General features: G+C 39.2%; 3 protein-coding genes, 2 long non-coding RNA genes and 1 other non-coding gene across 10 annotated transcripts in view; 5 read left to right on the forward strand and 1 right to left on the reverse strand.

Moving 5' to 3' along the window:
- Positions 1–3,311: 3,311 nt before the first annotated feature.
- On the forward strand, positions 3,312–9,115 carry LOC128017803 (C-type mannose receptor 2-like). Its single transcript, XM_052603364.1, has 5 exons — positions 3,312–3,414; positions 3,629–4,006; positions 5,503–5,838; positions 8,435–8,544; positions 8,746–9,115. The coding sequence occupies exons 1-5, from the start codon at positions 3,378–3,380 to the stop codon at positions 8,875–8,877; spliced, it is 993 nt and encodes a 330-aa protein (XP_052459324.1). The 5' UTR covers positions 3,312–3,377; the 3' UTR covers positions 8,878–9,115.
- Positions 9,116–11,835: 2,720 nt separating this feature from the next.
- LOC128017832 (uncharacterized) lies at positions 11,836–15,477 on the forward strand. 3 transcript variants are annotated; one of them, XR_008184530.1, is made up of 5 exons: positions 11,836–11,905; positions 12,490–12,656; positions 12,750–12,865; positions 13,369–13,419; positions 14,885–15,477. It is a non-coding gene; the product is annotated as an uncharacterized LOC128017832 (long non-coding RNA). The 3 variants fall into 3 exon arrangements; XR_008184529.1 differs by lacking the exon at positions 11,836–11,905 and adding an exon at positions 12,165–12,309; XR_008184528.1 differs by lacking the exon at positions 11,836–11,905 and having other exon boundaries at positions 12,347–12,656.
- A 4,327-nt stretch (positions 15,478–19,804) lies between these two features.
- Positions 19,805–45,424, forward strand: LOC128017804 (macrophage mannose receptor 1). 2 transcript variants are annotated; one of them, XM_052603366.1, is made up of 5 exons: positions 19,805–19,866; positions 19,967–20,356; positions 20,631–20,960; positions 42,905–42,993; positions 44,959–45,424. In XM_052603366.1, the coding sequence occupies exons 1-5, from the start codon at positions 19,812–19,814 to the stop codon at positions 45,067–45,069; spliced, it is 975 nt and encodes a 324-aa protein (XP_052459326.1). In that variant the 5' UTR covers positions 19,805–19,811; the 3' UTR covers positions 45,070–45,424. The 2 variants fall into 2 exon arrangements, with proteins under 2 accessions (XP_052459326.1, XP_052459325.1); XM_052603365.1 differs by lacking the exons at positions 42,905–42,993; positions 44,959–45,424 and adding exons at positions 22,556–22,644; positions 23,007–23,199.
- Positions 36,692–37,906, forward strand: LOC128017826 (uncharacterized). Its single transcript, XR_008184523.1, has 3 exons — positions 36,692–36,852; positions 36,938–37,079; positions 37,746–37,906. It is a non-coding gene; the product is annotated as an uncharacterized LOC128017826 (long non-coding RNA).
- Positions 45,425–65,829: 20,405 nt separating the features above from the next.
- trnar-ucu (transfer RNA arginine (anticodon UCU)) lies at positions 65,830–65,920 on the reverse strand. Its single transcript is given in 2 exon segments — positions 65,830–65,865; positions 65,884–65,920. It is a non-coding gene; the product is annotated as a tRNA-Arg (tRNA).
- Positions 65,921–66,116: 196 nt separating this feature from the next.
- The window catches only part of alpk1 (alpha-kinase 1), a 9,067-nt gene continuing 3,094 nt past the window's right edge, over positions 66,117–72,089 (forward strand). The window contains exons 1-12 of one of the 2 annotated variants that reach the window (XM_052603301.1): positions 66,117–66,400; positions 66,658–66,760; positions 67,332–67,486; positions 67,552–67,750; positions 67,839–67,898; positions 67,976–68,062; positions 68,170–68,246; positions 68,353–68,448; positions 68,529–68,633; positions 69,292–70,831; positions 70,914–71,061; positions 72,029–72,089. The exon at positions 72,029–72,089 is cut by the window's right edge and continues 102 nt beyond it. In XM_052603301.1, the coding sequence (XP_052459261.1) occupies positions 66,673–66,760; positions 67,332–67,486; positions 67,552–67,750; positions 67,839–67,898; positions 67,976–68,062; positions 68,170–68,246; positions 68,353–68,448; positions 68,529–68,633; positions 69,292–70,831; positions 70,914–71,061; positions 72,029–72,089 (2,616 nt within the window). In that variant the 5' untranslated portion in view covers positions 66,117–66,400; positions 66,658–66,672. The remainder of the gene's footprint in view (positions 66,401–66,657; positions 66,761–67,331; positions 67,487–67,551; positions 67,751–67,838; positions 67,899–67,975; positions 68,063–68,169; positions 68,247–68,352; positions 68,449–68,528; positions 68,634–69,291; positions 70,832–70,913; positions 71,062–72,028) is intronic. The other variant, XM_052603302.1, reaches the window with a different exon arrangement.

Genomic DNA, 72,089 nt, shown 5'->3' on the forward strand with positions numbered 1-72,089 from the left:
CTTAGGGTTAGAAGTCGATCTCCTTAACCATTAGGACATGACTTCTAGATGCTCTAAGTGAGTAGAGACAAATCCCAAAAGACAGAAGGCTGTAATTAAAGCACAGATGGTTCAACAGAATACTGATACAAGGGGCTGATCTTTTGTGATGAAAATGTGATGATTTTAGAGGGGGTGAATATTTTCTATACCCACTGGAATTACCTCAAGACCAGTCATTAATGATCTGTCCATCACGGACAGGTTTTTTTTTTTTTTTTTTTTTTTGTGACTAACAGATTAATGTTTAGTCAACTGTTAGGGGGCCAGCCCTAGTTTGTTCACAATTGCGTTTCGATGAAAAAGGATGAGATTACACTCCAACCATAGTCAAGTTGTTTAGAGTTGCTTACAAGACAAATTTCTATCATAGCAGCAATTTCTAAATGACTTCAGCTGATGGTGTAGTTACAGCAACTGACTGACCATATTAACTAGTCAAATGAACCCTGATCACTTGGAAGAAAAAAACATCTTATATTGGTTTGTTCTCCCAGTCAAACTGGAGAAATTGGTTGTGTTTGACTAGTTTAGAGGGTTTTCTCCTTAGGTGACATTTGTTTCAATCTGTGTGTTTAAACCCCACCCACAATCTACTCCAAACACTCATTAAGTTTGCATGAGCTCATTTCCCTGCATGTTTGCATGAGAGAGGAGTTTTATTTGTTTATAATTTATCTCCATTATACAAACAAGAACCTAATGAAGGTGAAGAGGACAACATAGTATATATATATATATATATATATATATATATATATATATATATATATATATATTATTTTTTTATTTTTTTTGTCCTATGGATGTCACTGATATGGTTAGAACAGTGGTTCCCAATCCTGGTCCTGGAGAACCCCCATCACTGCACATTTTAGATGTCTGCCTATTCAAACACACCTGATTCAACTCATCAGCTCATTAGTGAAGACTCCAAGACCTGTGTGTGTGTCAGATAAAAGAGAGAACACAAAAACGTGTAGTGTTGGGGTTCACCAGGACCAGGATTAGGAACAACTGGGTTAGGCATATTTGGCCCTGGAAGCTGACCTGCAGAGTTCAACTCTAACCCTAACTAAACACACCTGTACATGCTAATCACTTCTTCAGGATCACTAAGGCTATAGGCAGGTGAGATTTGTTTCAGGGTTGGAGCTAAACTCTGCAGTACAGCGCCTCTCTAGGACTGAGCTTGCCTATAACGTTGGTCAGGGAGTCACGGGTTCAGTTCTCAGTGCTGGCAGGAATTGTAAATGATGGGAGGGATAATCAATAATCCATAAAACGCATCCTCCAGTAGAAAAAATCTCCTGTAGTCTTCTCACAGCAAAATCCACCATCATATTTGTTAGAGCTCTTTTGTCTTGTAAGCTGTGATTGATCTGCACACATTTCTCTCCTCATTCAGACCAGATGACTTATTCTCTAAAGATTTGAAGAACTACTGAAAGGGGTTGGATGTCTTAGATCTAATATAGACATCTTGATGAAATATACAGTGCAGCTTATGACTAGTAATTCACTAAAGTAGAGTGAAACGTAAAGCTGAAGTGTTACTGTGTCCAGCAGAGGGCGTCCTGATTCACTGTGGTCTTCACCATATCAATCCCAAAGCATTCTGACCAAATGCTCTCTTTTAGTCTCTATTCATTATGTTCCATTAATAACTATGTAAAGCTCCTGGGAACGGTGTTTTCTGAGGATTCAAACCAAAGCAATGCCTGTATGTTTCATGTAGATAAAGTTGCTGAATAGTAGTGTCGTGAACTGTAAAAAAGTACACGTCTGTATGAACTCCGAGCAATCATGTCTTGACATGTTCCTGATGAGATGGCGGATGGTGTCCTGGAGGTTTTCCTGACAGACTTGGATCAGGGCATCAGTGAGCTCCTGGACATTGGTGGCTTCGGATGCTCTGATACTTAACAGTTCTCAATTGGTTTCCGGTCTGGGAAACATGAGGGACTACACACTCTGTCTATATAAATTGTATTGTCCTGTACCACGGCGTCTCCAGAATCTATCACGTCACATGTGCTCAGTGTGAACCTGCTCTCATCTGTGAAGAGAACAGAGTGCCAATGGCAAACCTACTAATTGTAATGTTTTCTGGCAAATGCCAGTTGAGCTGGGCTGTGAGCACAGTGGATGTGCCATCATGGAGGAGCTGGACCACCTGTGCAACTTGATTGGGTTACAGGTACTGCCTCATACAAGGAGGGACAAGGACCCTGACATAAGTTCCACTTTATGTCGTCTTTTTTTTTTTTTTTTTAAGGTGTACATGTGGAAAGTGCAGTTTGATGACAACATCGCATGTTGTTTACTTGATGTGCTTACGCGCTGATAGCTAAGTTAACAACACAGAGATATTTGAAGCAGTTTTACTCACTGCCTGTGGTTCCAACACACGATCGTGACCCTTTTTCGTTGGGACTGCATTATCCTTAAGAAATAAACGATGTGCAAATCCGTCGTCAAACTGGGCCTTGTTTGTAAAACAAGCATCTTCGAAATGCAGGGAACAAACAAAAACACTTGCACAACTCCGTTGATGCTCTGTAAAAATAAACTCCATCCACTGGTCACTTAATGCTGTTTTTTTTTTTGTAATCTGTGCAGGGTTGTCTTGCCCTGGCAACCAAAAACACACTTCTTTTGTGACATTTTGCGAAGCTCTCGCTCTGATCAGTGAATGCCTGTTGTGCTCTCAGTGCTATTGGAAGCAAATATGCTTCCATAGTTTCTCGCTGTTTTTCATTGAAATTAATTAAAGTAAATAATGTAAATTACATTGCTAAAACCTAAAGACAGGTCAGTTAGGATTGATAAGGAGAGAGAGATTGTCTTTGGCCACCACCTGTGAAATAGTTCAGTTTTGGCTGGTTGTCTTGCTGTTGCTTCTCCAGTGCACCTGTTGTCCATTTCATTTGCACCAAAGCAGGAGAAACTAATTCACAATCACTTCTGCTCCATGACTGGACAAATTGATATCTATATATTCTATTTCTATATTTGGAATGGACTGAAGCTTCTCCCAGACATGTGCTGGATTATTTTCCATGTAGATCACACCCTTCTTCCTATGATTTTGTCTGCATTTGTGTAAAAACACATTTGATGTGCCTCATTACCAGAGCAAATCTTTAAACCATGAATTCCTATCGTCTGCTGTTAATGACTGATGATGATGCTGATTTAAATGTGCAAATGAGAATGGGTGTGCATCCAGTCCTCAGTCAAGCCATATTTCAAATCAAATTCAGACACTTCAATTTATTAGCAGAGGACGAGCGGAGCTCACTAATCTAATCTAATCTAATCTAACCTCAACAGTGATGGAACAAAGACTGATTCACATCATTTTGTTTTCAGGTGAGTGTGTTTGTTTGTTTGTATGCTTTATAAAATATGAGAAGTAATGTTAATAAAGCATTCCTGTATGATTTGGCTGTCTATAATGTATATAACAACAATAAAATAAATTGCGTCTTTGTAGGACCTACATTTCTCACATGTAAATTGGACTGAAAGTTGGCTTTTAGCATATTAGTGGATCGTTTCAAATGAATATATTTCTTCTAAACAGGGTTTCTTTCAGTCATTCTGTGCGACTCACATGATTATGTTCTGATCCAAGAGAACCGAGCATGGAACGAGGCTCTAGATTATTGTCGAAAGAACTACATTGACCTGGCGACTGTCCAGACTGATCAAGAGTGGAACAAATTAAAAAAGTTAAGAGCTAAATATCGATCTAACGAGCAATCTAACACATGGATCGGACTCTATGATGCTGTGAACAGCTGGCGCTGGTCTCTACAAAATGAATGCCAGACATATGTGAATTGGGATAAGGATGAGCCAAATAATTATAAAGGAAACCAATATTGTGTAATGCTTGATTCAGATGGACACTGGCATGCTGAAAACTGCAGTCGTAAATGTGTCGCTATTTGTGAAAATGGTAAGATTCATATACTTCTTTTATTACCCTATTGTTCTGAATATAAGATGGTACATCTTGAAAAAGACTTTTTGAAGACCTAATCTTGACCTAATGTACCAATGCAAAACATTGTCCAGTTACTATATTTATTGATAATTTTATAATTTACCACATTGCATGCATATATTTTACTTCGAGCTTTAGTTATAATGAAGTGATATACAGTGCAAGCAGCTGCATATAGCACTTGCAATTGAAGAGAATTTAGCACAATATAATGGCTGACAGGAGAGGAAAGTTTATCTTTCTATGCTGAGAGAGACTTTTGTTATTCTAATGATTAGTGACACTCACATATAGCCCGATAACATTTTATCTGAATCAGGACCGCGCGTTTGTCACTGCATCTGACACAAGTGTCAAAAGCGATAGCATCTTTCAAAATAAAAGTCTTGCATTGGAAAAATACACAATGTGGTTGTTTCTTTGACTGCACACTCCGCAACCCAGCAGTTGAGAAACACTGGGCTAGGAGGCACAACATAGTAGTGCAATAAACAGTAGTGGTTTGCTTCAGTCCTGGAGGCTAGAGGATATGCAGCTACAGCAAGATTGTCCAACTGGGCATGCACACATCAATATTATGTCCTTTTTCTCATGCTGAACAACAGTTAATTCCTGTATTTGCATTTCTGTTAGCTGTAGGCTTAGGGTTGGGGTAGGTGTAGACATAAATAAAACACAATCTCAAATTTAACATATTTTATTTTTTGCAGACACTGAATATTAGACGACCCCTTTTTTTCTACAATCAAGTACAGAGAAATTGTGTATTGAAGAGTCGATGTTAAAAATTATTAAAGTATTTAAGCTTAGCTACTTTCATCCATCCGATAAATATTACACCTGTTGCACCAACTTAAACTATGATCAGGCGCAGCTACACCCAACACACGATGATGCACATCCATGCCACAATGACTGTTGAGAAACTTGGAAAAACTTCAAATTCAAACATTGCATTAAAAATGTAAAAGAAAGGTCAAGTAAAAATTTAACATGTCAAATTTTACTGCATAATTACTTACACCTGTGTGACACACCGATCAGTTGCTATTTGTAATGCGTAACTGCCCAAAAAGAACTCAACACTTCATGTCTGTGGTAACAATGATTTCACAGCCATGAATCCTAGAAACTAAACAACGTTTTACATCCAACCTAGCATTACTGGGTGTATGTCCAGCTGGTGCAACCGGCCCCACTCTTGTTTCAGAGTCAACAAGACTCAAACTCAAAATACTGGTTAAACTATTTAGTCATTCTTGAAATTTGGTGAATATTTTTCATTCAGAGTCATGAATGTGCATGCAAAGTGTCATTTGTGTGTATTTTTTGGTTGTTAGTTTTTTTTTTTTTTTTTTTTGGTTCTCAATAACTAGAGTGTTGTGGGGAATGGTCATTGAAGACTTTGACAACAAAGTTAATCAGAGTTCTATTCTGATGTTTCTCAGATCAAGGGCCAGTACTAGTTACTGATGCAGAGATGTCCTGGAAAACAGCTCAGAGTGTCTGTAGAAAAATCTTCACAGACTTCTACACAGTCAGGACCGAGAGTGAGAATCAGCAGCTAACCGAGATGATCAAAGGTTACCCATGTGCCTGGATCGGTCTGTTCAGAGACTCATGGACATGGACTGATCAGACCAGCATAAGCTCTTCTCTGCGATGGGCTGAAAAACAACCAGATAATCTGTCTGGCGATGAAATCTGCGCTGCTGTCAATGAGAATGGTCGGATTACTGATGAGCCCTGCTCAAAAAAGTTTTTCTTCTTTTGCAAAAGTTCAAGTAAGTGTTTTTATGTTAGAGCATGTTGTAGTTATTTCTGGGATCTAATTTTAAACCGGCTAAACATTATCCGCCTGAAAATGGATGGACTTCGACAGTATATAATTAAGGTATAGGTTTGTTTATTATTGATTATCACTGTAAAAAATATACTTCAAATTAATAATATAAGCCACTGCCTTAAGTTTTTAAGTACGATTTAATCGGAAGTACAATCAGAGGATGGTTTCATCCTCACTTCCTGCACTCTCTCAGTTTTCAGCTCTGGAAACGAACAGCGCTACGGACACTCTTTGCTCCACTTTAACATCTTGCTTGGACAACTTTTGCCCCCTGGCTGTCCGAGGTTCTCCGTGAACATCGCTCTAAACTCAGGGCTGCAGAGAGGAAATGGCAGAAATCAAGAAACTCTACCGACCTCAGTGTGTATCAATCTCTCCTCTCTTCCTTCTCTGCAAATGTCTTCACGGCTAAAACATCCTACTACCACAACAAAATTAACAGCTGTTGTGATGCTCGGACACTCTTCAAGACTTTCTCTTCTCTTCTTAACCCGCCGCCACCACCTCATCCATCGACTCTTACGGCGGACGACTTTGCAGTTTTCTTCACAAATAAGACAAGATCCATCAGTGACCAATTCTCCACACCGCAGACTGAGGATAACTTCACGATGACCGACTCACACTCTTTCTCCTCCTTCTCCCCACTCCCAGAGATGGACGTCTCCAAACTTCTCCTGTCCAATCATCCTACTATTTGTCCACTTGATCCGATCCCCACTCACCTCCTTCAAGTGATCTCTACTGCAGTCATACCTTCGCTTACTCACATTATAAACTCCTCTCTTCACTCTGTAACATTTCCCTCAGCATTCAAGCAGGCTTGGGTAAGCCCACTGCTCAAGAAACCATATCTAAATCCAGCGCTTCTTGAAAACTACAGACCCTTCTACAGACCCTTCATCCCTTCTTCCATTCATTGCAAAGATACTTGAGCGAGCTGTGTTCAACCAGCTTTCTATGTTCCTTGTACAGAACAACCTCCTGGACAGCAACCAATCTGGCTTCAAAAGTGGCCACTCAACTGAGACTGCTCTGCACTCATTTACTGAAGCCCTGCGACTAGCAAGAGCAGCTTCAAAATCCTCAGTAATCATCTCACTGGCCCTGTCTGCTGCTTTTGTCACAGTTAATCACCAGATTCTCCTGTCCACCCTCAGAAAGATGGGCATCTCTGGAACTGCACTCCTGTAGGTTAAGTCCTACCTCTCTGACAGATCCTTCAGTGTGTTTTGGAGGGGTGATGTTTCAAAGTCACACCACCTTGCTACTGGGGTTCCTCAAGGCTCAGTACTTGGACCATTTCTCTTCTCCATCTACATGACATCATTAGGATCTGTCATTCAGAAGCATGGCTTTTCTTATCACTGCTACGCTGATGACACCCAACTCTACTTCCCATTCCAGCCAGATGACCCGACGGTGACTGCTCGCATTTCAGCCTGTCTGAGTGACATTTGTAGCTGGATGAATGACCATCACCTTCAGCTTAACCTTACGAAGACAGAACTCCTGGTGATTCCAGCTAACCCATTGCTTCATCACAACTTCTCTATACAGCTGGGCTCATCAACCATTACTCCTTCGAGGACAGCCAGAAACCTAGGAGTTGTGATGGATCATCAGTTAAGCTTCACAGACCACATTGCTACAACGACCCGGTCATGCAGGTTTTCCTTATACATCATTACGAATATTATACCCTTCCTGTCAGAGCAAGCAACCCAACTTCTTGTCCAACCCCTTTTCTCTCCAGACTGGACTATAATAATGCTCTCCTGGCTCTTCCTGCATTTACTGTCAAGCCTCTGCAATTGATCCAGAATGCAGCAGCGAGGGACACATTTAAAGATAATTTTCTCGATATTTAGATTTTTTTGCTCCCTCAGATTCCAGATTTTTTTTTTTTAGAGTTGTATCTCAGACAAATATTGTCCTCCTAACAAACTACGCATCAATGGAGAGATGATTTATTAAACTTTCAGATGATGTATACCTCTCAATTTCGAAAAATTGACCCTTGTGACTGGTTGTGTGTTCCAGGGTCAAATTTTGAAAAATATTAACTATGAGCTCCCACCATACCTTACACAATTTATTAGGCACAGTACAATACAGCAATGTTTTGTATTAAGTTTTCTGAAAAGTTATGAATAAATATGCATGAGGCATTATCTAATCCAATATCTACTAGTTTACTTTCTGGCGTATAAATCTGAACATAGACTAAAGCCAAGTTAAAAATTATTGTTTGGTTTTGTTGACATATTAGAGCTAAAGGTTTTTACAGAGGGGATGTTGGATTTTAGTTTGTATTAATGCATAAAACACCGTCAGCAGACAAAAACTACAATACATGTTCACCCTGTTTAAGGAATGAAATGCTATATATCATCAGACAAATGACCTATAAAAAATTAAATAAGTACTGTTAAGTTTGATGTTGCTGAAGTGAATAATGGTTTTACCTCAACTGTTTAGCCTGTGTTTCAGATTGTCCTGAATATTAATTTATCTAATTTTTGTATTTTTAGGTATTTCATCACTTGTCACAGAAACTGTAAAGCGACAGATATTGAGACTGGAGGTGAAAGCTGGTGATAATGTCATTGATCAAGTGACTGCAGATGCTCTGTTGAAGGAGGTGAGCATTATTTCTCACCACAGCTGTGATCTACAGTAGTTTTCTGTTACCCTAACCCCCTCGTCCTGTGGAGAACCACTTCCAGGTTCTCTGGTGTCTATGTGTGAAATTGCAGTGTTTTTCTATGGCCCAGTAGACAGATTACAGCTCTGTGACCTTGTGCTCTTATATTAGCTCTGTCTAACACTGGTCTGTCTTCAGGTCCAGCAGAAACTCGGAGAGCAGGGAATGGCAGCGGATGTGAAGTTTTCATGGAGACAGCAGCCAAATGGAAAGCTGTTCCAAACACTGAAAAAGAATAATTATAGATTTTCAAAATGCTCAAAATACTAGTTAGACTATTTATTTTTTCTCAAAAGTTTCTGAATATTTCTAATTTTCTGAATATTTCTCATTTAGGGTCATGAAAATGTATGCAATGTATGGACACATAAATGTGCTTAGGAAAGGCTGTACAAATTTTGTTAAAATGTCATGCGGTCCTATTGACTCACCCATTGGTTTACATGCAATTTATCACTTTGAAAACACTGAAGATGGGGGGAAAACTGATATGAAAAACAAAATATGAAAAACATTAGGACTTAAACATAAAAAGAACATTTTTCACATTTAGTCTTCACATATTTTATATTTTTTACTTTCTGACAAGCTATAATATATAATTTTTCTGTTTTAACATGATCCTGTAGATTTCTGGGAACAAAATTAGATGTTGATTAAATATGATCAAAATAGGGTAAATGTCTTACATCATATCTGAATTAATCAATATATTTTATTAACTAATTTGTCTTTTAATATTTTTTTTTAGATTTTAGTTCATCATAGTTATTATAGTAGTCCTAATAAATGTAAAGTGAAAGTAAAGCTTCTGGAAACAAACGCTCCTCAAAAGATCCTGAGGATCAGATTTGAGACTCTAAAACATGATTGATGGAGAATCAAGTAAAGCTGAGCTGCTTCAGTCCAGTAAGAGTGCATCTGAATATATTACTGACCTTATTCTGACCTTTACTTGATCACAATCAGGAAAGATTCTAAAACACTTTTGCGGTGGCTGTGGCCTAATGGTTAGAGAGCTGGACTAGTTACCAGAAAGTCGCTGGTTCGAGTCTCAGTGCTGGCAGGAGTGCGAAACTTGGTGAGTGTGAAACAGGTTTAGCAGCAGAGTTTGATCATGTTGATAGTTTAGAGGCCTTTATGTTTCAAATCGGGTTCATATCCTTAAATATGTACGTTTGTATGTGTTATGTTTGTTACTGACAATTATTATTATTATTTGGGACAAATATAATGTATAAACATGACAGAAGTCCATTGTTTTATTTATCATCTATGAAATCATTGACCAAACAATGTTTAGTTGTTAGTTGATAAGAGCTCTTTTTCATTTACTAGATTAATTCATCATAATGCATTAATTGAGCAATATTGAACAGCATTCATACATTTCTTGGCCCTCCATCTCTGGCTTTAGTGATTTTCCATGTAAGTCACACCCTTCTTCCTATGATTTTGTCTGCATTTGTGTAAAAACACATTTGATGTGCCTCATTACCAGAGCAAATCTTTACACCATGTATTTCTATCGTCTGCTGTTAATGACTGATGATGATGCTGATTTACATGTGCAAATGAGAATGGGTGTGCATTCACTCCTCAGTCAAGCTATATTTCAAATCAAATTCAGACACTTCAGTTCATTAGCAGACTCACAAACCTAATCTAAGCTTAACAGAGGTGGAACAAAGACCCATGCACCTTATTTTGTTTTCAGGTGAGTGTGTGTTTTGTTTGTATGTATGTTTTATAGAATATAAGAAATGTAAAAAGTATATATAAAAATATATGTCTTGTGTCTTTTGGCTGTCTACACCATAAACAACATCAATAAAATAAAGTGCATCTCTGCAGTACGTACATTTTTCACTTGCTAGTTGAACTGAATCAGTTGAATCTCCATTAAGTCACATCTTATGCTTGCTGTTTTTGCTTTTAATGAGTGAATCGTTTGAAATGAATATATTTCCCCCACTCAATGTCTTCTAAACAGGGTTTCTCTCAATCATTCTGTGCGACTCACATGATTATGTTCTGATCCGAGAGAAGTGAGCATGGAACGAGGCTCTAGATTTCTGCCGAAAGAACTACATTGACCTGGCGACTGTCCAGACTGATGAAGAGTGGACCGAATTAAACAAGTTAAGAGCTAAATACCAACTGATTATCGAGCACAAGCTCTTTTCTGCGACAGGCTGAGAAACAACATTCTCATTTTAAACCAGCTAAAACACCATCTGCCTGGAAATGGATGGACCGCTACAGTATATAATTAATCTATAGGTCTGTTTTTATCAATTAGACTTAAGGTTCAGTATTTGAATGACACTTATGCATTACAGTTTAGCATGTGCATCATCCAGACACAATGATTCCACAAACTATGTGTCTTGTACGGACATGCATTGGCAAACAACACTCATTTTCTACAAAAAAAGTGCAAAGAAACCACAGGGGAATATAGTGTAAAATATCAAATAACAGATATGACCATACTTTACCAATCTCAGTACAATTGAATTGAAAGTAATATTATGTTTACATGCAGCATTATTTCAAGAACTTAAATCTGAACACTGGAAAAGTGAGTCACTGTCAACAGAGAGTGAAACAATATGTCTTCACCATGTTTCAGGAATAAAATGTGAATGATATATCAACAAACCCCTCAGTGCAAACCTTCAGGATATAGAGAGGAATAAATCTGTTAGGTTTGGTGTCTGTAAGTGCTGCTGAAGTGGAGAAACAAACTCATTTTCAGAAACCAGCAGTTAAAGATATGTATTATCATTAAAATCTACAGGCACAAATAATAAAATAAACACTTAAATGTATATAGACTGACAGGTTCCTACTAGGAACTGCTGGGCTTGAAGAGAAGTTTCCCGTTCGTAATTCCAACTTTGTGGTGCCATTCATGCGAGTTCAACACATAAAACATCTGTTCTTCCTCTATGGGAGGCTGGTGCGCAAGGACACTAAAGACTAAAGATGCCATGGTTCTTCATGCAAACTACTTCCTTTTCTCTGGATTGATTCTCTCTTTATTTGTGTAAACACATTTGATGTGCATCATTAGCTGAGGAAATCTTTACACCATGAATTACTAATGCTGCTGTGGTCAAAAAATAAGGACAATACTGATTTCACTACACAAATCCACTGGGGCGTGTGTTCACAGCTATATTTTTAAAACAGGCTCCATTGATTTTTAGCTAGTCTATGGATGAGACCTCACTAATCCAAGCTAATGTCAGCAGCAATGGAGCAAAGATTGATCCATCTCTTTTTGCTCACAGTTAAGTATATTTTTTTGCTGATGAATGTGATCGTTTTCCAGTAAGTCACATTTTATTGGCCGCTGGATTATTGGATTTTGGGGTGGGGGGGGCAATCAGTAGACATCACTTTTATTTATGGGCTGTCATATTGGTTTCTGCAGCAATTTTAATATTTATTGACTGACATTATACTGTAGCTGGTTTTCAATCAGAGGATATCACTGCAGTCTGTTTTACATTAACTTCAATGTTTTAGTTTAAAATATGGGTAGAGATTATAATCTATTGTTCTGTCCATGGACATATTGTTATTATTGTTGTTATATGCTGGTGTAAATGTGTGTGCGTAGCTGTGTGCTAATAGCTAATAGTGCTTCTGTTACTTCTTTTGCTTTGTTGGAAAGCTAAAGATAATTAGCAGGTAATATATTCTTTTTATTTTCCTCTTTTTCTGTATATTGGAGATAAAATGGAGTTAATAAAGCTGTAGGTAGAGAATGCCTTTTTCTTTGGATACTACCTTCATCCCTGTTTTTGGTTCAGTTAGGGAGTTAAGGGAAGTTTTACGTTGTTTATTTATCTTTTGTTTTTGGTGTTTGAGGTAAGTTAGTGCTGCCTCCTAAGTGAGTTTCAGAAGAAGAGCCAGTGCTAGTGTCACGGGCCGAGCCAGGGCTGCGGCAGCACTCCCTGTCGGCTGACACCCCCAATTCCACCCTTCTTGAGGAGCTACCCCGTACCAGAGAAAAAGGCAGAACACCAGAATTCAAGGTTAACTCATTTATTAATTTATTTAAAAGAAATCTCTCCAGGTTAAGTAACTGCGTGTGTAGCTCTAATTCCCCTCCACCACTACCAACACAGTAAGGTGAATACAGCCCGAGCAGCTACGGCACCAGATGGCGAAGGCTTGGTAGTAACTCTGTTTTTCAAGTCCTCTGACTGGGTATCATCAGTGACTGTCTCTGTTCAGTGGCTCGGTAAGATTTCAGCACCAATTCAGTGACTCTGCAGGCCTTCGCACAGACTCTGTAGCTCTACAGGACTTCAGCACAGATTCAATATGAATGGTCAAGTCAGTGGATACTCAATTCCATATGTCACAGGGTCCTATATATATTGACTTGATTTCAGGACTCCTGACTGCGGGTGTCGCTGTTGGACAGTGTTTTCTCTGCTTCCTGTTGGCCTGTTGGAGCTAATCGTAGCTCCGTGTAGCTGTTTTATTTATTTTTTCCTCTAGAATCTTTATCTTACTATCACTCTCTGTTTGTTTTTTTGTTTTGTTTTTTTAAGTGATAAAATCTAACTTAATTCACACCATATTCCTGATATTATCGATCAATCTTATCAGATTAATTTTGATCGTTCACTTTTATTTTATATCCGTGAGTGCAGTACACCTGCAAAGTGTGCTTGTCATTAGCGTTTTCATTCAAACCTATCACTTTTTTCTTTTCTCCTCTCCTCTCCTCTCTCTCAGTTTTTCACAAGTTCATCAAACAACTGTGGTAAGAATACTTCATCAAGCACGGTGAGTAGTGGCTTCTCCTGCTATTGTTATTATATACGGCTTTGGATGCATCTAGCTCAGGGAGAGCTGTACATTGTTCGGTTCTGGAAACAGAGCCCCTGCAGCAGGGCAACTGGGTGACGGTGAGGCAGCGTAGTCGTGTGTCAAAACACTGCTCTTCTGTTCCGATCAAAACATTAAACAGGTTCTCCCCACTCAGTGATGCACCCACTGAGAAACCTGATGAAAGTGCTCTAGTCATTGGCGATTCTATTGTACGTAACGTGAATATAGAGACACCAGCCACCATAGTCAAATGTTTACCGGGAGCCAGAGCTCCTGAAATCGTGGCAAATTTAAAAGTGCTGGCTACTGCTAAACGTGAATACAGTAAGATTGTTTTGCATGTCAGAGATCACTAAAAATAACATTAATGAGGTGTGTGAACTTGCAATCACGATGTCAGACACATAATATGCTCTGGTCCCCTCCCTGCTTACCGTGGTGACGAGATACATAGCAGATTGTCATTACTCAATGGCTGGATGTCTAAGTGGTGCCCACAGAATAACATAGGTTTCATAGACAATTGGACGAGCTTTTGGGGCAGACCTGACCTGTTGAAAAGAGATGGTCTTCATCCCTCCTGGGGTGGCGCCACTCTTCTCTCTAGAAATATGGCAAATAGTCTTAGTGTTTATACTTGACTAACTGGGGCCCAGGTCAGGAAGCAGACAGACTGGCTAAACCGACCGTCTGCTAGCTGCCTCCCATCACAGAGGTCAGCTAATTCTCAGCACATAGAGACTCTTTCACCTAGATATCACACTATAGAGACTGTGTCTGTTCCCCAAACTAGAAAATACCAAAAAACGTCCAAACCAAGTTAAGATTTACAATTTAATTGAGGTTCAACAAATAAAAAACAGATGCAATACGGATAAACAAATGATAAAGCTTGGCTTATTGAATATCAGATCCCTTTCTACGAAAACACTTTTTGTAAATAATATGAACACTGATCATAATCTAAATGTGCTCTGTTTGACAGAAACCTGGCTAAAACCTGATGATTACATTATTTTAAATGAGTCCACCCCCAAAGATTACGATATAAAAATGAGCCGCATCTAAAAGGCAAAGGGGGAGGTGTCAGCTCCTTTTACATTATACTCCTCTACGTTCGCTACGTTCTCAAAACTCAGGCATTTTGATAATACCTAGAATATCGGCAGATCCTTTTCTTATTTGGCACCTAAACTCTGGAAAACCCTCCCTAACATTGTTCGGGAGGCAGACACACTCTTGCAGTTTAAATCTAGATTAAAGACCCATTTCTTTAACCTGGCTTACACATAACATACTAATATGCTTTTAATATTCAAATCCGTTAAAGGATTTTTAGGCTTTACATAGCATGTACCTTCTACATCATTAGAAGAATGGCATCTACGCTAATATTTGTCTGTTTCTCTCTTGTTCCGAGGTCACCGTGGCCACCAGATCCAGTCTGTATCCAGACCAGAGGGTCACTGCAGTCACCCGGATCCAGTACGTATCCAGACCAGATGGTGGATCAGCACCTAGAAAGGACCTCTACTGCCCTGAAAGACAGCAGAGACCAGGACAACTAGAGCCCAGATACAGATCCCCTGTAAAGACCGTGTCTCAGAGGACCACCAGGACAAGACTACAGGAAACAGATGATTCTTCTGCACAATCTGACTTTGCTGCAGTCTGGAATTGAACTACTGGTTTCGTCTGGTCAGAGGAGAACTGACCCCCAACTGAGCCTGGTTTCTCCCAAGGTTTTTTTCTCCATTCTGTCACCGATGGAGTTTTGGTTCCTTGCCGCTGTCGCCTCTGGCTTGCTTAGTTGTGGTCACTTCATCTACAGCGATATCATTGACTTAATTGCAAATAAATGCACAGACACTATTTAACTGAACAGAGATGACATCACTGAATTCAATGATGAACTGCCTTTAACTATCATTTTGCATTATTGACACACTCTTTTCCTAATGAATGTTGTTCAGTTGCTTTGACGCAATGTATTTTGTTTAAAGCACTATATAAATAAAGGTGAGTTGACTTGACTTGACTATAATGGTAGCAGATCGACAACAGCAGCTCACTTCAGTAACTCTGCAGGCTTTTCACTATACTCAGACAGGCAGAGAGGAGGTACATATATAGGTCACAGCTTTTACAGGCTCTTCATTGAGCTCAGACAGAGAGTGGAGGGTACATATTGTGACGCTGTCTGGCCTCTGTTTCCCTGTGTGTCCACTAGTGGGCTCACTTCCCCTTAGGCACCTCACCGTAGGCACTCAATTGCCACTAGCCTTGTCCCTTCTTCATAGTAATTGCACTCCTGCTAATTGCACCAGGTGCCTTCACTTATTTGTCATTAGTCTCCCTATATTTACCAGTCCTTTCCTGTTGTCTGTATGGAGTCCTTTCCTTTCGTGATCCTGTCTTCTCGTCCTCCGAGATTCCTCTTATTCTGAGTTCCCATTCCGTTCCCTTTCCTGTTCCGTCCCTATTTGTTTTATTTTGGATTGTTTTCTGGTTCTTACCCGGCTTGTTGGATTATTCTTTGGATTACCCTAAATAAACATACCTATATTTGGATCTCTTTCTCCCTGTGTTTCACTGGATCGCGATCGTTACAGAAGGACTCCATCAACTAAGGATCCAGCAGTATGTCTTTTGATATTTTTTCCCCAGTCACCGAGCAGGAGAAAGGATGTTTCGTTGACCTTCCAGAGTCGAGTCAGATTCCCGTTGACCCTCCAGAGTCGAGTCAGGTTCCCATTGACCCTCCAGAGTCGAGTCAGGTTCCCGCTGACCCTCCAGAGTTGAGTCAGGTGCTCGTGGACCCTTGACTTGGAGTCAAGCCAAGTCACCGATGAAATTCACGGACAAGGGCAAGTCACTAATGAAATTCACGGGCAAAGTCCAGTCACCAGTATTCTTCATAAGCAAGGTCAAGTCACCGACTATCTTCATGGGCAAAGGCAAGTCACCATTGATCTTCATGTGCAAAATCAAGTCACCAATGATCTTCATGGGCAAAGTCAATTCACCAGTGTTCTTCATGGGCAAGGTTAAGTCACTGACTATCTTCATGGGCAAAGGCAAGTCCCCATTGATCTTCATGAACAAATGCAAGTCACCAATAATCTTCATGAGCAGAGTCAAGTCAGCATTGATCTTCTGGAATCCAGTATAAACACCATGGGATTACCAGAGTCTCTTCACGTCTCTGTGGAACTACCAGAGCCTCCCCACGTCTCTGCTGATTTGAGTTAGTTCATTGGTTTAAACTAAACTTGTCATGTTGATTCAGTCCAGTTTTATTTTATTATCATTTAGATACTTTTTTTTATTAATATTTTGAAATATTTTAAAAAGCTATATTTTCATTTTAAATGTAAAGTCTGAAATGAGAAAATGCAGGATCCACACTCTTGTAGGGTCTACTTTATTTAAGTGTCCCTAATAACTCTGTACTAACATAGTAACTACACACTAAAAAATGTAGGGTTAAAATTAACCCAACCTGTAACCCAACTATGGGTTGGTATAGCACCTTCCCATCTATGGGTTATTTCAACCCAACCCATTGGGTTAAAATCCTGTTGGGTTAAAAGTTACCCAACAGTTGAGTTATTTATTTATATTAATTAACATCAGTATTTTTATTAAAAAATGACTTAATACAACCATACTTTGAACTTAATTTGTTGTTAATTACAGATTTTATTTTAATATGCAAATAACACATTTACAAATATATTTTAAAATATTTTATTTAAATGTACAAGAATGTGTAAAAATACAACTGACATTTTCAAGATGTACAAATGTGTCAATTCATATTCATATCAAAACACACAAACGTGCAAGTACAGTTCACAGCTGTGGCCCAATGTTTAGAGAGTTGGACCTGTAACCCGAAGGTAGCCGGTTCGAGTTTCTGTGCTGGCAGGAGTTGTAGGTGGAGGGAGTGAATAAACAGTGCTCTCTCTTACCCTCAATACCCATGGCTGAAGTGCACTTGAGCAAGGCACTGAACCCCCAGTTGCTCCCCGGGCGCTGGATCTATAGCTGCCCACTGCTCCGGGTGTGTGTTTCAATTCAATTCAAGTTTTTTTGTATAGCGCTTTTTACAATACAAATCATTACAAAGCAACTTTACAGAAAATTATGTTTCTAAAATATTTAGTAGTAGCTTATGGTGGTGACTGTCAGTTTGTGCACGTTTGACAGTATTTTTAGAAAAAATTAATACAAGACGTAGTCAGCTAGACGATGAACATTATTAATATTATTAATTAATAATTATATGATGCAGTCACACATGTAGCAATAATTGTTAGTTCTGATTGTTGATTCAGGGTTATCATCATCTGAGGTTCTCTGAGGGTCAGCATCATCTCTTCTCAGGTGTTCTGGATCCAGACTGGAGCTTGTGTAAATCCTAGTTACCACGGCATAAAATAGAAACGGAATAGAGACATCATTAGCATAGCTGCTGATCCAACAAACTAAAATTTGTTTAACCCAAGCTAATGAATAAAAATGCACATTTGATCAGTTGCAACTACACTCACAATTTAGGAGATACATTACTCGAATGCTTGGCGAAAGAGATGCGTTTTTAATCTAGATTTAAACAGAGAGAGTGTGTCTGAACCCCAAACATTATCAGGAAGGCTATTCCAGAGTTTGGGAGCCAAATGTGAGAAAACTCTACCTCCTTTAGTGGACTTTGCTATCCTAGGAACTACCAAAAGTCCAGCGTTTTGTGACCTTGGGGTGCGTGATGGGTTGTAACGTGGTAGAAGGCTAGTTAGGCCTCGGATGTGCATGTAGTCAGTGAGATGGATTGTGGGAACTGTAGTCCAGGGTGATCTGTGACAGTCTGTGTGGTGCAAGAGTCAATGTAAAGCACAGGCAAATTCTGGTGGTGATCAAACAGAAGACTGCAAACCAGGTTCGTTACACTCACAAAGATTCTTTTTTTATACATTTTGTTGACTGATAACGGTGATTAAATACACGTAGTTATAGGCCTAATCTAATTTGCCTAATTTTCAGTTAATGTAGGCCTGTTACATTCTTCAGATTATTAGGCCTATTAATATTATTAAGTTCATTTTATTATTAAATTAATAGCCTATTACAATTAATTTGACTCACAATAATTTCATAAAGAATAACTGACACGCTGCGCGGATGATAGAGATTAGGCTACTGTAGCTTACTCCTCATTGATTTTTTTTTTTTTTTCAGATCACAAGAGAACTATTAAGGGAGTAAATTAAAACTGAGAGAATATGTGGCACAATGCAGCATCAGATGCTGAAAGCACTGTCAGTTTTTACTTTCACTTTCTAGTGAGTCGACTGAGATTGAGGTTCACCGCATAACACTTGCGCAAAGTTAACACGTTGCTTGTGTGACATCCATTGGCTCGCCTTCCTGGTTTAAAACCAATATTTACAATATTGCAAATTAACCAGCACAATCCCCCAAACCCCCCACCCACCCTTGAGTACGCGGTTGGGGGCCGCAGATTTGCGCTAAGCCACTGGAGTCCATCCGCTAGTTAGCCTAGTGCTAGCTCACTTTTTCCCAGCCCCGCCCAAAAATACAATTCTGGCTAAGCCACTGACCTCAGCTACTGATCATTTCCATGTTCATTTAATGGGTTTTGAATGATGGGTTTCATGTTTTAAGCAAAGTCAGGATGAAAACCAGTCAGTGTCATTCAGAAGAGTTATAGAGCAAACCGAAGGAGCAGAACGAAATCAGTGTCAGAGCGTTTTAAAAGATTTCTGTGATAGCTCAACACAACAGGTGAGTCTGGACCCTTTCTGACTTTTTATACTTGTCTTGTTTTCCTGCACAAATAATAAATACAATTAATTAAAAAAGTGTTATTACATTGCATACCATTTTTTCAATTATTAAATATTGATTGTTATTAGAAAGCAACAAAAATACTTGTTTAGAACTGATTTTTCCTTGTTCATGTACATGGCAAAAAGTCATTTTTTTAGAAATATCTAAACAAGCTTTAAAATGGACACATGCTTGTTTTTTCATAGAAAGTGAATGTATTTTGTCCTGTGATGCTGCACAAAAATCTTTTAATTATTATTATTATTATTATTATTATTATTATTTAAAAACAAGATAAAACTAAAAAAAAATGTAAAATATTTTTTCCTTTGTTCATTTACAGAGCAAAAAGTAAACATAATTCAAAGGGAAAACAAGTTCAATATTTGTACTTGAAAACAAAACAAAAATTACTGAGAAAGAACATCACTTTATGCAGAGTATCATTTTTAGACATTCTTTAATTCATCATAATTTGCTGAAGGCAGGACAGAGCCATGGAGCAGAAGCTTCTTCTCATCCTCATGATCTGTGGAATAAACTGTGTTACAGGTGAGATACTGAAGGAATAAAACCAGGCATGTAAACATGGTGTGCATGTGCTAAGTACCAAATATGTATATTTTGAATCTGCATATTTACTTTTTTAAAGGTTTGAACACCTTCATGGAGTCATATAAAAACTTCTACTTTGTGAATGAATACAAAACATTTGCTGAGGCTCAGCGATACTGCCGAGAGCATTACATTGATCTGGTGACTCTGGAGGACTGGGCAGACAGGAAGGATCTTCTGGCTCTTGAAAACGTAATGAGCACTGACTCTGCCTGGATCGGACTGAGGAAAACAGGTCATGAGCAGTGGCGCTGGGCTGATCCAGAGCTTTACAAGGATGGAGAAACTGAATACAGAAACTGGGGACCAAGTGAACCAACTAACGGTAGTGATGAATACTGTTCAGTAATGGACTCTATCGGACACTTTCGAGACACAGATTGTAAGACGCCCAGGAACTTCATATGCTACCACTCAGACCCCTATGGTACTGTATTTACATTCATGCACATCTGTACATAGTTTTATTCAAAAGAATGTATGCTAAATTACTGATTTAATTGATAACTAAACTGTTCACACCAGAAATAATAACTACTCAGATCATAGGGAGCGTTTTCACAGTAGTTCCAGTGATGTGGACGTGCTATTCTCTGGGAATTACAACAATTATTAAAATGTTATCATTATCGGTCTGTGCAAACGCATGGAGTTTAGCACTGATTGCTGCTGATTCAGTGCTTATCTGTTTTATCTCCTAGGTCAGACAAACAGCAAATACATGTTGGTCAATGAGCTGAAGTCCTGGAGAGAGGCTCAGAGTTACTGCAGACAGTCTTACACAGAGCTGGTCAGCGTGAGGAACCAGGAGGAGAACCGTCAGATACAGCAGCTGATTCCTGCAGGAGAAGTCTCATACATGGGGCTTTTCAAAGACGCTTTCGTCTGGTCCGATAACAGCACGTCTTCTTTCAGGAACTGGGATTACTATCAGCCGGATGGATCGGGAGACTGTGTGGTGCATTTACGACACAGCAGACTGTGGGATGATCAGGCTTGCAGTAACACAAAGCCCTTCTTCTGCTACGACAGTGAGTGTTTCTCCACGTTTGTTGTGGTGTGGCTTCTTAAACAGCCCTTACAAAAATCAACCATGGTTTTTCTACAAATAAAACAAACGGTAGTTTAACCCTGATAATTGTAGTAAAACTGCTGTTATACAAATGGTAATGTTAATACACTTTTACTACGGTAGAGCCATGGTTAATTTCCGTGTAACAACTAGATGCAGAGCCGGATTATCTATAAGGGCACTTGGGCCAGTGCCCAGGGGCACCAAACATTCACAAAAACTAGTGGGGCACCACATGACACAAGCTTTAAAAATATTTTTCGTAAAATTGTTTTATTATTAACTCGAAATTCTTAAAACACCATACATAACTCATTTATGAACACTAACTTAACAACAACAATTATAATAATAAATTATAAATAAATAAAGATTACATGACCACTATCAGTCCCCCCCTTCCGCCCCCAATCTGTCAGAGTTGAGTTGGTCCACAACAAGTACGCGCAAATGTAAAAAAATTTTTAACGGCTACAGAAAATCAATCAAAATGGACAGACATCAATCGATTGGTTTTGAAAAATGAAAGTTAAAGAAAGAGAAAGACTCTAGACGTTTAGCTACAATTCAAAATGTTCCAGGGATCAAAAGGTTTTTTTTTTTTTAAACCGAGTGAAGAATGAGCTCAGGACGACAATGACACAGAAGCGATTGACTGCACTCTCGCTTGCTCTTCCTGTTTACCATTGAAGTTAAAGCTAAAACATTACCGTCTCCAGCCGCGAGAGGGCGCTCTATGCTGCTCAGTGCTCCCAAAGCTGTAGTCTACACTGAAAACATAGAGTGTCCTCTCGCGGCTGTAGACGGTAATGTTTTCTCTTGGTTCTTGGCTCTAAATAAATGTGACTTATAGTCCGGTGTGACTTATATATGTTTTTTTCCTTGTCAGGACGTATTTTTGGACTGATGCAACTTAAACTTAGGTGCGACTTATAGTCCGAAAAATACGGTGGTTGGACAAGTTAATAAATTACATTTGATTTGAGAAATTACCTTAATTATGTCTGTGGGGGGGGGGGGGGGGGGCATTTGAGGTATAGTGCCCAGGGGCACCACACTGTCTTAATACGGCCCTGACTAGATGCAATAGGAAAACGGTTTCTATTTTGGCGACATTCCAGTTAACATAAAAACTCTGACAATGCTTTCAGTACTGAACACCTAGCTAACAAAAACATGTTCAGCCAATGTTTGCTAACATTTCCATAAATTTTGTTTTTCAAATGTTCAAAACACCCTTTTCTTTCTTTCTTTGTTTTTATATACCAAGAGAGTTACTTCTTGGTTTATTCTTAATGTTTATTTTATAATGTAAATATTACATTTCAATGTTCTCTCAACATTAGCAGCATTATTGTTTCTAAGATATTTTCTTCTTGGTTATGCGAATGTTAGAGGAACATTTTATGAATTTGTTACTTTTGAATGTCTTTTCAAAATATTCACTTTGATGAATGTACCAAATTAGTTTTCTAATTTTCTAAGGTAAATTTGATAGTAGAAAAAATTGGCAATGAATTATTCAATTGTGTGTGTGTGTGGTATAACCCACAGGAACAGTGGTCAGACAGATATTGAGACTGAAAGTGGAATCGGATCAGAATGTGAATGATTCTGATATAACGGCCACAATCCTTCAGGAGGTGAGACATTTAATCTTTACATCATTTACAAAAATGAAGACTAACGATGCCGATCAGCCACTCAGATTAATCTTTTATTCTTTCATTGGTGAATATTTTATGTACTGTGCTGAAAAAAAATGTGGCGAAAATCAGAAAATGCTTGTAAGTTTAAAAGACGTGAAAAGAACATAAAGTCTTTTTAGTTTACTTAGTTTACTAGCAATTTTGAAGTGTGCATTTTATCAATCAGTGCTTCAGTACATATAAAAATATTTTTTTTCTTAAACAAGTAAAATTCAAACATGGTAAGAAATGTTTATGAAGACCAGCAGACATACTGTAAGCACTTAACCTAACAAATCAGTTTTTTCTCCCCTCAGATTAAGCAGAAAATGATATACCAGGGTTTGTCAGTGCATGCTTATCTGCAATGGAAGCAGCAAGCAAATGGAGACGTCTTCCAAAGAGAAGAGAAGACGAGAAAGACATGAGACATCACAGATCATCTTCTTCTCACCCGTCAATACAGGGCAGGATTTTCTGAAAGAGACGATAATTGATTGAATCAATGTGGAAAAAACTAAAAATGTCTCTTGACTTTTGCAATCAGTTTTTGGATCTTGATCCACCAGATGAGAAAAGCTGTTCTGTAGTTTCCTTAAAGCTAAATTTAATCACTATATTTAAAGTCAGCTGTAAAAAATGATTGTAACGTTAATGTTAAAACAATGTGAAATGTCTTAATGTCCCTTACTGAACAAAAACCACGTTTAAGCTTTATGGAGTCCAAATCTAAGCATCCCCTCCATCTCTCTGTGGTTCTGATCCTAAACCTAGTGTGCTACCTGTTTATTTAAAGAGTGTGCTCCTGATGGAAAATCTGTTCTCAAAACTGGGTGACAAAGATGATTTTTAGATGTACATTTAGGGTGAGATGAGGGACATGGATTTTCCCCCATGGGTTTAAGGTTTGAAATGTTGCATGAATTACATTTTACTGAAATGCTTTCATTGAAACATTTAGCATTCTGCAAATATATAATAAAACAGCACTTATTTGTTAACTGAGGGAGATCTGTGGGATGGTTTCTCAGGAGTGGCTCTGACTCAACATGGAAGATCTTGTTGATTCGCTAACATTTGTTCCCCTTTGCATTTCTTATATCATGTAGTTAAACCGTTTTGTTGTCATATTTATTTATTTGATTTTCTGTATTATCTCTATACTTATGTTTATTATCATTACTGACTGCTGTTGTATTAGTTTAATTCAATAAAACAATTTGCATTGATTAGACTTTGTTGTCTGTTCCCTTTTATGTTGTGACCTTAAACGAATGGGATATAATAAAAAATTGTCCACTCGTCCCAGATTGCTGCATGTATAAGTAATGCATAGTGTTTTTGTGTGTTCACCTGTGAAAATGAGTAGACTTCAGGTACTTAGAGTCTCCTCAGCTGGATTTATAATCCCTCCATCGAGGCACTGTTTGTTATTTTAGTTTGTTATTTTTCCTTTCTTATTTTTGAAGGTTATTCTGGATGGAGGTATGCTTCAAGCTTTTGGTTTGAAATGCCAATTGTCTTCGAGTTCAGTGTTTAAACGCCGGTAAATCTTTGAAGATCAGGTAGGTTTAGTTAGTTTTGTTTGTAGTTAGAAACTGGAGTTTCTCATCTTTCATCAGGTGACACTTTGTTGTTTTTCTGTGTCTTTTGTTTGCGATGTCTACCAAGCTTCAAGAGAATTTGACAAATTACTTGTGGTAAGTTTTTATTTATCCTGTAACGGTGATGTTTTCTATTTGGAGTGTGCTTGCTGTGACAATCCCTAGCGAAGTGGCTGATGGGATTTGTAATTTTACCACTCTAGTTACACGTGTGTTCACATTGTGTTCATGTATGCTCTGTCTCTCAATAGTCATGTCATCGTCTGTAGTGGAGGATTTCTTTGCATTTCCTTCAGACATATTATTAGAGACGTGCATGAAGGAAGGGCTCTTGCAGATTGCCGAACAATTTGATGCGGAGGTAACGAGCAGTGATAAGAAGCTCAAGGAAACGCTGATAAAAGTTGTTTGGAGCGCACTTTCCGAGTAAAGCGTCTAAAGCCTGAGACTCAATGCACGACTTTCGGCTGTCGCAGATAAAAGATTGGCATCGTGAAACAATCGTGGCGATTACTGTGATCGTGGCTCCTAATCGTTGGTCCAATGTTGTACAGCTGTAGAGGTTCATAAACGCCCGTTGTCACAGTCTTGCTATCAACGATAGTCTACAATCATTTTCTGTCAGTGTCAGAAATTCAGCATGCTCATTGCAAAGTGTGTTTGCAGCTATGACCCACGTTTACTGAACAACCAGTAAAAATGTGACATGAAATCAACATGGCGCTAAAACATTAAACTGCTTACATCAAGCTCTTCTTTCTTCCACTTTCGCCACTCCCACTTTTTTTCAGCACACATAAAAACCACAACTGTCAAAATGGTATTCATTGTGCTTTATTTGTTTACCACTAGCGCAGGGTAATTCTGTTTTATTCTTCTATAGAAACGTGTGTCGTAGCTAACGAGTCAATAGCTGCCATCATTGTTCAGTCTACATGCATGTCGTACCCAAGTTTATTAGATCCATGTTGCACAGTGTGACCAGCAATGATCTTATAGGATTGTTAAAATCGTGCAGTGTGCAGAAGGCTTTAGAGGTAAGAGCTTAAGTTATTAACCCTAAGGAGTCTTCATCTTCCCCTTTTTGTGATATCGATCAAAATGCAAAGTTTAGTGAGATGACTTTACAACAGAAGAAGTTTGATAACTTTGTGCTGAACATGACATTTGTGCTTTAAAAGAGAAAGAGTTTGAGAATGATTTTGAAATAAAGAAATTGCAACAACATTTAGAGATACGTAAAATGTAGTTACAATTTGAAAGGGAAAGAGAGTGAAGAAAGTTTCAGTTGTGTTAGAGCTGAGTGTACAAACAGATCAAACCCTTGTTCAGGTGTTCTCCGTTGATCCTGCGCTCGGTCTTGGTTTATAAAAGCATTAGTCTTGTGCCACCAGTTTTGGAGAAGAGAAGTATTTCCTGCATTTTGAATACATTGCAGAGTCATTGAAATGGCCAAAGAAATTTTGGACATTACTGCAATGTGTGATGATAGGGAGAGCACAGGAAGGGTATTCAACGCTGACTACTGAGTAAAGTGTGACTGAGACTGTAAAGTCTGCTATTTTTCATGCTTATGTGGCAGAACGAGGGGGGCTCGTAATTTGTGGGGTAGTAGGGCCTAGCTATTTAGAATAGAATAACTGCAACTTTACGAAAACCGACTACGCCACTGACATCACAGAGAATGATGGATACCCTTTATCTTAAGGCACACAAGTTCGTTGCACTAGTAAGGAACAGAGACATGCAAATCCTACAAAAGAGGTCTTTATTAAAAGCACACAGGAGTCAACTGGGCGTACCAGGCAAAACTCCTCACGGCATCTGACCATAGAATGTATGTTATAAAGGCAGAGGAGAAATACAATCATTCAAAAGTCAATCACTACAAAATCAACACACAATAAAACCTTACACTCAAAAGCTTTTAAGCTGAGGGCTAAAGAACAAGGAACCAAACCACACACTGTAGAGTAAACTCTTATCACTCATACACAAAATCTGTGCATCTCACTGCACACAGCACCCAGTGTTCAAACCACCACCAGCACGCTGAGAAAAAGGAGGATTCCTGACTGAAGCCCCTGGCATCTAGCAGAAAGAGTTTACAGTTGCTCACACACACACAAAATGCAGTTTCATAACAAGGTCGGGAGGAGCACGTCAGATACTTAGCCTAATTAGCACAGATGGAGCCACTTAAGATAATCAACCTTAGGGTATAAATACAGCTGAATTAGCCTACCTGTCTCCATTGACGGTTTATCAGCATCCCCCCTCCACCCCATCTCCTCCACTAGAGTTAATTTTACACTTATGGGGGCTACTCTAGGTTCGGGCCATTCCTGAGCTCGGAGCCCCTTCCCCGGACAGCACGCCAAATATGCATTATAGTACTTCAGCTAATTATTTGTAAGTGTGAACTCGTGAAATAAAAAAAAGGGGATCACGATTAGACTGAAATCACAACTGAATCAAGTCAAAAAAAACAATTTATATATATATATATATATATATATATATATATATATATATATATATATACACTAACAATACTAGTAATAATAACAACAACAACAATAAGAATAAACCAATGCCTGAATGCCCAATGTTCTCGACCAAATCAGGAAAAGACTCACCCGCCGATAGAACCATTTCGATCACTTGGAACAAAACACTCTAGATCGCTCATTGATTCGTTTTGATCAGCGTCGCACAAGTTGGTTTACATGTGCCTGAAATACACTGCAATAACAGCTTACCGAAAGAAATCATTTCAGGAGCATGCAAAAGCTGGCATACAGCCACAGTCAAATCACCCGCACTTTGGAAGCAAATGGGAACCCCCGAGTCAATCGGAGGTGATGTATGTCTCGACAGGAATGGAAATACGCTATTTGTAGCCTAATCGGAAATGACACGTCACCCCAACTAAAAGGAAATTTGTAGGCGGCAAACTCTAATTAAATAATTAGTATTCATACAAACATGGGAGGAGAGCATCTGGTCACACTTATGAATTTGCACCTGAGGCATATTGCCAGAAAGTTAGGAATCATTCTAAGTCTGAGAAGTGCAATTATCTTGAGTTTGCTAGAGAGAAAGAATCTGATTGATCGAAAATGTTTATAAAAGAGTTTAAAAGTTGTGTTATATGTGTTGTTTCTGTGCATCTCAATGAACAGAAGGAGACTACATTGTCTGATGCTGCTCTTATGGCAAATTAATTTGTTCTCTCTCATCAAAGTTCTGTTCATTTAAATGAGCTGAGCAGGTCAAAGTTGAGTGTTTCTCCCTAAAACAGCTCATTTAAACACACCTCCACGTCTACGTCACTGTGTGTGAAAATTTGCATAACACTGCCCAAATGTTCACGGAAAGAAAGATGGCATAACTTTTATTTTTGCTGTTGTCACGGCCACCATGTCATGGAGACACTGTGTGTTACATTGTGAAATCAAAACTACTTTGTTTGGTCTTCCAAAAGAGGACAAAACTAGAAATCAGTGGTTAAGTTGTATTTAAAACACTGTTTCAGAACAGTTCAACCAAAAAGTTCAGATGTGTGCAGTGCAATTTACAGAGGACTATTCCCTGAATCTGGGAAGGCAGTGCACAAAGGCTGTTTCTATAAAGTGTGCAATTCCAAATTTGCAAGGTCACTCTGTCACTTCTGACTCACATTTTGTAAGTATGTTTAACACAGTTTGTTTACATATTTGAAGAGTTTGCCACTGATATTTTAGTCGCGAGTTTTGAGCAGTGTAGAATAGTGCTTGCTGTTTGTCGTTTTTCAGATCACAAATGCAGACATAGTTTTATGTTTAAGTGGCACGTTACGCAATGCAATGTGTAAAAAGACAGTTCAAGTCATTATAATCAGTAGTTATGTCCCACTGGATGCAACAAATGCCTCGTTTGTAATGGGTTTTATTGGGTTTGTCTCTTAGCGTTGGGAGATGGCAGTACAGTATTGCAAGGTGAATAACATTTATGTCACACGCTTGAGGTATTCGGCCAATCACAATGCACTGGATAGATGGCCAATCAGAGCACACCTCGGTTTTCAGAATAATGAGCTTTGTAAAAATCAACGCTTTTCAGAAGGGCGGGGCATAGAGGAGAAACAATAATGTAGAGTATGTGTAAAATAATGTGTTTTTTAAACCTTAAACCATATAAACACATTTCATTACACCAAATACACAAAATAATGTTGTTTTTAGCAACATCATAAGACCCCTTTAAGTGTCCCCAACTAAGTAAAACCAGAGGCGACAGCAGCAAGGAACCGAAACTCCATCGGTGACAGAATGGAGAAAAAAACGTTGGGAGAAACCAGGCTCAGTTGGGGGTCAGTTCTCCTCTTACCAGACGAAACCAGGAGTTCACTACCAGGCTGCAGCAAAGTCAGATTGTGCGGAGGACTGAATGCTGAGTTTTGCTGACTTTTGTGATAGTATTGTATTACTGTATTATATCTGTATGAGCAAAAATAATTCAGTACTTTGTTTCCGCTTTTAGCAGAAATGTCTAGATGTCTAGAAAAGAATTGGCCCCCTTTAAGATAATCACATTTTGTTGCTTTTGACCCTTAAATGAAGATGGACACAGTTGTTGTTTTATCCAGCTGTATTTACTCATTACATCCAAGTAAAAGTCTTAACACCATGTCAGAAATAAATAGAAAAAAAAAAAGACAAAAATTGACAAAAATATCACCCCCCTTCTCAAAATGACTTGTACGCTGAATCACCTGTAGCTGATCACCTTCTCAATGGCCAATGTCATCTGTCTTTCAACTGTGAACATTTTTATCAGATCAGTGTAAAAATAGTTTTCGTGGAGCATTTCAGTCCTTGGTAATACAACCGAAGCTAAGAAACTCATTGTGCTCTGCATTTAACCCATCCAAAGTGCATACACACAGCAGGGAGGCAAGGCACTGTCAAAAGATCTCTGGGATAAAGTTGTGGACAGGCACAAGTCAGGGGATGAGACTAAAACATTTCAAAGGCTTCATCAAGGGCTATAAGCACAAGTGAAGTCTATAATTAAGAAGTGGAAAGTTTAAGGTATAACACAGACCCTCCCTTGATCAGGATGTTGCTCTAAACTGGATGAAAGAGCTGGAGGAAAGTGTTCAAAGAGGCGACCCTTGAGGCCAACAGCAACTCTGAAGCAGCTGCAGGAGTTTATGACAAAGAGGGTCATTGTGTGCAAGTGATAACAATATCACAAATTGCATTCTCTAAAAATTACACTCCTCAAGAAAGACCACATGTAGTCAAGACTGAGCTTTGCCAAAACGCATCTTGAAGATTCTGAGGCAGTTGAGACTAAAACTGAATTAATTGGCCTTGACACCAAACAATATTTCTGCTGAAAATCCTGTTGAGCTCAGCATCCAAATAATAGCATTCCTCCAGAAAAGCAAAGAGGTGGTAATGTCCTGTTATGGGGTGTTTATCTGCAGCAGAGACTGGATCAATAATTAGGATAGAAGGAGAAATGGACGGGGCAAAATACCATCAAATTATTGAGGAAAATCTGTTGCCCTCTGCCAGAGAGTTGTCAATAAGCAGAAAGTTTACCTTCCATCATGACAATGACCCAAAGCACACATCAAAACTGAGCACTTAGTGGTTAAAGGAGAAAAAGGTTGATGTCCTTGCATGGCCTAGTCAGAGCCCAGACTGAAAATCTGTGGAGTGACTTGAAGAAAATGAAAGTGAAGTGACATACAGCGAAGTATTGCAACCCATACTCAGAATTCATGCTCTTTACTTAACCCATCCAAAGTGCACACACACACTCACTGTGAACACACACCCAGAGCAGTGGGCATCATTTGTGCTGTGGCATCCGGGGAGCAGTTGGGGGTTCGGTTCCTTGCTCGAGGGACTCAAACCTACAACCTTAGGGTTAGGAGTAAAACTCTCTAAACATTAGGACATAACTTCCCTGCAGGCCACAAACTTGAGCAGTTCTGCAAAGAAGAGTGGGCAAATATTGCAAAGTCTAGATGCTCTAAGTGAGCAGAGACAAATTCCAACAGACAGAAGGCTGTAATTAAAGCACAGATGGTTCAACAGAATACTGATACAAGGGGCTGATCCTTTGTGATGAAAATGTGATGATTTTAGAGGGGGTGAATATTTTCTATACCCACTGAAATTACATCAAGACCAGTCATTAATGATCTGTCCATCACGGACAGGTTTTTTTTTTTTTTTTTGTGACTAACAGATTAATGTTTAGTCAACTGTTAGGGGGCCAGCCCTAGTTTGTTCACAATTGCGATTCGATGAAAAAGGATGAGATTACACTCCAACCATAGTCAAGTTGTTTAGAGTTGCTTACAAGACAAATTTCTATCAGAACAGCAATTTCTAAATGACTTCAGCTGATGGTGTATTTACAGCATCTGACTGACCATATTAACTAGTCAAATGAACCCTGATCACTTGGAAGAAAAAAACATCTTATATTGGTTTGTTCTCCCAGTCAAACTGGAGAAATTGGTTGTGTTTGACTAGTTTAGAGGGTTTTCCCCTTAGGTGACATTGTTTCAATCTGTGTGTTTAAACCCCACCCACAATCTACTCCAAACACTCATTCAGATCGCGAGAGCCATGCCCACACCTTAACATCCAATCAAGAGTAGATGGACAGAATCAAATGCCCCAGTCAGATCTGTTACACTTGGGTGTTATTCACAATACAGAGACGTGAAACCTCTGTTTCATCACAACGTTAAGAACGAATAACAGACTGTTTGGAGGACCTAGTCATTTAAATCCACAAGCACCTTCCCTCTGGTTTTTCCATGAGAAGTGAGGCACTACATGCCCTCAAATACATTTATTTGTCTGTCTTCTGAACAAATGTTTTATTTTTATAGACACCAGCGATGCCATTTGTTGAGTTCATATCCACCTCAAACCTCCCATTAAGTTTGCATGAGCTCATTTCCCTGCATGTTTGCATGAGAGAGGAGTTTTATTTGTTTATAATTTGAGAACCCCCATCACTGCACATTTTAGATGTCTGCCTATTCAAACACACCTGATTCAACTCATCAGCTCATTAGTGAAGACTCCAAGACCTGTGTGTGTGTCAGATAAAAGAGAGAACACAAAAACCTGTAGTGTTGGGGGTTCACCAGGACCAGGATTGGTAACCTCTGGGTTAGAGCGGGTTTAGGCAAGTTTGGCCCTGGAAGCTGACCTGCAGAGTTCAACTCTAACCCTAACTAAACACACCTGTACATGCTAATCACTTCTTCAGGATCACTAAGGCTATAGGCAGGTGAGATTTGTTTCAGGGTTGGAGCTAAACTCTGCAGTACAGCGCCTCTCTAGGACTGAGCTTGCCTATAACCGTTGGTCAGGGAGTCACGGGTTCAGTTCTCAGTACTGGCAGGAATTGTAAATGATGGGAGGGATAATCAATAATCCATAAAACGCTTCTTCAAGTAGAAAAAATTCCATCTCCTGTATTCTTCTTACAGCAAAATCCACCATGATATTTTTTAGAGCACATTTGTCTTGTAAGCTGTGATTGATCTGCACACATTTCTCTCCTGATTCAGACCAGATGACGTTTTTCTCTAAAGATTTGAAGAACTGCTGAAAGGGGTTAGATGTCCTAGATCTAATCTTGATGAAATATACAGTGCAGCTCATGACTAGTAATTCACTAAAGTAGAGTGAAACTTAAAGCTGAAGTGTTAGGCCTACTGGCTGCATCCAAAAACTGAAAAATGCTGCCTTCGGAGGTTGCATTCCAAGGTAGGTAGGCATCAAGGCAGGGCCGAAATCAATGTCAGCTTCACTCCCTGTCTCCTGAGATGCCTTCATCTGGCCAGTTTTTGAAAGCAGCATAGATGTATCCTTCGCTGCCTTTGATATCCCACGTTCCATTCTGTGACACTTAAGCCAAAAAATAAAGATGGCATCTGAAAGTTGCGGTCGGTGGTCAGTTTGTGTGTAAATGTATGTTTCTGAACGTTTTCCACTTTTTATATAATTTCTAGCGAGAAATTAATATTGCAGTAATGAAATATCCACTTAGTTATCACCAAAGCTCTCTATATTTTGCTGTAGATCATTAAACCATTACTCCGCCTCAGAAGCCTGTCCAATTCATGAGGTGCCTTCGGGCAAAAAAGTCATTGCCTGTTAGACAGCAAAGTCAAAAAGTCACCTGCCAAAGTTTTTGGATGCAGCCACTGTGTCCAGCAGTGCGTCCTGATTCACTGTGGTCTTCACCATATCAATCCCAAAGCATTCTGACCAAATGCTCTCTTTTAGTCTCTATTCATTATGTTCCATTAATAACTATGTAAAGCTCCTGGGAACGGTGTTTTCTGAGGATTCAAACCAAAGCAATGCCTGTATGTTTCATGTAGATTCAGTTGCTGAATAGTAGTGTCGTGAACTGTAAAAAAGTACACGTCTGTATGAATTCCGAGCATTCATGTCTTGACATGTTCCTGATGAGATGGCGGATGGTGTCCTGGAGGTTCTCCAGTCAGACCTGGATCAGGGCATCAGTAAGCTCCTGGACTTCTGTGGTGCTACTCGGTGGCTTTGGATGCTCTGATACTAACAGTTCTCAATTGGATTCAGGTCTGGGATACATGAGGGACTCTCTGTCTATATAAAGCCAGGCATTGTCCTGCACCAAGAGGAACACATGACCCACTGCACCAGCGTGAGCTCTCACAGCAGCTTTTCACTATTAGTACCTATCAGAAGTAAGGATGCCGACAAACGATATTCCTTCCCAGACCATCAAAACAGTCATGCTGAATAATGTTGCATTCTACACGGCATCTCCAGAATCTATCACATCACATGTGCTCAGTGTGAACCTGCTCTTATCTGTCAAGTCAAGTCCACTTTATTTATATAGCACTTTAAACAAAATACATTGTGTCAAAGCAACTGAACAACATTCATTAGGAAAACAGTGTGTCAATAATGCAAAATGATAGTTAAAGGCAGTTCATCATTGAATTCAGTGATGTCATTTCTGTTAAGTTAAATAGTGTCTGTGCATTTATTTGCAATCAAGTCAACGATATCACTGTAGATGAAGTGACCCCAACTAAGCAAGCTAGAGGCGACAGCGGCAAGGAACCGAAACTCCATCGGTGACAGAATGGAGAAAAAAACCTTGGGAGAAACCAGGCTCAGTTGGGGGGCCAGTTCTCCTCTGACCAGACGAAACCAGTAGTTCAATTCCAGGCTGCAGCAAAGTCAGATTGTGCAGAAGAATCATCTGTTTCCTGTGGTCTTGTCCTGGTGCTCCTCTGAGACAAGGTCTTTACAGGGGATCTGTATCTGGGGCTCTAGTTGTCCTGGTCTCCGCTGTCTTTCAGGGATGTAGAGGTCCTTTCTAGGTGCTGATCCACCATCTGGTCTGGATACTACTGGATCCGGGCGACTGCAGTGACCCTCTGATCTGGATACAGACTGGATCTGGTGGCCACGGTGACCTCGGAATAAGAGAGAAACAGACAAATATTAGCGTAGATGTCATTCTTCTAATGATGTAACAAGTACATCGGGTGTTATGTGAAGTGTTTCCGGTTTCGGTTTACCTAATTAATGCAGCCTAAAAATCCTTTAACGGATTTGGATATTAAAAGCATATCAGTATGTTATGTGTAAGCCAGGTTAAAGAGATGGGTCTTTAATCTAGATTTAAACTGCAAGAGTGTGTCTGCCTCCTGAACAATGTTAGGTAGGTTATTCCAGAGTTTAGGCGCCAAATAGGAAAAGGATCTGCCGCCCGCAGTTGATTTTGATATTCTAGGTATTACCAAATTGCCTGAGTTTTGAGAACGTAGCGTACGTAGAGGATTATAATGTAAAAGGAGATCATTCAAATACTGAGGTGCAAAACCATTCAGGGCTTTATAAGTAATAAGCAATATTTTAAAATGTATACAATGTTTGATAGGGAGCCAGTGCAGTGTGGACAGGACCGGGCTAATATGGTCATACTTCCTGGTTCTAGTAAGAACTCTTGCTGCTGCATTTTGGACTAGCTGTAGTTTGTTTACTAATCGTGCAGAAGAACCACCCAATAAAGCATTACAATAATCTAACCTTGAGGTCATAAATGCATGAATTAACATTTTTGCATTTGACATTGAGAGCATAGGCCAGGGATCCTCAAATCTGGACCTTCGAGATCCACTTTCCTGCCGAGTTTGGCTCTAACCTTAATCAAACACACCTGAGCATCCAGTTTTTTATATTGACTATGCCTTCCATTAGTTTTTCAAATTGGTGTGTTTCACCGGGCCGCAAAGAAATATAGAGCTGAGTATCATCAGCATAACAGTGAAAGCTAACACCATGTTTCCTGATGATATCTCCCAAGGGTAACATATAAAGTGTGAAGAGTAGCGGCCCTAGTACTGAGCCTTGAGGGACTCTATACTGCACTTTTGATCGATATGATACATCTTCATTCACTGCTACGAACTGTTGGCGGTCATATAATTACGATTTAAACCATGCTAATGCACTTCCATTGATGCCAACAAAGTGTTCAAGTCTATGCAAAAGAATGTTGTGGTCAATTGTGTCAAACGCAGCACTAAGATCCAATAAAACCAATAGAGAAATACACCCACGATCAGAATAATAATGATTAATAATAATTATAATAATAATAATAAATTGACAGACATGAATCCTAAAATGAAACCATATTTTACGTCCAACCTAGCATTACAACTGGGTGTATGTCCAGCTGGTGCAACCGGTACCATACTTGGCAAATGTCATGACTTTTACTAAACTATCAACCAGAGACAGAAGACATGCAGGAGAATGAGTGTGAAACAGGTTTAGCAGCAGAGTTTGATCATGTTATGTTTGTTACTGACAATTATTATTATTATTTTGAACAAATATAATGTATAAACATAACAGAAGTCCATTGTTTTATTTATCATCTATGAAATCATTGACCAAACAATGTTTAGTTGTTAGTTGATAAGAGCTCGTTTTCATTCAATAGATTAATTCACCATAATGCATTAATTGAGCAATATTGAACAGCATTCATACATTTCTTGGCCCTCCATCTCTGGCTTTAGTGATTTTCCATGTAAGTCACACCCTTCTTCCTATGATTTTGTCTGCATTTGTGTAAAAACACATTTGATGTGCCTCATTACCAGAGCAAATCTTTACACCATGTATTTCTATCGTCTGCTGTTAATGACTGATGATGATGCTGATTTACATGTGCAAATGAGTATTGGTGTGCATCCAGTCCTCAGTCAAGCTATATTTCAAATCAAATTCAGACACTTCAGTTCATTAGCAGACTCACAAACCTAATCTAAGCTTAACAGAGATGGAACAAAGACCTATGCACCTTATTTTGTTTTCAGGTGAGTGTGTGTTTTGTTTGTATGTATGTTTTATAGAATATAAGAAATGTGTATATATATATATATATATATATATATATATATGTCTTGTGTCTTTTGGCTGTCTATACCATAAATAACATCAATAAAATAAAGTGCATCTCTGTAGTACGTTCATTTTTCACTTCCTAGTTGAACTGAAGGAATTTTCCATCTCCATTAAGTCACATCTTATGCTTGCTGTTTTTGCTTTTACCAAATGAGTGAATCATTTGAAATTAATATATTTCCCCAACTCAATGTCTTCTAAACAGGGTTTCTCTCAGTCATTCTGTGCGACTCACATGATTATGTTCTGATCCAAGAGAAGTGAGCATGGAACGAGGCTCTAGATTTCTGCTGAAAGAACTACACAAAGAACTGAATTAAACAAGTTAAGAGCTAAATACCAATCGATTATCGAGCACAAGCTCTTTTCTGCGACAGGTTGAAAAACAACATTATCATTTTAAACCAGCTAAAACACCATCTGCAATGTTTTTTGTATAGCATTTTCTGTAATATTATATTTACATGTGGCATTATTTCAAGAACTTAAATCTCGTTAAAGATCGTTTTCCAGTAAGTCGCATTTTACACCTTTTTTTCCAAACAGGGTTTTCTGTCTGTCATTCTGTGCAGCTCATGTGAGTATATTCTGACCAAAGAGTATAAAACATGAGACGAGGCTCAAGATTACTGCCGACAGAACTACACTGACCTGGCCCCTGTCCAGACCGATGAAGAAGTGGACAAGTTGAGAGATAAACTACAATTTTACATTTGGATTGGACTATGTGAACGCATGAGACTGATCTTGGCAAGTATGATTTTCCTACAATTAGATTTAGACCAGACAAACAATTTGAATGGAAAACAATACTGTGTAAATCTAAGGATGAATTCTGGTGAGATCAAGTCTGTCATTTGATTAATCCCTTTTTGTTTTTTGTTTTAGGAGGGGGGTTGCCAAAGTGATGGTAAGCCTCAACATCCTACAGTTTAGTATTGTGACACGTGTCCCGAGCTCTCGTCAGCGTCGCCCTGGAAACTGAGCAGTCACACCTGCACCTGCTCGTCACGGGCTGAGCGGCCAAACCTGTGCCCCATCAAGCTCTGGTTATTTAAACCCAGCAAACGAACACAGAGGTGAGAGATGTCTCCATGAGACTTGGTTAACCCCCTTACTCTATTGTTTCTGCAGAGAGCAGTGTGTGACCCCCAGCCCCACCCCACAGGGAGAGCACGGACCCCCACCGCACTGGTGCACCAATTGGAGAGGAAGCCGAGCACCAAACTGCCTCACACTAACGCCTTTTCACCACCCTACCCTTATTAAAATATGGGTAGAGATTGTTTTATTTGTTTAGTATTTGTACTTACATTTTTTCCTCAATGATCTTAAGACAAGACACTATATAATAGTAATAGGATGAACTTACCCAGTTTATTAATCGCAGAGCATTAAGACAATTATTTGTATTTTCTGAAATATGCAGATGAGGCATTATCATATTAAATACAAACTAATTTGCCTACATTTTCAGATTGTAAATCTGAACATCGTATAAAGCACGGTTAAAGATTTGTGTTAATATTAATGACATATTAGAGTTTAAGGTTTTTCCAGGGATCTATTTTTTTATCCCTCCATAAATCAGAAAATACTGTCAAAAAACAGAAAAAAAATACATTTTCACCATGTTTTTAGGAATAAAATGTTATAATAACTGAATGATATATGAGCAAACAGCTCAGTAAAAATCTTCAAAACAGTTTGGTGTGTGTAAGTGCTGCTGAAGTAGAGATAAAACTCATTTAGAGAAAACTGCCTTTGGAGATATGTGTTGTATTTCAAATCTACACATGATAATAGATAAAGTGTAATAAACTAAACTTTTAAGTATGTATTTCGGATGTTTTCCTTCCACTAATCTGAATGAAGACATAATATGGAAGCAAAATAGACCAAAAACTGTAAAGTTTATTCTAGTTATTCTGGTGTTTTTTAGAAGGAAAGCCAAGTGTAGTTACTGATCCAGTGACGTCCTGGAATAAAGCTCAGAATTACTGCAGTGAAAACTACACGTGTGCCTGGATCAGTCTGTTCAGAGACTCGTGAAAGTGGTAGTACAGTTGTTTAGTACACATTGGTACATCGTATCTAATATTTGTGTAACTACACATTGGTTTCCAGAATGTTACACTTTATATTAAGTGGACAGTTCCTGAGGAGTTACCATGTAAGTGCACTGGTATTACAGTGGAGAACTAACTCCATCCAACTCAAGATCCAACTCCTCCCACTTCACATATCCCTAAACCTACCCATCTCCACCAAATGGTTCTAATTACTCCTGTATATGTTGTTGTTACAAAATGTAGTTATATATGTCCTGTTACACATTTGTATGTACACAAACCATTTGGAGGGTTGTTACATGTGTATAGTTACAGAAATATTAACGCTGTAGACACTATGTGTATATGTTTACACTGTGGCAGAAATGTGTTAAATATAAATTGTTTTATTTTAGATTCTTGCACTACAGAAATGATTTTCTTAGCAAAATGACTTAAGTGAGTTCAAACAAGAAAAATTATTATTTCAAAAAATAGAAAAATAAATAAACCCTTTGCCTGATACATTCTTTTTTTTTTTTTTTTTTTAAGTTGTCAGCCACCACCAGCATTTGATTATTTTCACAAAATTATCATGGCCCCCAGAATATTTTATGAATGTATGCACATGCTATATGTCAAAAGAAAGAACAGTGCCTTAAAAAAAGGTACAGCAGTTAGAATAGTAGGTTTAAAAAAAAAAGTTTTATCCCAGCTTATGTGCGTAAGTTTCAAGGGGAAGATACATTCAAAATTAATCTTGATTAAAGACTTTTAGCATATTTGTACCGAAAAACAAGACAAAAAAATAAATTTTTTGCAGCATGCAATTGTGCAGTTTTTAGCCATTTTAAAATGTGCTTTTAAAATGTGTTTTCAGACTTTTATTTTCCTTGATCTGTCAATAAATTATTGGGTGACCAGGAGCTGACCTGGAGTCAACTGTCTTCGTGCGGTCTGCCAGTATTTTTCTATGCTTGACCTCACCCAGGGGTGTTCATTATAGTTTATTATACAAATATAGTATTTGTTATCTAATTATTGTTCAATCTTTTTTAACACAATCAGAGAACTATTATAACATCTCAAATAACTAAAATAAAGAAAATGTATTATTGATGAGTTTGATTGAAAGCAGTTGATTAGCCAACTGTTATCCAGGTTGTTCTGGGCGTGTCGCACATGTAAATTTGTGTGTGTTCACCCATTTTGTCGGACTGTAATTTGCAGCTTTGTTAGAAAACTGTTAGAAAAGCAGCATCAATGCTTATTCTGTAAAAAAAAGAAAAAAGAAAAAGAAAAAGAAAGAAATACCTCGCTTACTCCTCATTGAAAATGTTTTTTTTTTTTAAAGGTCTTTCAAAACAGGCTCATTATACAATGAATTATAGGCCTGTAATTAAAATTATTAACACTGAAATCAAGCTTTATTTCAAGCACTGACGTAAAAAAAAAGCAAAAACCTGTTTAACATGAAATATGTCTCTTCTCTCTTTATTTTATTTATTTATTTGTTTTTTCCCCACTAGACTATGCTCGGGCCACAAGAGACTATTAAGGGAGTAAATGAAAACATTTAGCTAAATACCATTATCGGCATGTGAAGTAGATTCTCTCATCGTCTCTGAGAGAATATGCGCCGCGATGCAGCGTCAGATGCTGAAAGCGCGGTCAGTTTTTACTTTCACTTTCTCGTGAATCGACTGAGATTGAGGTTCACCGCATAAAATTTGCGCAAAGTTTGCACGTTGCTTGTGTGATATCCATTGGCTCTCCTTCCTGGTTTAAAGCAAATATTTACAATATTGCAAAGTAACCAGCCCCCCTTGCACCCACCCACCCTTGAGTACGCGGTTGGGGGCCGCAGATTTGTGCTAAGCCACTGGAGTCCATCCGCTAGTTAGCCTAGTGCTAGCTCACTTTTTCCCAGCCCCGCCCAAAAATACAATTCTGGCTAAGCCACTGACCTCAGCTACTGATCATTTCCATGTTGATTTAATGTGTTTTGAATGATGGGTTTCATGTTTTAAGCAAAGTCAGGATGAAAACCAGTCAGTGTCATTCAGAAGAGTTATAGAGCAAACCGAAGGAGCAGAACGAAGTCAGTTTCAGAGCGTTTTAAAAGATTTCTGTGATAGCTCAACACAACAGGTGAGGCCGGACCTTTTCTGACTTTTTATACTTGTCTTGTTTTCCAGCACAAATAATAAATAAAATTAAATTAAAAAAGTCTTATTACAATGCATACCATTTTTTTTCAATTATTAAATATTGATTGTTATTAGAAAGCAACAAAAATACAGATTTTTTTTTCCTTATTCATGTACATGGCAAAAAGTCATTTTTTAGCACAAATACCTAAACAAGCTTTAAAATGGATACATGCTTTTTTATAAAATATTTTCATTATTATTATTTGAAAACAAGACAAAACTACAAAAAAAAAAAAAAAATCTGGAAAGCAAAATGACAGAAATTCAGAAGTGAGAAATGCATTAGAAATTAGTTCATCCTTAAAATAAGAATAAATATCTGCCACAGAGTTTAAAAAAATCTACATAATTCAAAGCGAAAACAAGTTCAATATTTGTACATGAAAAACTAAAATACTGAGAAAGAACATCACTTTATGCAGTGTATAATTTTTTGACATTTTTTAATTCATCATAATTTGCTGACGGCAGGACAGAGCCATGGAGCAGAAGCTTCTTCTCATCCTCATGATCTGTGGAATAAACTGTGTTACAGGTGAGATACTGAAGGAATAAAACCAGGCATGTAAACATGGTGTGCATGTGCTAAGTACCAAATATGTATATTTTGAATCTGCATATTTACTTTTTTAAAGGTTTGAACACCTTCATGGAGTCATATAAAAACTTCTACTTTGTGAATGAATACAAAACATTTGCTGAGGCTCAGCGATACTGCCGAGAGCATTACATTGATCTGGTGACTCTGGAGGACTGGGCAGACATGAAGGATCTTCTGGCTCTTGAAAACGTAATGAGCACTGACCCTGCCTGGATTGGACTGAGGAAAACAGGTCATGAGCAGTGGCGTTGGGCTGATCCAGAGCTTTACAAGGACGGAGAAACTGAATACAGAAACTGGGGACCAAGTGAACCAACTAACGGTAGTGATGAATACTGTTCAGTAATGGACTCTATCGGACACTTTCGAGACACAGATTGTAAGACGCCCAGGAACTTCATATGCTACCACTCAGACCTCTATGGTACTGTATTTACATTCATGCACATCTGTACATAGTTTTATTCAAAAGAATGTATGCTAAATTACTGATTTAATTGATAACTAAACTGTTCACACCAGAAATAATAACTACTCAGATGATAGGGAGCGTTTTCACAACTTTCACTTACATTTTTTTTTTAGTTATAGAGTACAAAAAATTCAGAGTAATGTTCTTATAAATGTATTGTTACATTCTTAAAACCTTCTTAGAACAACATTTTCAAATCATCCTTGTGATGTTGTTTGTAGTTGATAAACAGTGTTGAGAGAAAACATTTTTTGAATATAAAAAAAAAACATTTTAATAATAAACGTTTGACATTTTAATGTTTTTAGAATATTAAAAATAAACATTCAAGATACTTAGGTTCTAAGTAACGTTTTAGTAACCTTATAAAAAATATGATTTAAAAAAAACATTTTAACATTTTTAGAACTTTAAATATATGTAATGTTTTATTTTATTTAAATGTCATGTTATATATTTGGGTGAAAAGTTAGTAGAATGTTGTAAGGAACATGATCATAACCTTTAAACACCATTCTAATCACAAGTCAAATTTTAACATTTGAGTAATATTTCAAAACATTGTTCCCAGGGCATTTCTCGCTCATCAGCTGGGAAAAATCACTGTGAATGTGATTCCAATCATGTGGTTCCAGTGATGTGGACGTGCCATTCTCTGGGAATTACAACAATTATTAAAATGTTATCATTATCGGTCTGTGCAAACGCATGGAGTTTAGCGCTGATTGCTGCTGATTCAGTGCTTATCTGTTTTATCTCCTAGGTCAGACAAACAGCAAATACATGTTGGTCAAAGAGCTGAAGTCCTGGAGAGAGGCTCAGAGTTACTGCAGACAGTCTTACACAGAGCTGGTCAGCGTGAGGAACCAGGAGGAGAACCGTCAGATACAGCAGCTGATTCCTGCAGGAGAAGTCTCATACATGGGGCTTTTCAAAGACGCTTTCGTCTGGTCCGATAACAGCACGTCTTCTTTCAGGAACTGGGATTCCGGTCAGCCGGATGGATCGGGAGACTGTGTGGTGCATTTACGAAGAAGCAGACTGTGGGATGATCAGGCTTGCAGTAACACAAAGCCCTTCTTCTGCTACGACAGTGAGTGTTTTTCCACATTTGGTGTGGTGTGGCTTCTTAAACAGCCCTTACAAATACAAATAAAACAAACAAAAAAAAAACATGGCAACCACAAATTAACGGTAGTTCAACCCTGATATTTGTAATAAAACTGCTGTCATACAAATTATAATGTTAATACACTTTTACTACAGTAAAACCATGGTTAATTTCCGTGTCCAAACCAGACACAATAGGAAAACGGTTTCTATTTTGGCGACATTCCATTTAACATAAAAACTCTGACAATGCTTTCAGTACTGAACACCTAGCTAACAAAAACATGTTCAGCCAATGTTTGCTAACATTTCCATAAATGTTGTTTTTCAAATGTTCAAAACACCCCCTTTTTTTACCAAGAGGGTTACTTCTTTGTTTATTCTTAAAGTTTATTCTATAACGTAAATAATATGAGAATATTACATGTGGATGTTCTCTCAAAGCACTATTGTTTCTAAGATATTTGCTTCTTGGTTATGCGAATGTTAGAGAAACATGCCGTTTTATGAATTTGTTATTTCTGAATATTTTTCAAAATATTCACTTTGATTAATGTACCGTATTAGTTTTCCATAAGTAACTTTGATATTAGAAAAAAATGGCAATGAATTACTCAGTATGCAATGTGTGTGTGTGTGTGGTATAACCCACAGGAACAGTGGTCAGACAGATATTGAGACTGAAGGTGGAATCGGATCAGAATGTGAATGATCCCGATATAACGGCCACAATCCTTCAGGAGGTGAGACATTTAATCTTTAACTGCAACATTTACAAAAACGAATACTATGGATATTGATCAGCGACTCAGATTAATCTGTGATTCTTTTATTGGTGAATCTTTTATTTACTGCGCTCAAAAAAAAAAAGTGGCGAAAATCTGAAAATGCTTGTAAATTTCACAAACGTGAACATTTCACATTAATTAAAAAGTGTGTAACTTGCCATTTCTATGTAAATATTTGTAAAGTTTACTAGCAATTTTGAAGTGTGCATCTTATCGGTCAGTGCTACAGTACATATGCAAATATTTATTTCTTAAACAAGTTACAAACCCGATTCCAAAAGTTCCAAAAGTTGGGACACTGTACAAATTGTGATCTAAAAAATCAAAAAAAAGAAAAAAGGAATGGAATAATTTACAAATCTCATAAACTTATATTTTATTCACAATAGAATATAGATAGCATATCAGATGTTGAAAGTGAGACATTTTGAAATGTCATGACAAATATTGGCTCATTTTGGATTTCACGAGAGCTACACATTCCAAAAAAGTTGGGACAGGTAGCAATAAGAGGCCGGAAAAGTTAAATGCACAAATAAGGAACAGCTGGAGGACCAATTTGCAACTTATTAGTTCAATTAGGAACATGATTGGGTATAAAAAGAGCCTCTCAGAGTGGCAGTGTCTCTCAGAAGTCAAGATGGGCAGAGGATCACCAATTCCCCCAATGCTGCGGCGAAAAATAGTGTAGCAATATCAGAAAGGAGTTTATCAGAGAAGAGTTTGAAGTTATCATCATCTACAGTGCATAATATCACCCAAAGACTCAGATAATCTGGAACAATCTCTGTGCGTAAGGGTCAAGGCCGGAAAACCATACTGGATGCCCATGATCTTCATTTCTTAGACAGCACTGCATCACATACAGGAATGATACTGTAATGGAAATCACAACATGGGCCCAGGAATACTTCCAGATAACATTGTCATGAACACAATCCACCGTGCCATTCACTGTTGTCGGCTAAAATTCTATAGGTCAATAAAGAAGCCATATCTAAACATGATCCAGAAACACAGGTGTTTTCTCTGGGCCAAGACTCATTTAAAATGGACTGTGGCAAAATGGAAAACTGTTCTGTGTTCAGAAGAATCAAAATTTAAAGTTCTTTTTGGAAAACTGGGACGCTGTGTCATCCGGACTAAAGAGGTCAAGGACAACCCAAGTTGTTATCAGAGCTCAGTTCAGAAGTCTGCATCTCTGATGGTATGGGGTTGCATGAGTGTGTGTGGCATGGGCAGCTTACACATCTGGAAAGGCACCATCAATGCTGAAAGATATATCCAAGTTCTAGAACAACATATGCTCCCATCCAGACATCGTCTCTTTCAGGGAAGACCTTGCATTTTCCAACATGACAATGCCAGACCACATACTGCATCAATTACAATGAAGCTGCTTGTGTGCGAGCAAATAGATAGCCTAATTCTGATACATGCAATGACTATCCATTATGACATGTAGGCATTTTATATTTAAGTAGCCTACAAAAATTGTTATGCATTGCAATCCTTTAATTTGTTGTGGACCCGCTGATACTAACACGCTCTTTAAATGACAAAGACAAAATATTGCGCAGACTTTAGACCACACTTCTTTTTTAGACCAGCACACCCATGGGCACACAAATGGGCGCAAATGCATTTGCTAATTAAATGACGCGGTATTGGACGGGTAAATGTGAACGGCCCCAGACTGAAACTAGCAAACACCATATGTCATCTATGCTGTATTCTGAATAAAATATTGAAATTTGAAACTTCCACATCAATGCATTCAGTTTTTATTCACAATTTGTACAGAGTCCCAACTTTTTTGGAATCGGGTTTGTACATTCAAACATGGTAAGAAATGTTTATAAAGACCAGCAGACATACCGTAAGCACTTAACCTAACAAATCAGTTTTTTCTCCCCTCAGATTAAGCAGAAAATGATATACCAGGGGTTTTCAGCGCATGCTTATCTGCAATGGAAGCAGCAAGCAAATGGAGACATCTTCCAAAGAGAAGAGAAGACGAGAAAGAAATGAGACATCACAGATCATCTTCTTCTCAACCATCAAAACAGGGCAGGATTTTCTGAAAGAGATGATAATTGACTGAATAATCAACTAAAAATCAGTTTTTGGATCTTGATCCACCAGATGAGAAAAGCTGTTCTGTAGTTTCCTTAAAGCTAAATTTAATCACTATATTTAAAGTCCGTTGTAAAAAATGATTGTAACTTTAATGTTAAAACACTGTGAAATGTCTTAATGTCCCTTACTGAATATTTATACTACATTTATTTCTATGACTTTCTGTATTATCCCTAGACTTATGTTTATTATCATTACTGACTGCTGTTGTATTAGTTTAATTCAATAAAACAATTTGCATTGATTATACTGTTGTCTGATCCTTGAACGAACGGGTCATAACATAAAATTGGGCACTTGTCCCGGATTGCTACATGTACAGTATAAATAAATGCATAGTGCTTTTGTGTGTTCACCTGTGTAAATGAGTAGACTTTAGATAGTTAGAGTGTCCTTTATAATCCCTCCATCGAGGCACTGTTTGTTATTTTAGTTTGTTATTTTTCCTTTCGTATCTTTGAAGGTTATTCTGGATGGAGGTATGCTTCAAGCTTTTGGTTTGAAATGACAATTGTCTTCGAGTTCAGTGTTTAAACGCCGGTAAATCTTTGAAGATCAGGTAGGTTTAGTTAGTTTTGTTTGTAACAGGAGTCTCTCATCTTTCATCAGGTGACACTTTGTTGTTTTTCTGTATCTTTTGTTTGCGATGTCTACCAAGCTTCAAGAGAATTTGACAAATTACTTGTGGTAAGTTTTTATTTATCCTGTAACGGTGATGTTTTCTATTTGGAGTGTGCTTGCTGTGACAATCCCTAGCGAAATGGCTGATGGGATTTGTAATTTTAACACTCTAGTTACACGTGTGTTCACATTGTGTTCATGTATGCTCTGTCTCTCAATAGTCATGTCATCGTCTGTAGTGGAGGATTTCTTTGCATTTCCTTCAGACATATTATTAGAGACGTGCATGAAGGAAGGGCTCTTGCAGATTGCCGAACAATTTGATTTGGAGGTAACGAGCAGTGATAAGAAGCTCAAGGAAATGCTGATAAAAGTTGTTTGGAGCGCACTTTCCGATCGAAGCATCTAAAGCCTGAGACTCACTGCACGATTTTCGGCTGTCGCAGATAAAAGATTGGCATCGTGAAACAACCGTGGCGATTACTGTGATCGTGGCTCCTAATCGTTGGTCCTATGTCATACAGTGAGGGAGGTTCAAAGACGGCCGTTGTCACAGTCTTGCTATCAACGATAGTCTACGATCATTTTCTGTCAGTGTCAGAAATGCAGCATGCTCATCACACATTGTGTTTGCAGCTACGACCCACGTTTACTGAACAACCAGTAAAAATGTGACATGAAATCAACATGGCGCTAAAACATTAAACTGCTTACATGAAGCTCTTATTTCTTCCACTTTCGCCACTCCCACTTTTTTTCAGCACACATAAAAACCACAACTGTCAAAATGGTATTCATTGTGCTTTATTTGTTTACCACTAGTGCAGGGTAATGATGTTTTATTCTTCTATAGAAACATGTGTCGTAGCTAACGAGTCAATAGATGTCTTCATTGTTCAGTCTACATGCATGTCGTACCCAAGTTTATTAGATCCATGTTGCACAGTGTGACCAGCAATGATCTTATAGGATTGTTAAAATCGTGCAGTGTGCAGAAGGCTTTAGAGGTAAGAGCTTAAGTTATTAACCCTAAGGAGTCTTCATCTTCCCCTTTTTGTGATATCGATCAAAATGCTAAGTTTAGTGAGATGTCTTTACAACAGAAGCAGTTCGATAACTTTGTGCTGAACACGACATTTGTGCTTTAGAAGAGAAAGAGTTTGAGAATGACTTTGAAATAAAGAAATTCCCAAAACAGTTAGAGATACGTAAAATGTAGTTACAATTTGAAAGGGAAAGAGAGTGAAGAAAGTTTCAGTTGAGTTAGAGCTGAGTGTACAAACCGATCAAACCTTTGTTCAGGTGTTCTCCATTGATCCTGCGCTCGCTGCGCCTGTCTTTGATGTTTATAAAAGCATTAGTCTTGTGCCACCAGTTTTGGAGAAGGAGGAAGAGAAGTATTTCCAGCATTCTGGATGCATTGCAGAGTCATTGAAATGGCCAAAGTTCATTCTAAGTCTGAGAAGTGCACTTATCTTGAGTTTGCTCCAGAGAAAGAATCTGTTTGATCGTTGGTGTTCCTCTGTTAAAATTACCACTAAGGAACAGCTTAGAGAGCTCATCTTTTAGAAGAGTTTAAAAGTTGTGTTACATGTGCTGTTTCTATGAATCTCAGTGAACAGAAGGAGAAAACATTGTCTGATAATGCTCTTATGGTAGATGAATTTGTTCTCTCTCATCAAAGTTCTGTTCATTTAAATGAGTTGAGCAGGTCAAAGTTGAGAGTTTCAGTTAAAAATAAAAAAAGATGGTTGCACGTCAGAGTGTTTTCTCAACGTCTGCAGATAATGCTTCATTCACACGTACAAACTGATAAATTGTTTGCTTTTATTGTAGGAAGCCAGGACATAACATTTCAGACTGTGCTGTTCTCAAAAAGAAAGAGAAGGCTGTTAAACCTGTTGGTTTAAATTTCTACATCAGTGGATTAGATGGAGAATGTTCTCACTGATGGGAGTGTTTCTGTCCTGAAGTCGTAGGAGTTTGTGCTATACTTCCTATCCCTGGTGTCACTATCATACTCGACAATGACTTCGCTGGAGGTCCTAACCTATTTCCGGCTATATTCTTTCAGTCTTGCCACTTCCTAATTTCATGTTATAATTCAATGTTACTTGTTATAATGTTATTTTTACAAATTTATTAGCAATTTCTGAATGAAAATTTTCATCACCATACATGATTTGTAGTTAAAACGTTAAGTAGTGTTGCAGTGTTATTGACTTCAATACACTGGTCATTTATTCTTGAATTTATTTCACATAAATCCATCTGTAATAACCCAGCCTTCATGCAAAGCCTCTCATTACCTGATGACATTAATGGATCTCCTTCGGCTGTAGGCCATTATGCAAAAGCAAAATACATGGAAATCATCGCTCATCTGATTCACAGATGGATGAGCTTGACAAGCCAACTGAACTCATTTGGTTGATGTAAACCAGGGGTTTTCGATTAAACTTCCACAGGCTCAAGTTTCTATATTTATTTTCTCAGTGGAGGTCAGGATATTTGTTTTTGTTCTGATATAGTCATACAATTCCATCTAGGAAGCAGTAGTGCTTTGTGAAAGAAAATAAAAGTCATCAAAGATGATATTGGGCCCCAAGAGCCAAAGCAGTGGAGTCTGAGAATTTGTCCACAAAAAAATGTAAATGGTTCATCAGATCCAACAGAGTATGAATATTAAAAGGTAATATCAGATTCTTTATCAGGTTATTATTATTTTTACATTTAGATACATCAGAAGGGATTCAAAAGATACAGTATTCAGGGTTTTCCTCTTCAAGTCTGAATATTTTTTTTTTTTATTAAAACAGTTACATACTTAAAAAGTATTTGTTTTTAAACAAAGTACATAATAATCAAAATGCTCTCATTAAGTTTCTCGTTTTTTAAAGTTTAAGTTGTCTTTCCTTGTCTTTCACAAATATTTTTCATCATTATAACATTAATTATTAAGAAATATTTTTAACATTCTTAACAATAATATTAAATGTCTACGGTGTCATCAAGCTACCTGTTTGTCATTTCTGTCTTACACATACAGTTGTATTGAATTAATATCGTTGTAGATAGACACTATAGGGCAAATCTCAAAGTGTATGGTAAGGTAATGTGTGAATGCAGTCAGGATGTTTGTACATGGTACACTCATTTCTAAAATCCTTTCAAAAAGGGAAGTCTGCATCCACATGCTAATTCAATGATTTTACTATACATTTACATTGAGGCATTTAGCAGATGCATTTATCCAAAGTGACTTACAAAAGAGGATTATAGAATAAATCAAAACCAAATAAGGGAATCTTACCATCCCTAATATGCTAAATGTTGCTGCTTATATGCTTAGAGGTGGGGTAAGCAATTTTTCAAAAACGCTTTAGAAATCTGATTCGGGTCGAGTAGCAATGCTTGTTATGTGGAGGAGAGTCTGCACAGGGCAGATATTAGCCAAGCCGGGTGACAGAAACATTGAGATGGAGGATAAAAAACAAGAGAAAAATGTCTGTGGAACAAAAACTTAAGGCAATAAGTAGGACCCATGTAAATATCGGATCAGCTTCCCAGCACTGGAGAGAACTCAAGAAGTGGAAGGCCTGTGATCAGACATTACATTACATTTATTCATTTAGCAGACGCTTTTATCCAAAGCGACTTACAGATGAGGACAGTGGAAGCAATCAAAAACAACAAAAAGAGTAATGATATATAAGTGCTATAACAAGTCTCAGTTAGGTTAACACAGTAAACATAGCATGGGATTTAAAATAATATAATATAAAGAAAACAGATAGAATAAAAAAAGAATAGAGCAAGCTAGTGTTAGAGGTCTTTACACATACACAGACACACATACGGTACAATTGCATAATTAATGAAAAGATAATAGAATACAAAAATATTAGAAAGGTAGATTTTTTTATAATAGAATTAGAATAGTGAGTGTTAAAGTTAGAGGGTCAAATAAAGATGGAAGAGATGGGTTTTAAGTCTATTCTTGAAGATGGATAAGGACTCAGCTGCTCGGATTGAGTTGGGGAGGTCATTCCAGCAGGAGGAACATTTGATTTAAAAGTCTGTAAAAGTGACTTTGTGCTTCTTTTGGGATGGCACAATCAAGCAACGTTCACTTGCATAACGCAAGCTTCTAGAGGGCACATAAGTCTGAAGTAACAAATTTAGGTAAATGGGTGCAGAGCCAGTGGTAGTTTTGTAGGCAAACATCAATGCCTTGAATTTTATACGAGCAGCTAATGGAAGCCAGTGCAAATGGATAAACAGAGGTGTGACGTATTCTTTTTGGCTCATTAAAAATTAATCTTGCTGCCGCGTTCTGGATTAATTGTAAAGGTTTGATACAGCCGGCTGGAAGACCTGCCAAGAGGGCATTGCAATAGTCCAGCCTGGACAGAACAAGAGCTTGAACAAGGAGTTGTGCAGCATGTTCCGAAACAAAGGGCTTGATCTTCTTGATGTTGAATAAAGCAAATCTGCAGGATCGGACAGTTTTAGCAATGTGGTCTGAGAAAGTCAGCTGACTATCAATCATAACTCCAAGGCTTCTAGCTGTTTTTGAAGGAGTTATGGTTGATGTGCCTAACTTGATGGTGAAATTGTGATGGAACGATGGGTTTGCTGGAATCACAAGCAGTTCTGTCTTGGCAAGGTTGAGTTGAAGGTGATGGTCCATCATCCAGGAAGAAATGTCTTTTAGACAAGCTGAGATGTGAATAGCTACCGTCGGATCATCAGGATGGAATGAGAGGTAGAGTTGAGTGTCATCAGCATAGCAGTGGTATGAAAAGCCATGTTTCTGAATGACAGAACCTAATGATGCCATGTAGACAGAGAAGAGAAGTGGTCCAAGAATTGAGCCCTGAGGCACCCCAGTAGTTAGATGTTGAGACATGGACACCTTACCTCTCCAAGATACTTTGAAGGACCTATCTGATAGATAAGACTCAAACCACTGAAGTGTGGTTCCTGAGATCCCATTTGCCAGTAGGGTTGATAGGAGGATCTGGTGGTTAACTGTGTCAAAAGCAGCGGACAGATCAAGCAGGATAAGTACTGAAGATTTGGATTCTGCTCTTGTCAGTCTTAGAGCTTCAACAACTGAGAGCAAGGCCGTCTCAGTTGAATGTCCACTTCTGAAGCAAGATTGGTTGCTGTCAAGGAGATTGTTGTGTGTGAGAAATGTAGAGACTTGTTTGAACACAGCTCGTTCAAGTGTTTTTGCAATGAAAGGAAGATGGGAAACTGGTCTGTAGTTCTCTAAAAGAGATGGGTTGAGGTTGGGTTTCTTAAGTAGTGGAGTTATACATGCCTGTTTAAATGCTGAGGGAAAACACCAGTGTGGAGGGAAGTGTTGATGATGTGAGTGAGTGTGACGGCTGGTGAAAGACAGTCCGGAAACAAATGCGAGTTAACAGGATTTAATGAGATGAAGACAAATAGTACAACGACACACAAAGACGATGAGACGATAACACTCCAGGGAAACGGTGGTAGGTGAGAAATCCAGCCGGAAGTGGAGTGTAGGTGGGGAGTCCGGGTCTTGGTGGCGTGAGGCAGCAGGAGAGAGTGGCACAGGAACTGCGGGGAATAGAGCCGAAGGTAAGTGTCCGTGGCTGAGTGATCGTGCGGAGAGTGGATGAGGTTCTAGGGAAAAACAGAGACATCCAAACGCAAACTAACACTAAAGCCAGACGGGGGTAACACAACGACATGAAACAACGATCTCACAAACACAAGACGTGAGACAAGCCATTATATAGGAGATGAGTAATGAGTGGCAGCTGTTGCTGATACAATTAACGGAGACGCCCACAACTAATCAGTGCAGACGCAGAACACACAGAATTCACCACAAAGTGTAAACAACCCGAGATCACGGTTTACCAACCGTGACAGTACCCCCCCCTCTAAGAACTCCACCTGGAGTTCCCAGAAGGGCCTACCTGCTGATTGAATTCATCAATAAGGGAGTGATCCAATATGTCCCTAGCAGGTACCCAACTCCTCTCCTCCGGACCGTAACCTTCCCAGTCCACCAGATACTGGAATCCTCGTCCCCTCCGTCTCGAGTCCAGAATACGATTAACCGAATATGCTGGTTCCCCTTCTACAAGACGCGGCGGCGGGGGAACCGGAGTAGGCGGATTAATACGTGCATAAAACATGGGTTTAATTTTGGACACATGAAAGGCGGGGTGTATCCTCTTGTACGCAGGAGGTAGTTTGAGGCGCACTGTCACCGGACTAATGATCTTGGTGATAGTGAACGGGCCGATAAATTTGGGAGCTAGTTTGTTCGAAACGGATCGCAATGGAATGTTACTGGTAGAAAGCCACACTTTTTGACCCACGACGTAGACGGGAGGCTTTGACCGGTGACGATCGGCCTTGGCCTTAGTGCGCTCCCTCACCCGGAGCAGAGTCTCACGGGCTCTGGTCCAGGTGCGGTGGCACCTCTGGACAAACGCGTGAGCGGAGGGGACCGCGACTTCAGACTCCAGACTGGGAAATGCTGGTGGCTGGTACCCTACACTACACTGGAACGGAGAGAGGCCCGTAGCTGACACTGGCAACGAATTGTGGGCGTACTCCACCATAGAGAGTTGTTGAGTCCAGGAAGAAGGATTCTTGGAGACCAAACATCTCAACGTCCTCTCTAAATCTTGGTTGGCTCGCTCAGACTGTCCGTTGCTTTGGGGATGATAACCCAACGACAAGCTAACTGACGCTCCTAATAACTTGCAAAATTCTCTCCAAAATTTGGATATAAACTGGGATCCCCTGTCTGAGACCACGTCTACCGGGAGGCCATGGAGCCGAAAGACGTGATCTAAAACAGTAACCGCTGTCTCCTTGGCTGTCGGTAATTTGGGCAAGGGAATGAAATGTGCCGCCTTCGAGAACCGGTCCACTACAGTCAAACCGACTGTCATGCCATTAGAGGGCGGGAGGGCGGTAACAAAATCTAGAGCGATATGTAACCAGGGTCTCGAAGGGACAGACAGCGGTTGAAGGAGCCCATCAGGAGGTCGGTTAGATGACTTACCACTGGCACACACTGAGCAAGCCAAAACAAAATCACGGACATTGCGAGCCATACGTGGCCACCAGAATCGTTGTCTAACCAACCCATTAGTTCTACTTATCCCTGGATGACAAGCCATGTTGGAACAATGACCCCACCGGACAACTTTGGACCTTAACTCCTCCGGCACAAATAAGCGGTTCGGTGGGCAACCGGACGGAGGCGTTACCCCTTCTAAGGCCGTCTTGACCTTCGACTCGACCTCCCATACGAGTGCTGAGACAACTAATCTCTCAGGCAAAATACACTCAGGAGTAACGGGACGGGCGGAGGGATCAAAAAGACGTGACAAAGAATCGGGTTTAATGTTCTTGGAACCCGGGCGGTACGATAGGGTAAAATCAAAACGACCGAAAAAAAGTGCCCACTGAGCCTGCCTGGAATTGAGTCTTTTAGCAGTTCTAATGTATTCTAAATTCTTATGATCGGTCCAGACAATAAAGGGAACCCCTGAACCCTCTAACCAGTGGCGCCACTCCTCCAATGCTGATTTGACCGCCAACAACTCTCTATTGCCAATGTCATAATTATGTTCGGCAGGAGATAATCGATGAGAGAAGAACGCGCAAGGGTGGACCTTATCGTCTGAAGCAGCATGTTGGGACAACACTGCTCCTACCCCCACCTCTGATGCGTCGACCTCCACCACGAACTGCCGTGTGGGATCAGGGGCGACAAGGATGGGAGCCGAAACAAAGCGGCTCTTTAGGTTAGAAAACGCAGTTTCAGCTGCATCAGACCACCTGAACGGAGTACTGGGGGAGGTCAAGGCTGTCAGAGGTGAGGCTAGTTGGCCGTAATTACGAATAAAACGTCGATAGAAATTGTCGAACCCCAGAAACCGCTGTAGGGCCTTACGGGAATCTGGAGATGGCCAATCTATCACAGCCTTTACCTTGTCAGGGTCCATTCGTATTCCCTCAGACGACACGATAAACCCTAGGAAGGGGACCGACTGTGCATGGAATACGCTCTTCTCCGCCTTGACAAAAAGCCCATTCTCTAGTAACCTCTGGAGCACTCGTCTGACATGTTGGACATGTTCCTGGAGAGATGAAGAAAAAATCAGTATGTCATCCAGGTAAACATATATAAACTGATCTACCATATCTCTCAACACGTCATTCACGAGTGCTTGGAAAACCCCGGGCGAGTTGGAAAGCCCGAACGGCATAACCAAATATTCAAAGTGCCCTCTAGGGGTATTAAAGGCAGTTTTCCATTCATCCCCCTTCCTGATGCGGACCAAATGATAAGCGTTACGTAAATCCAATTTTGTGAATACCGATGCTCCCTGCAACCTCTCGAAAGCTGAAGACATGAGTGGTAATGGATAAGTATTCTTAATAGTAATGTTGTTCAGCTCTCGGTAATCAATACAAGGTCGCAGAGAACCATCCTTCTTACCCACAAAAAAGAACCCCGCCCCCGCTGGAGATGAGGAAGGATGGATGAACCCAGAGTCTAGGGAATCAGAAATGTATTTCTCCATGGCCTCCCTCTCAGGGATAGAAAGAGAGTATAACTTGCCTTTAGGCGGAGATTTACCTGACACTAAGTCTATGGCACAGTCATAGGGACGATGCGGAGGAAGAGAAGCAGCCCGGGACTTACTGAACACTTCCTTCAGGTCCAGATACTCTACGGGCACGTTTGGCAACGCCATGGTCTCCTTCTGAAAGACAGACACAGGAACAACAGGACAGGCAGAAACCAAACAAGACTCATGACAACTTTCACTCCACAATGTGATAGTGTTCGAACCCCATTCCACTCGTGGATTATGTTTGGACAACCAGGGTTGACCTAAAACAATGGGAGCAACAGGGGAGTCCATGAGAAAAAAGGATATGGTTTCTTGATGATTGCCGGATGTGATGAGTGTGATGGGTTCAGTATGATGGGTGACGGGAGGCAGTTCCTGGCCGTTGAGTGCGGTGACATGGATGGGGAGAGACACAGGAAGGACAGGAATGTTCAGGTGATGTGCAAGTGAAGAATCAATGAAATTACCTTCGGCTCCGGAGTCCAGAAGGGCTTGGCATTCATGATGTTGATTCCTCCACCGCAGTTTCACCGGAAGGAGGGTCGATGATGTGGGTGAGGACTTCTCGGCGGAGATCCCACCCGATAGTAGCCTCAGGTTTACTATCGGGCTGACTCTTTTACCGGGCAAGAGTAGTTGTTATGATCAGCGCCTCCACAGTACAAACATAGTCCTTGGGACCTCCGCCGTTCCCTCTCCCTCCGGGATAGCCGAGCTCGACCCACCTGCATGGGCTCGTGTTCGTCGACAGAACCGACCGTGTTCTCTCGACTCAAGCGCCCCCTACCAGAAGAGAAGGGTAGTCTGGAAGGACTGTGTTGACGGCCCAGGCGATTAAACCTGGCCTCCACCCGCAACGCCAGGTCAATGAGTTCGTTGAGGGTAGGAGGCAGCTCGAGGAGATAGATTTCCTGCTGAACATGGTCGGATAACCCATGCAGGAATCTATCCCACTGCGCCGCCTCGTTCCACTGGCACGCGGCCGCCAGGGTCCGGAACTCGATGGAGTATTCAGTGACAGATGAGTGTCCTTGTTGGAGTTCCGAGAGGCGATGGGCGGCCTCCCTGCCGGTTGCGGCCCGGTCGAAAACTCTCTTCATCACTTCTGATAGGAGGTGGAACGAGGCACAGCACGGATGTTGATTCTCCCACACCGCCGTTCCCCATAAGGCAGTCTTACCTGATAGTAGTGTGAGCGTGAACGCTACCTTGGATTCTTCTGCGGCGAAAGTGCGGGGCTGCAGGGCAAAATGCATAGAGCACTTGTTAAGAAATGTTCTGCAATAAGTTGGCTCACCAGCGTAACTCTCCGGTGCCGGAAGTCGCGGCTCAGGCCGGAAGTGGTCCTGGGGAAACCCCGGGGGAACGGTCGGCGCAGGCGAGACGATGGGCGCAGTGGGAGATGTGAGCTGATGGATCTGCTGGGTGAGCTCGGACACCTGTGCCACCAGCGCTTGGACAGCGCGTCCGGTGTTCGAGATGCTCTCCTGCTGCTGATCCATTCTCTTGACGCTATGGTGCATGAAATCGGTGAGGGTGTTGGTGCTCGCTGCTTCCATGTTGGGTGAGATCGTTCTGTGACGGCTGGTGAAAGACAGTCCGGAAACAAATGCGAGTTAACAGGATTTAATGAGATGAAGACAAATAGTACAACGACACACAAAGACGATGAGACGATAACACTCCAGGGAAACGGTGGTAGGTGAGAAATCCAGCCGGAAGTGGAGTGTAGGTGGGGAGTCCGGGTCTTGGTGGCGTGAGGCAGCAGGAGAGAGTGGCACAGGAACTGCGGGGAATAGAGCCGAAGGTAAGTGTCCGAGGCTGAGTGATCGTGCGGAGAGTGGATGAGGTTCTAGGGAAAAACACAGACATCCAAACGCAAACTAACACCAAAGCCAGACGGGGGTAACACAACGACATGAAACAACGATCTCACAAACACAAGACGTGAGACAAGCCATTATATAGGAGATGAGTAATGAGTGGCAGCTGTTGCTGATACAATTAACGGAGACGCCCACAACTAATCAGTGCAGACGCAGAACACACAGAATTCACCACAAAGTGTAAACAACCGGAGATCACGGTTTACCAACCGTGACAGTGAGTGCAGGTACAACTGCAGGAGAAATGGCTTGAAGGAGATGAGATGGAATAGGATCAAGCGGACAAGTAGTAGGGTGATTACAAAGGATGAGTTTTGAGACTTCTACCTCAGAGAGTGAAGAGAAGGATAGAAATGAGTGTAAGTTTGCTGGTGATATGAGCTTGACTGATTATGGTGTGGAAAATTGTGCACTAATGTGTTTAATTTTATTAATGAAAAACATTGCAAAGTCGTCAGCTATTAGAGGTGAAGCAGGAGGGGGAGGAGGAAGACAAAGAAAGTGAGGAAAATGTTTTAAAAAGCATGCAAGAGTTAGACGAATTGTTCATTTTGTTATGGTAGTATGTCATTTAAGCCATGGAGACATTAGCAGAGAAGGAAGGTAGGAGTGACTGATAAGGTCAGTAGTATATCTGGATTTGCGCCACACCCTTTCAGCAGCTCTAAGCTTAGAAATATCCAGACATATCATAATATATATATATATATATATATATATATATATATAAATATATATTAGGCTATATTATAGGGAATTGGTTCAACGTATTATATTGCGTTGTTTTTTTTTTTTTTAGAGTTACAGATCTGGGGTCTCATTTATAAAACTCTCAGTTGATTTCATCCTAAAAGTGTATAAGCTAGATTTTGCGTACGGACAAAAGTTTTCAGATTTATAAAACCATGCGTACACCAGAACCTGTGCAAAAATCCCTTTATAAATCCCAGTCAGAGGAAGTTTGTGCGTACGTGCATCTCCACTCCATCAAGGAAATATGAGATATGGAATATAAATCCTATTTGTGCCATACAAAATTTTTACAGCTACAAATCATTCAGTATCCTTGTTATATTTTAGCACTGATATATAAAAATAAAAAATCCCTGAAAAAAAAACTGTTTAAATTTGTTCTAAGATAAATATTTTAGAATGTAGTTGGTCTCATTCTTTTCCACTGGACAAATAGTATTTTAATTGTATTAAACAATTCAAACGCAAATTTAATTTATGCAGTTTTGCTGATAAAGTGAACATCTTTTAGTTATTTTAAACCTATAATTATTGCAGCGTAAATAGAATTGTCTGACTCGGTGCATCACTGACAAAGTAACCTATTTTTAAAAGAAAACATGCAAATTACCATTTTCTTCAAGTTGTATCCTTCAAATACAGTGGTATTTTTCATAATGTTGTAGAGATGACTTCACACGTCATCATCACCTCCGTGCAGCTGCGGTTGTACAGTAAGATATTATCATTGGACCTAATCAAACTGGACAATGGACCGTTGGACCACTCAATCCAGTAGTCCATCATAATATCGATGTAAGTGCACATCATTGATCATTGTTCTCACTAAAATATTTTCGCATAGCATGAGATCTGCAGTTTAGTTGAAAGATGAATTATTGTGCATCTATAGCACTCCTCGCTGTCATTAAAACAGCATGCCACAGGAAACGTGATCAAGCGCATCCAGTAAATATGTCTAAATTCATATAATTTTTGTTTAACTTCTGCGTAATGAATTTATGTATTTCCAGTGCTTATCTCCATTAATGAGATTGGAATATTTAATGTAAACGTGTATATTGAAATGAAAACAGATTTTACTTAATTACTTTTCTCATGCCATGAAAAAGAGTGCGTATACATGGTCTAGAATATCCATAAGATTGTCACGCTGTCTGGTCTGTGTGTCCCTGAGTCTCCACTAGTGGTCTCACTTCCCCATAGGCACCATATTTTATATATTTATATAAAATATGGAAACATGGATTCCGGGTTATTTATCAAAATAATACAATATATAGCCCAACAATAAATGAATATTCAGAGTTGTTGTGGTGTAACTTCAGTGTAAAAGACTGCTGTATAAAAAACCGAGCAGAACTATATTTGTTGGTTGGTTGGTTTATTTCATTTGTTTATTTATTTCAAAAATCTGTATGTTCTCAAGACTTTAAACATGTCTAGACTATTATTTATTTATTTATTTAAAGTAAAAGCATGCATGTATGTGCACTAAATAGAGAAATCATGAGAGAGTAATATTTGGTACCTGTGTTTTTATCCAATGTGATTCAAGAATATTTGTACAGTATCTAAAGCATCAAATCATTAATGATATCATTGCAAGTGTATTGTATTTTGATGGTGTTAAACAGTCTTATTTATTACACATTCCTGTAACTTTCATAAATTCATAATTCATAAATGACTGCACAATATACAATGTATAGTTTAGCGTTTGGATGTCACTCATTCATCTTTTGTGTGGTTTTGAAGATCTCCCCGTCAGGCTGGACGCTCCATGTGATGCTGTATCTGATTTCCATGTCTGACCCGAGAGGATCTGCTTCATCTAGACACCAGATTACATCAGTGATTAGAGAACGAGATCAATCTACCGCCGTTTAGACATCAGTTAACTAAAACTAAACTATTAAGAAACACTTTTGTATATTGAAATACAGTATCTCTGAGCATCATGCCAGTTATTTCTACATACCTAAACTTGTCTGTTGTTGTCTGTAAGGACTAGATTTGTGTAGAGAATTTGAAGTGCCATATAAAGTTAACTGTAAGAGTGTATAAGTGTGCTCTTATAAAATACAAACCCATCTTCAATAAATGGCTTAGAGAAGGTTTTTTGTTTGATTTGTTTTTTATGTGCAGTGTTTTATATTTTCTGTTTTCACTTTAATTGTAGGTGAAGTATAGTAATTTTGTTGTGTTTTTATTAAATGCCTATATATATATTTTTTTTTTCATAATAATAACCCTATTGTGATAGAGTATAAGAGAAGCATCATTTGCTTCTGCATTTCACTTCTTCTTCTTTAGCGTCATTCATTTTATTATTATTTTTATTATTTTCAGTTACTCCATGGGTTAATCACCATTTTCTCTACTTTTTCAGTTTCTCTTTTGTGAGCGGTATTATAGAAAATTTGGCTAGATTTTATTTATTCAAATGATCATTTCTGAAGCTACAATTTAAAGTAAAATTGTACTGATTTTTTTTTTCAAACTCCTTTCAGATTATTTGTTTTATTTTTAAGTAATTTTGCTTCTGAAGTAAATGTAAAGTAAATCTTGTTTTGAGAATGTTTAAACATTAGATATTTAAACAGATATCTGTATTGGAAAATAAGATCAAATATTGTGTGTGTAAAAGGTTTAATTTTATAAAACTGAATAGAAGTTTTGTATAATTTCTTAACAGTTTGGCAAAAGTATGTACAGTATGTATCACTCCATCAGTTCCTTTCACTGACACTCACTCACTCACTCAATGGGAAAAGACCTTCATATTAATGTCAGTCACAATAAATAATTAAATGTACCTGCTCCGGACCGACTGAAGGTTGATCTTGTCACCAGGATAAGTTTCTTCTCTTAACATATTCTCTGTACTTGTCTTTTAATATCTACCCGATGCTTTATGCATTGCATTATGCAAAGCCTTTTGTTTAGTAGTGTACGCAAGATGCTGAGACTGATTTACATTGTGATTGTGCTGCAATATGAGGCTCTGTATTCAAATAACGTCAGAGAGCATGAGAACAGATCACAGAAGTGTTTTTTTTTACTATTATAAAACAGATATGACACAAATGAATGTATTTATTAACCTGTGTGTTAATAAAGTGTCCTGCACAGGTACAGATAATTACACAAAATAAGACACAATACATGAAAATAACCCAAGGGTGAATAAGAACTGCACTAAACTGCTGCTGCGTCTGTGAAAGATTCTGCAAATCTTCTGGAGAAGGGGAAAAGACCCATAACACTGGATAGTGGGGGCCTCAGTTATAACATGTGCGTATGCACAGATTTGATCTTAGAGTATGTGAACGCAAAATTCCACTGTAATGGTCATATTTATAAAAACAGTCTTTGACATGTAAAACTTAACACCACATCAGGGTCTGAGCAGGCGTACACACTATTCCTTGTGGCAAACTTGGAGTACTGCAGATATCTGGACATCTAAGTGCTGTACGTGCAAGAACCGATGTCATCATAAATAACAAAGATGCCGTGTAAGAGATTAACAGTGCAGTGTAGTCAGATCTTTTTGTAGCCTAATGTTGAGTCCTTTACTTGCTTTCGGTACACAGTTTATTCTGTATTGTTTTATTTGTTTTAAAAGTCTTGATTTACTAAAATGCGTAAAATAGAAAAATAATATGCATAAACACATCTCCAAATGTTTTTTTCTATAAGAATAGGCCTATATCATGCAATGACCATAAAGCAGCCATGGCGACGGGATGTCACATTTCCGTTCCCTCCTTCAGGGATCGAGGGTTACCATACATAACAGAGTTGTTCACTTTCAGTCAGTCAATCTTGACGTCACGTTGAATGACCATCGAATTGGGATTCCTATCAAAGCGCCATGAATGCTGCCCCTTCCAGTGCCCTGTGTGAGCCACCTGTGCCCCTTTTTGATGTAGGCCAGGGCTTGCAACAAGAAGTAAACCCACTCAGTGCACAGGACACAGGAGGATACCGGCACCAAACTCTGCATGTTATAATCCTAGAACACTGTCTAAGACTTGATGGTTGCTCTGTCAATTCTTCGTCATCAGTTAGGAACCTAGGTGTGCTATTCGATCGCAATCTTTCCTTAGAAAGCCACGTTTCTAGCATTTGTAAAACTGCATTTTTCCATCTCAAAAATATATCTAAATTACAGCCTATGCTCTCAATGTCAAATGCAGAAATGTTAATCCATGTATTTATGACCTCAAGGTTAGATTATTGTAATGCTTTATTGGATGGTTGTTCTGCACGCTAAACAAACTACAGCTAGTCCAAAATGCAGCAGCAAGAGTTCTTACTAGAACCAGGAAGTATGACCATATTAGCCCGGTCCTGTCAACACTGCACTGGCTCCCTATCAAACATCGTATAGATTTTAAAATATTGCTTATTACTTATAAAGCCCTGAATGGTTTAGCACCTCAGTATTTGAATGAGCTCCTTTTACATTATACTCCTCTACGTCCGCTATGTTCTCAAAACTCAGGCAATTTGATAATACCTAGAATATCAAAATCAACTGCGGGCGGCAGATCCTTTCCCTATTTGGCGCCATTGTTCGGGAGGCAGACACACTCTTGCAGTTTAAATCTAGATTAAAGACCCATCTCTTTAACCTGGCTTACACATAACATACTAATAGTCAAGTCCCCTTTATTTATATAGCGCTTTAAACAAAATACATTGCGTCAAAGCTCTGAACAACATTAATTTGGAAAACAGTGTGTCAATAATGCAAAATGATAGTTAAAGGCAGTTCATCATTGAATTCAGTGATGTCATCTCTGTTCAGTTTAAATAGTGTCTGTGCATTTATTTGCAATCAAGTCAACGATATCGCTGTAGATGAAGTGACCCCAACTAAGCAAGCCAGAGGCGACAGCGGCAAGGAACCGAAACTCCATCGGTGACAGAATGGAGAAAAAAACCTTGGGAGAAACAAGGCTCAGTTGGGGGCCAGTTCTCCTCTGACCAGACGAAAACCAGTAGTTCAATTCCAGACTGCAGCAAAGTCAGATTGTGCAGAAGAATCATCTGTTTCCTGTGGTCTTGTCCTGGTGCTCCTCTGAGACAAGGTCTTTACAGGGGATCTGTATCTGGGGCTCTAGTTGTCCTGGTCTCCGCTGTCTTTCAGGGATGTAGAGGTCCTTTCTAGGTGCTGATCCACCATCTGGTCTGGATACGTACTGGATCCGGGTGACTGCAGTGACTCTCTGATCTGGATACAGACTGGATCTGGTGGCTACAGTGACCTCGGAATAAGAGAGAAACAAACTAATATTAGCGTAGATGCCATTCTTCTAATGATGTAGCAAGTACATCGGGTGTTATGTGAAGTGTTTCCAGTTCCGGTTGTTGCGAAGAGCACTAGTTTGTGCTACGGCGCCACAAGCAAGACCTGCTCCTCGTCCTCCTAGACCTTGCACAGCATCTGTGGAAAAAGGTCTATCTGGAGGAAACTCATACTTGTGCAGGCCCTGCAGCCAGCTGTGTGCCATTGCATCCATGCTAAGTGTTCCCTCGGACAGGTAGTACAATAACTGGCAGTGAGAGGTCTCTGGTAAGGCAAACAGGTCTACCAGAGAGGCTCCAAAACATCTCCAAATCAGCTGGGACATACAGGACACTACACAACAGCATCACAAATGACCGCTTCACCAGGAGGATCCCTTTATACACCCTTGCTGCACCACTGTCGAGGGTGGAGAGGGAGGATGCCCTATCAGGCTGGATTCTGGCAGTAAAAGGTGCAATCCAGAACCTGGTGTGCTCCTCATACACTTCCCGGAAGAAAATCACAGATGTGCGATGCTTAGAACCAGAGCAAGCTACCCCGAGAAACCAATCCTCCAACCTTGAGCCCTACCTTCTTGGCAGCCCAGGAAAGCATAGCTGTCATCTCTGGATCTGATTCAGGCATTGCCACTGTCCCGGAGGCGGCAGCACAGCTGAATCTTTCTCCGAATCGTTTTAGGGAGGAGCACTGAAGGACACTGCTGGTAAGCTGTGCCCAGCACATTCCTTTGGCTTCAGATTATGTTTTATTACCCTTTGGAGTTTTTACTGCTGTAGTAGCTATGACAAACACACACAAACACACTCATGTTTGCATGTTTGTGTATTTGTTAAGCTACTGATGTCTGTCAATACTGAAAAAATCAAAGAAAGGAGTTATTTGCATGGAGAGTCATGATGGATGATCAGTAATTTGAGCTGGGATCTGCAATGTTTTCTAACACATATAGACCAAGTTTTATTATATTTATATTATAAATGAGCTAATGTAGTAATATTATTATTATGATTAATTTCACTTTAACTTTAAAGTTTAATCTTGGGTGCATTGAGTATAAACAGTACAAACGTTTCAGCACTATTTGCAATAGGAGGGTTAATTTTAAATATATTATTATTATTATTATTATTATTATTATTTGTGTAATTTACAAGCAATTTCTGAGATATAATTGTTTCCGTATAACTACTTAGTTCTACATTACACAAACAATCCATACTTTAACTAAATGTATACATTCAAACTTTATGAAGACTGGCTCAAAACAAGCCTGTAATTTTATTCTCAGATGAAACTAAAATTTTAGGAAATTTCGGTGCATGCAAACCTGCCATGTCTTGTTGTAATATCTCTATCATGAGGTCACAGGTCATCTTGTTCTTACCCATTGATTGGGGGAAATCTGTCTGAAAGAGACTACACAAAACAATAATCAGATCAATGTGGAGAAAAACTCGTCTCTGCAAATGAATGGATATCCAAGCAGAATATACGGTTTGGTTTGTGATTGTGTGGCAAACTTTGGTAACAAGGTTAGAATTTGTCAATCAAATAAAAATCAAACAATCAAATACAAATATGTTTTTGTACTTTCTGAAATACGTTGCCATTGATTTTACCTTTAAAAAGTTGAAGTAATTACATCAGAAAATGCACATTTAATGCACGGAAGGAGAGAGAACATTTAGACTGAGTTCAAGACAGCAGTCCAAGAGTTCATTTACAATTCACTTCAGGAATTGAAGTGTGTTTTAGAAAACAGAGCAAACAGAGAGAGAAAGCAGGATCATTGTTAGCTCATAAAGCATACTGACAGAAAGACAAACGTTGTGCTGAGAGATGCACAATACAGTCTTTCAGCCTAGGATGAAGTCAGTGTGTACATTAAGAGTAATATGGGACAGATATAATGTGCTTTCATGGGAAACTATGTGAGTGCTCTTTAACTTTAAACTGAATGCACAAAGCAAACTGTTCAAAGACACACACACACACAAAAGATGATCTGATGCTGCTGCTGACATGCACGTGTGTTTGAATTAAACAAATTATGAAGTAGTTATAGGTTTTACAGTAGTTTATTTCATTTTAAAAAATTATCGTATAAATGTATGAGGTGGCAAGGGGGCCTTTTACACCCAACACAGATTAATTCTGTTTATACACATACACGGATCTATTGATAAAATATTATACACGGTTAAGAAAAAGACAGAAACAAAAATATTTTAAAAAGTAACGATTCTGAAAGCATTGAAGGGGATGCTATAATCATTTAATATAGATTTACAGTGGTAACAACAACAAATTATATTTTATCATATGATATGATTAATATCATGGGAATATTAATATATTTGACTTTGTAATGTTCTGTGAGCTGGAGGACTGATTGATAGACATAGAAACACATACCTTATACATATTAAAATGCTAGGCTATTATTTATATAATGAACCTATAATAATAATAATTATTATTATAATACGTCAACATATTAACTCAATGTATTATTCACCAACATAATTCATACTTCATAATTAAATATAAATGATCTCTCAGTTGCAGGGAAACACTGACCCCTGCTGGACATCAGGTAATAATACAGATGAGACTCCTGGACACTTTTAAAGAACTGAACATGATTTACTTACTTTATCTAAGAGCTTTTCTGCCATAAGAAGGAGAAGGTTATGTGTAGGATCTTCTGGTGGGATTAGTTTCTGTACACTATATGGATTCTGGGTATTGATTGGTGCATTTGAAACAGTTCATTGTGGAAGTAAATAGCCTCTGATTACAGACAGATGCTAGCCTAGAAACTGAAAGGTTATAGCATGCTGTGTATTTCTGATTTTTAAGTAATTAAAGTCCACTTCTGTTAGTAGAGAGACGATGCACAGAGGTTAGTCACACTGATGACAAATGCATTCAAATCAATGTAATCTTACTGTGTGTATGAGGATGAGTGAATGCTGACAGGAGTTTTCCTGACTGAACTCTCCTCTTTATGTGTTTAGTTCATTTATATCATATAAACCAGACAGTGACAAATGAGCTCTGGGTTCATGTAACACTGTTTAACAGATCAGATGATGATTTATTAACCAGTGGAGTCTGTACTAAAGTCGTAACTATGGCAAACACACATGTTTGCATGCTCATGCATTTGTTAGGCTAATGATGCCTGTCAGTACTGAAAAAAAAAATCAAAGAAAGGAGTTATTTGCATGGAGAGTCATGTTTTCTTTGACCAATGTTCAGGATGAAGATTCATTTGAGCTGGGATCTGCAATGTATTTTCTAACAGATATCAACCACGCTTTATTATATTTATATTATAAATGAACTAGTGTAGTTAGTATTAGCAGTATTTCGTTTCGTTGATTACCTACTTTTTCAAAAAAAATAAAAACTGCGACTCCGGTGGGACTCGAACCCACAACCTTTGAATCACTTCACTAGATTCGCCTAGAAGTCCAATGCGCTATCCATTGCGCCACGGAGCCACCTGTTGATCGTGTTCAACTTTACACATATTATTCTTCTGTAAACGGCGTCTGAAGTATTTTTTTCTTGGTGTTTGTCATTTAAAATGTTTATTAACCTGCTATATTATTAATATTTATGTTTTGTGCATATTATTCTAGCTCCTCGGTGTCTGTGTTCGTGTTGTGGCGTGTCACTCATCCGACGCTGTAATTGGCTGAGACGGACGGACACGTGACACGGAAGCGAACGCAACATGAACGGGGTCCGATTGTATCATTGTAACTCATTCACAGAAAACAAATAAGAAAAGTTTACAAACATATTTTATTAGATGATAAGTTTAAATAAGGTTACTGTATCTCAACGATCCTCCGACTCTAACAGAGAGGTGTGAACTACCAGCATTACTCCAACAGCGAGGACGGGCTTGTGGGTATTCCTGTTTTGTAGTCGTGAATTTTACTCTGAACCTCAAAGCCCCAGACTCCACAATTAAGGTAAAAACGCTAGCACTTTTATTAAACATATCGTTGAGTTGTTTTTGTTAAAAGAAACTGTTGAAAAAAATATTTTGTAAAAAAAAACAGTTTTTACATTATTTGTAATGTACTGTTTTTTTTTAAGTTTAAAACAGTTTAGAACAGTTTACGTTTAAAGTTTTTTGTCACGATTTTGTATTATATTTGATTGGAAACATGAGTATTGTGAAACACTGGCGCTGTCTGTGTGTAAATAGTCTCTCTGACTTCATCATATCTCTGATTAAAGCATGAGCGGCCAGCAGGAGGCGCTGCTGCAGGAGTGTCTGCGACGCGCGATCAGCGGACCGAGGAGAGACACGCAGACCCCCCGCCGCGGTAATTACTGACGGACTTGCTTTAGATACAAAGTAGCCCTGCTGTTTGCAAAAACCGGAAGCTTACGATATAAAAATAAACACGTATATTTATGAATTATTTATTTATTTTGGTTTTAGAAAATAAACGTGATTGCTCTCCCTACAATTCAACTCTTTATTGTTTTCACTGGCACGTCTCTTTGACTCGTGCTTCTTTGAGCCTAAATTAAGTGCAAATTAAGTATTATTCAAATCAGATAGCTACTCTAACTTTGTTTCTCATATTTTATCTTTATGTATTATCATAAGTCATAAACTCACTGGTTTGCATCAGAAATAGTTTTAGTGTTTACAGCCCGTCTTGCCTAGAATCAGAAAATAGCTTACGTCCTTCTTCAAAATAAGCATTTATAACAGCAGCCCAACAAATATTTACACACTTTATCCAAATGAATGTTTGCATTAGATGATAAAATGCAAGCGGTATGCAAGTCCAAACAACACTGGACCCCATTGATTTTGATTGTGTGAGCGGAGAAAGACATGCAGTGTCCAGTGTTCCTGTTAAACTCTTGACCTCTGACTCTCAGAGTCGTTTCCGGACGATCTGAACACGCTTCTCCAGGAGGCCGCAGACAGAAAGTGGCCGTTCGTCGAGGAGAAATGGCAGTACAAGCAGTCCGTGACGTCTGAGGACAAAATGAACTCTTCGGATATGATCAGGAAGCACCTGCCGCAGTTACTGGTGAGGATCAGAGCGTGTGTGACACAAGCGAGCGCTGCTGGATCTGAAGGATGCTGTGATTGCAGGTGTTTCTCAGAGACAGCATCGCGGCCGATGAGCCGGAGTGGGCGCTCGCAGTGGTTTTCCTGGTCGACCGTCTTCTGTACTGGATGGACGGCTCTCATGTGCTGTTGAAGATTGCTAAAGCGTTGCACAAACGTTATCCGGACGTTCCCATCGCCCCTCAGGTCATCATCAGACAGGCTCGAGTCTATCTGAACACTGGTGAGCTCTTCACGCTGTGTGTGTGTGTGTGTGTGTGTGTGTGTCAGCTCTAAACCATAACACAGCTCTTTGGTTTGATGTGCTGCAGGTAAACTCCAGAAAGCAGAGGTCATTCTCAGCAGTCTGATCAGTAATAATGCTTCGACAGGTACTTTCACTCATGTTTCAGCTCATTGTCTCCGCTGTGTAAACACAGCATGCTGTTTCTGGTTCATTGTGATTCAGGCTCGTGGACGTATCAGAAGGCCAGCGATCAGACGCTAGTGCAAGCCGTCAGTCTTCAGGTGCGCGGACAAGTGCTGCAGACGCTCGGTGAGAGAGACACACACTTGTTTCACACTCGATTATATGTTTGGATCATCCGATCAGACATGTCTTTTATTGTGAATGTATAATGCAGCATGTTTTGTGTTTATCAGGTCTGTGGCTTGAGGCTGCTGAGCTCATATGGGCGTCTCTGATCGGCTTTTACGCTCTTCCACAACCTGATAAAAAGGTCTGGACACTCTTACAATGAAACTCGACCTCTATCAGTCCTTTGTTCTGGAGTTGTAGTGTGTGAAAGGCAGTCTTGAATCTGAATCAGGTGTTGTTGTTTTCAGGGCATTGGGACGTCTCTCGGGCTCCTGGCAAACATACTGACCTCCATGAATGACCGAGACTTCGCTGCACTTCAGAAGAAGTCTCACATTGATTTGGTAACACAGTCTAAAATGTCCTAAAGCAGTTGTTCGCCTGTGTTGAGCTTGTTATTGGACACTATTTTCTGCTCTTCCAGAGTTTTCTCGGAGAGAGTCGCCATCGTCTGCTGTCCGCGGCGCGAGCGGCTAAAATGGCCGTTGTGTTCAGTCAGTACGGATCTCTGTACGTTCTGACCAACGTGGTGAGTTCTTGAGAATAAACAATCATATCTCCTTTTGGCTCCTTCCACAGATACTTCATCCGCTGTCCTTTTTTCTAAAGCATTACAAGCATTCATTTTTCTGTAGTGACTGCAGTCATGTGACTTAAAATTTCCCGTCTTTGGTAACAGGGTTGCAAAAGTGCAAACCTAATTAAACAGTAAAAAAAGAGGTTACATAATGTAACTGCTCATATAAGATTTAGTTTGGCTAAATCCAGAAATTAAGACAAAGCTTTGTACTCCATTTAAATATTTTTTATGATTTTTAAATGCTTATACACATTAAAAAAGTATTATTACAGAGTTAAGTCTTATATAAATGTATAAAGATGAGGTAAAAGAATTATGACTTACTAAGTTATGAGATAAACTATGAGATAAACAGTTACGAAAAAGTCAAATTTATGACATAAAAATAAAAATTATGAGATAAAGTGAAAAAATTTGGGGGTGGAGATTATGAGATAAACCTCAAAATTATGATATAAAGAGTCATAATTATGAGAAAGTAAAAATTCTAAATTGGCAAAATGTGGAAATTAAACAATTGAACAATAAGGATTGTTCATCAGACTGACAAACCCTGTTATTATACTGTATTTATGTTTTATTTCCCCCTCTTGATGCTCTCTTGCAGGTCGCCCAAGGCATTTGTTTACTGTCTTACAGTTTCTCAAAAAAATGCCCTGCGGAGGATCAGCGGCTGTACCTGGTTTTAGCGAAGGAGGCCTTTGAGATCGGCTTGCTAACAAAGACGACAGGAGACGTCGTCACCAGCAAGCTGGAGTTACACACGTTCCTCAAAGCTGCTTACTGCTTAGCCACGACTCACAGATGGATGACCGGCCCGTCCGAGAGGGTCACCTCAGCCATGAGCGTCTGTCGGGAAGCCATGACTGTGTTTGTTGACTACTGCACTAAAGCAGATTCAACTTTGTGCGCCGAGATCATGGCGAAGATACAGCAGATTAAGTTGCTGTTGAAGGTAGAAACGTTTCGTAATTCCGATCCACGCTCTTTTATTCCCGACAGCTACCGTTCGATGGAGTTCGGGTCTGTTTTGTTCACGCTCAGTGATTTTGCGAAGGCACTGGATGTTTTTGGAAAGCACCACAAGTCTGTTTGTGAGGCGTTCGAGAACGGCGTTGGAAGTGGTTCGTGCTCGACTCATGCACAATGTATAACGGCGTTTCAGACGGACACCGAAGTTCTCCCAACAGAGATCCCGAAACCCCCGGATCATGGAGCAGATCATTCAAGTCTGTTTTCCTCCAAGCGGAATCCATCTAGCAATGGATCATCATTGGTTTTGGTTGATCATAGCTGTCATACTGTCGATGAGCAAAGCAGCACTGGATCTTATGAGTTGGTTGATGACTTCAGCAATGGGAGTCCAGAAGCAAACATCATCAACCCGAGCAATCAAAGTAGCACCAGTCCATCCGTTCCCAACACCTTTAGTAACAATAAAGAAAACCAATGTCAAGGTCAAGCCATTCAAGAGCTCGCTACAACTGAAGATGTTGAGATCAACCCATCAGAAATGCCAAGTATCCGATGGAGAGACAATCTGGATGCAAGAGCGTCTTCCAGTTCCTTCAGCAGTGGCTCTTCATGGGAACGTGTATCAGGACAGTCTCAGAGTGGCATAGAAACCGAGGAGGACGTTATAGATCCCTCTCATGATAGCAGCAAAATCAATAACGATGCAAAGGTTGGCTGCACCAAAGGTGGAAGCACTTCCTCGTTTTCCCTCTGCGATAGTTCTGCGTCCTCCTCTTCATGGCAAAAACTGTCTTTAAGCCCCATCGCTAATGTAGAGCGGCTTGAGTTAACACACAAGAAAGAAAGGACGGATCAGCATCTTCAGGTCCCAAACAAGATTCAAGAATGGCAAGAAACCACTCTGCCGTCCACCGAGAGTGACCCGTTTGAGGAACTGGGGTTTGAGCATCTCTCAACACCTGAGAAGTGTCAGCCCGCCAAACCCTCGTCTACAGGAGACAACGCACCGCTGTGCAAGGACTGCTTCGAGAACTGCATCATGGGAAGTGACATCCTGACTGAGCGTGACTACAGATCTCTTTTGGCTGGAGTTTGTCAACGCTGCCTTGTTGAGAGACTGCCGAACAAACCGCTGGAGCCTCTGGAGCCCGGACAACTGGAGCAGGCCTACGGTAAGAGATCTGTCACAGTGTTTCTTCTGCAAACTGAGGTGAACGGTTGAACAGATGCACATGTCCTCATCTAATCTGGCAGATGCCATCGTCCTGAAGTACTCGAAGGCTTCTGACGTCTGGATAGGCTCTGAAACCAGCGTGTACATTGGGAAGCTGATGGGTGTCCAGGGCAAACAGAGGCGAGCCATCCAGGTGCTGTACCTACACCAGGAACAACTGCTCAACAGGTACAACTCGTTTCATTTTATCAGTTCACTGTTACGTCAGAAGAATTAAAACATTGCTTTTTTCTATAGTTAAACAGATTTTATCTCCCAATCTATTTTTTAATGTTCAAGTAAGAAGCCTGCGAGGATTAAAAATCAGCACATAGCTATCTTGCCACATTTGTAATAATAATAGTTTCTAAATGTGTTGTTTACAAAAGTGAATATTTTAGGACACACTTTTTTAGCCAAAATAAATGTTCTAAAGCAAATAAATAATATTAATATTAATATATACTATATATATATATATATATATATATATATATATATATATATATATATATATATTACAGAACAAAATAAATAATTAGTATAATATGTATTAAATATTGTTTTTTTTTTTTTTTACAGTACAGAGTTACTGTGAAAGTAAAATATTTCTTTGTTTTGTTACATTTTTAAATAATCAACCAAAAACAAAAAAGTCCTCACACCAAAAGACATAAAATTAGCCATATCACAAAAATCACTTTAATTTAACATCTATAAGGTGAAAAAAGTGAAAAAAAAGTGGAAGGTGTCTTAAAAACAACTGAGTGCTGAAGAAAGCATGAGCTTAAATGTCTGTTTTTAAGATCTGTTTTTTTTTTCACTTTTGTCATTTTTGTATTTTTTTTTATTAAAATATCTTTAAATCTCTGGATATTTCTTGATTTGCACCACTGAGAACGGACTGGCTATGTTTTTGGAGCGCATACAATATATTTTTTGATGCATGTCATTTAATTTATTTTTTTTTAATGTTTAGAATATTGTTGTTATTGTTATTCTACAGTCAGTGAACAGGGCTGGGGGGACAAGTTTTCCTTCTTTCTTGTCTGTATCTGATGATATGCATGATTGCACTATAGTAGACAGAAATGTTATGAATATTACTATGTGCATTATGTTATGCCTTGTACACTTGCTCTCCTGCAATCTTCAGCTATGTGGGAAAGGAATACCTGAAAGCTAAAGGGCTCCACATGCATCTTGATGACGTGGAG

This window comes from Carassius gibelio, chromosome A7, assembly GCF_023724105.1.
Source record: "Carassius gibelio isolate Cgi1373 ecotype wild population from Czech Republic chromosome A7, carGib1.2-hapl.c, whole genome shotgun sequence".
Classification (NCBI taxonomy): domain Eukaryota; kingdom Metazoa; phylum Chordata; class Actinopteri; order Cypriniformes; family Cyprinidae; genus Carassius; species Carassius gibelio.

Coding starts and splice junctions, on each gene's coding strand:
- LOC128017803 (XM_052603364.1), top strand. CDS start 3,378: ATGGAACAAAGACTGATTCACATCATTTTGTTTTCAG. Junction 3,415..3,628: donor TCACATCATTTTGTTTTCAG/GTGAGTGTGTTT, acceptor TCTTCTAAACAG/GGTTTCTTTCAGTCATTCTG. Junction 4,007..5,502: donor TGTCGCTATTTGTGAAAATG/GTAAGATTCATA, acceptor GATGTTTCTCAG/ATCAAGGGCCAGTACTAGTT.
- LOC128017804 (XM_052603366.1), top strand. CDS start 19,812: ATGGAGCAGAAGCTTCTTCTCATCCTCATGATCTGTGGAATAAACTGT. Junction 19,867..19,966: donor TGGAATAAACTGTGTTACAG/GTGAGATACTGA, acceptor ACTTTTTTAAAG/GTTTGAACACCTTCATGGAG. Junction 20,357..20,630: donor CTACCACTCAGACCCCTATG/GTACTGTATTTA, acceptor TTTATCTCCTAG/GTCAGACAAACAGCAAATAC.